At 40.1% G+C, this 72,089-nt stretch overlaps 2 protein-coding genes and 1 pseudogene across 2 annotated transcripts in view; all 3 read left to right on the top strand.

Annotated features, from left to right (window-relative positions):
* Positions 1-2,339: 2,339 nt before the first annotated feature.
* On the top strand, positions 2,340-59,360 carry NUP107 (nucleoporin 107). The gene is made up of 28 exons (XM_008003965.3): positions 2,340-2,448; positions 4,362-4,453; positions 4,934-5,020; positions 5,948-6,063; positions 7,602-7,746; positions 13,171-13,274; positions 17,092-17,219; positions 19,431-19,479; positions 25,289-25,360; positions 26,053-26,141; positions 29,437-29,515; positions 31,349-31,462; positions 35,400-35,490; positions 35,637-35,713; positions 37,161-37,220; positions 37,858-38,003; positions 38,121-38,169; positions 41,708-41,777; positions 42,475-42,593; positions 43,320-43,358; positions 47,415-47,565; positions 47,907-48,019; positions 49,261-49,363; positions 50,125-50,285; positions 51,381-51,506; positions 51,903-52,016; positions 58,523-58,690; positions 59,042-59,360. The coding sequence occupies exons 1-28, from the start codon at positions 2,441-2,443 to the stop codon at positions 59,147-59,149; spliced, it is 2,778 nt and encodes a 925-aa protein (XP_008002156.1). The 5' UTR covers positions 2,340-2,440; the 3' UTR covers positions 59,150-59,360.
* On the top strand, positions 22,252-23,202 carry LOC119623867 (keratin, type II cytoskeletal 8 pseudogene; annotated as a pseudogene).
* A 3,780-nt stretch (positions 59,361-63,140) lies between the features above and the next one.
* SLC35E3 (solute carrier family 35 member E3) overlaps positions 63,141-72,089 on the top strand; it is a 19,293-nt gene continuing 10,344 nt past the window's right edge. Inside the window, exons 1-3 of the mRNA XM_008003966.3 lie at positions 63,141-63,776; positions 64,964-65,074; positions 68,976-69,134. Of these exons, the coding sequence (XP_008002157.1) occupies positions 63,375-63,776; positions 64,964-65,074; positions 68,976-69,134 (672 nt within the window). The 5' untranslated portion in view covers positions 63,141-63,374. The remainder of the gene's footprint in view (positions 63,777-64,963; positions 65,075-68,975; positions 69,135-72,089) is intronic.

Consider the following 72,089-nt stretch of genomic DNA (forward strand, 5'->3'; position numbering starts at 1 on the left):
AGGCTGGGCGCAGTGGTTCACGCCTGTAATCCCAGCACTTTGGGAGGCTAAAGAGGGCAGATCGCAAGGTCAGGAGTTTGAGACCAGCCTGGCCAGCATGGCGAAACCCCGTCTCTACCAAAAATACAAACATTAGCTGGGCATGGTGGTGCGCGCCTGTCATCCCACCTACTTGGGAGGCTGATGTAGGAGAATCGGTTGAACCGGGGAGGGAGAGGTTGCAGTGAGCCAAGACTGCACCACTGCACTCCAGCCTGGGTGACAGGGCAAGACTCTGTCTCAAAAAAATAAAAACAAATAAATAAAACACGTGAAGGAATTTCACAGAGCTGAAGGTCAAGTGCCTGAGAAAGACGTTTGCCCACAAAATGCTTGGAAAAGAAAGGAGAAGGCCAGGCGCAGTGGCTCACACCTGTAATCCCAGCACTTTGGGAGGCTGAGGCAGGTGAATCACCTGAGCTCAGGAGTTTGAGACCAGCCTGGACAACATGGTGAAACCCCATCTCTACTAAAAAGACGAAAATTAGCCGGGCTGGTGGCAGGCACCTGTAATCCCAGCTACTCAGGAGGCTGAGGCAGGAGAATCGCTTGAACCAAGGAGACAGAGGTTGCAGTAAGCCGAGATGGCACCACTGCACTCCAGCCTGAGCAATGGAATGAGACTCCATTTTAAAAAAGAAAAAGAAAAAAGAAAAGCAAGGAGAGAGCTACATCTATGAAAAAGCTAAGCACTGTTGCATGTGGTGGCTAACCCCTGTAATCCCAGCACTTTGGGAGGCCCAGGCAAGAGGATGGCTTGAGCCTAAGAGTTTGAGACCAGCCTGGGCAACAACATAAGATCTCGTTTCTCCAAAATATTTTTAAAAAACGGGGTGGGGGGGCAGGCATGGTGGTGCGTGCCTGTGGTCCCAGCAACCTCAGGTACTAGGGAGGCTGAGGTAGGATTGCTAGAGCCCAGGAGGTCAAGGCTGCAGTGAGCCATGACTGTGCCACTGCACTTGAGCCGGGACAATAGAGCAAGACCCTATCTCAAAAAACAAAAAAAAAAAGGAGGAAGGAAAGAAGGAAACATAATTTAAAAAATCAAGTCCAAAAAAAAGCAAGCAAGAAGAAGAAGAAAAAAAAAAAAGCTCAGCACTGTCACAAGGACTATATGACAAGAAAAGCTGGCAATTTCTATATACCTGTGAAATCCAAATTGTCACTTGCCTTAAGGTATCAATGGTGTGAGCCCAAAAGTCTGTCGAAACCTCTTCACTTTCCCCAGATCTTCCATGGCACCTCTGCTAAACTCAACAAGGCTTCAGTTAACATGCTGACGATTGTGGAACCATACTTCGCATAGAGTACCTGAACCTGAAATCAATAAATGAACTGATCTACAAATTGGTTATGGCAAAACCAATAAACAAATTACCTTAACAGATAACTCTTTGACTGATAGATTTCTTGATAAATATGGCATCATCTGACTGGAGAATCTGATTCATGAGATCTATGCTGTTGAAAAACTCTTCAAGTTCCTGTGATCCTTCAAATTATCTTCTCCACGAGGGAGAATGAAGGACTACCTATTCTGTATTACTAAAAGGTACAAATGCCAGCAACAGAAAAGACCATATCAACAGGCTTATTAAACGGATAAACTGAAGCATCTAACGTTATTTTTGTAATCTGGTCAGTTAATAGCCAGTCACTACTTTCAAACTGGAAAAAACAAAAACCGAAACAAAAATGTGACTGACTCCTTCAAGACCAAAATATACCACTTTTTGCCTAGACGGCACTTTGAAATAGAGGGCAATGCCATCATGTTTTACGCTTGCCTTTCTAGTTTTTAATACAGGTGAACTGTTTCTCCTTAAAAGAAAAGAATACCAAGTAAAGAACAAATAGCAGTTATGGAAAATAGTTTCAAAAACTGCAGGGGGCTAGAGAACAAAGGACTGAGTGTAGGGAGAGAGATAAGAGATTCCCGAGGTGTGGGGCAGAGCCCACGCATCTGAATTCCAAGAACAGGCGCTTTCTGACAGAGAATACCAGGAAATGACTTCACGTCTTTCCAGACTATCAACATGCTTCATTTTTCCTAGTAGGAGAATCCAGGGCCTGTTCCACGCCCACAGACGTTGGTCAGGCAAAGCGGCCGCAAGGCGTCTGGGCTAAACGCAACCAGGTCCCGCCCCCGGTCCTGTCTGGTCCAGCCAGGCACACCTTGGCAAGCTTTTGCGCCTGCGCCCACCGGGCCTGCACCTGTAGGCTGAAGTCGCGCATGCGCTAGATGGGAACGTCGTTTCTTCTCCCCTACCCCTTTTCTGTGGGGCTGTTTTAGGGAGAGACTGCTTCCGGGTCGAAGGGCTTGCTTCCGGAGAGCGGGAAGGCTAAAACGCGCTAGCTAAACTGGAGCCGACGTTTATTCTGTGTGGAAAAGGCTTTAGCCATGGACAGGTCAGTTCTGATGATGGCAGCTGAACCCAAAGCCTTGCCCCTCTCGCCTGTTGGCGAAACGAAATAGGTGAAACTAGACTCCCAGAAGAAGCCAAGGAGGTCCCGGGTGCTTCCCCTAAGACTCCTTCCCCATGCCGGGAAATTTGGCTACAAATGGGGAAAGGCCGCTTGGCCTGCGTCGGGTGGGGTACGGATCATAATGGTTCCCTACATTCCCACTACGTTCTGCGATCTATTCGGCGCTTTGGGGCAGCAACACTGATCGCTCCTGGGGTGGGCGGGGTAGGTAGCCCGGCGTTCGAAATGCTAAGTGACCAGCCTGAGATCACAAAGCCAGTCAGTGAAGATACTGGGATCTCAGCTCAGACTTTCTGATTACAAGTGCCAGCATTAGATACTGAGTTCCCTCTGTGATCTGGGTACTGTGCTAGCCGCCTGCAACAAAGATCAGTTATTCAAGGTCCTTCACCTCGGGGAATTAGTTGTGTAGTGGAGACAACCAAGCGGTATAAAGTGATAAGTGTTTGGGGGCGATTAAGTCTCCCTGTCACTCTATCAGAAAGACCTCTCAAAGAAGGTAACTTGCTAGCTGGTCTTTGCATAATAATAGTACATTATTCGTACTCCAAACATTGAGTACCTACTATATGACTGCCATTGTTGGCTTTGAATATATATTATCAGTTTATTTAATCTTCAGAACAAGAACAATCCTATGAGGATAGGTACTGTTATCCCTTTTTCATATATAATACTGAGACTAAAAGAGGTTAAGGAACTTGCTGAAAGTTAGGAAGCTAATAAATACAAGAACCAAATTGCCAACCTGCCTCTGTGTGTCTCCAGCCTACCTGAGGCTCTTTGAGGAGTAATTAGTTGTTGACCAGGTGCCCAAGGGGGCAAATGTAGATCTTTGTAAAAGAAACATATTCAAAGGTGCTAGTATATGAAAAACAAAAGTACATGTAGCTCAGTGGTCACATGCAGTATATGTTTAGAGTGATGTTTGTGGCTGAATAGAAGACTGAACGCCTAAACGGGTCACATTGTAAATATCATTTTAGGAAATTTGCACTTCTATAAATCAGAGAGAGCTATCTGTAGGTTTTTTGTTTGTTTTGTTTTTTAATTTTAATTATTAAACGTTTAAAATTTTTTCTATGTGGTTGTTTCCCATACTTTCCTGCTGAAGGAATATCTGAAGGTTTTAAGTGGAGGAAAAGCATATTAGATTCTTGTCTTAAACACAGGCCTTTTAGTCCACACAATTTAGTTTCTAGACCTTTGAGTGAAACTGACAGAGTGTTGTGATGGGACAGGAGACCTCTTCGGTTGAAATAACTTGAAGGGTCATTTTGCTACAATTTACCAGAATTTTTTTTACTTACTCTTCTATCTCACAAGCTCTGTTTGTTGTTGTGGTTGTATCTCACAAGCTCTGGTTGTTGTTGTCTGGTGGTGGTGGTTGTCTGGTTGTTGCTGTTTGTTTTTTAATAGTACCCATGGTTTAAAGCATTTTGGATTCTGCAGAAAAACTTTTAAGAGAGAATTCCTGCAATTAGGTAACTCCTCAGTCCAACCAGGGAAATAAGATTCACTTTTATTAAACAATTACCTAAAACAGTGTTATAATATAGATTCCAAGTGTTGAAATAATTCTTTAGGAGAAAATAACATAGTGAGTACTAGAAAGTCAGAGAAGTCTTTGTGCAGATAAGATTTGAGTAAGACTTTGAAGAATAAGCAGGATTTGGAGCCACAAGTGCATTCTCAGCAAGAGATCCAAGACTTGGCTACTGGAATGACCTATATCTTAACTTACTCAGGGTCCTTTACTCCAGCTGTGATGATAAAATTCTTTACAAATGCTATATTCTCGTTTCACTTATATAAGCTTGATTATACTACTTTAGGAGTGGCTTTGGAGATATATCATCCCCTGTAATCCGGGAGGCAGAGGTGACACGGACTGCACGGAAACAGAGTGCTCAAAAAAGAGTTTTAAGTATCCTTTGCAATTTAAGCATCATTATAAAAATTGTAACATGTTTGGAATCAGTGTTGTAGAATTTTCTTTTTATAAGAGTATTAAATGTTAGCTATAATAAAATCCTGTAGAAATTTTTTTCACTCCACAGAGCTGTCATTAGGTAAATATAATGCAAAAATTTAATAAGATTATATTTCCTTAAAAATAAAGATATTTCTTACTGCTGAGTATCATATTGTGGTTAGCTTCTGCTGAGATTTTTATTATTTGAAAACTGACTAAAAACATTTAGTTCAGTGTGTAGTTATCTAAGACTGACGTCTGAGAATTTAAATGGCAGAAGGAATGGGTTATTTACCCTTTGCATTGAAAAATGGTAGCCGTAAAATACCTTGTTCTTGAAAAATGTATTCACATAATTTGTATAGTAAAAAGATGGTTAATTCTCATTTTAATCTTTTCTACATGGAAAACTTTTCTTAACTCATTGTACAGTTCAGGCATCTCAAGATGAAAATTTTGGTAATACTACACCAAGAAACCAGGTTATCCCTCGAACTCCTAGCTCATTTCGACAGCCTTGTAAGACTTTTTTGCTTTTAAAGCTTTTAATAATAATGATAATTATAATAGCAACTAACATTTATTGTAACATGATAGTATTTGGTTACAATTTCAATAAACACTAATAATAATGATTGCAGTTATTATTTGTTTGAACTCTTGCCATGTATAAGGTACTATACTTTCCATAAACACACAGTAACTATGACATAGGTATCGTTAGCTCTATTTTACTGAAACTGAATGCGAGACTTAGAGAAGTTAACTAATATAGGCAATAAGTATGTAAATAGGCTGGATGCAGTGGCCCATGCCTATAATCTCAACACTTTGGGAGGCCAAGGTGGGCGGATCACTTAAGGCCAGGAGTTCAAGACTAGCTTGGCCAACATGGTGAAACCCTGTCTCTACTAAAAATACAAAAATTAGCTGGCGTGGTGGCGCATGCCCGTAATCCTAGCTACTCAGGAGGCTGAGGCAGGAGAATTGCTTGAACCCAGGAGGCAGAGGTTGCAGTGAACTGAGATTGTGCCACTGTACTCCAGCTGGGGCGACAGAACAAGACTAGTATGTAAATAATGGAACTGGGATTCAAACAATGATCTGTTTACTCCAAAGTTTATGCCTACTGTACTACACTGCCTTGGTATGCCTTATAAAATTAAAATATGAAGAATCCATTGACTGATTAGTGGCTTTAACTGCTCAGTTAGGCTATAATGAAAGCATCTGCAATTGCAATAAATTTTTCCTGTTAGGCTCAGTAGTACTTACAGCTCAAATTTAGAAAAATAATTTAAATCCTTGTATCATGGAAATGTTAACATTTAAAGTATTTATTTGGTTAGAGTACAGTAAAAATTTATTCTTCATTGTTTGTTTGCTTTGTTTTGATAATGAATGCTCACGCACTTTAGGTTCTTTCTACCAACCTTTTGTTTATAGTTACCCCAACAAGCCGAAGCTTACTAAGGCAGCCAGATATTTCCTGCATTCTTGGAACAGGAGGGAGGTCGCCCCGACTTACACAGTCTTCAGGGTTCTTTGGAAATCTCTCCATGGTATGTAGAAAAATAGGACTAAGAACTTTTGGGTCGAGTGTGGTGATTCACACCTGTAATCTCAGCACCCCCTGAACTCCTGACCTCAAGTGATTCTCCCGCCTTGGCTTCCCAGAGGTCAGGAGTTTGAGACTAGCCTGGCTAGCATGATGAAACCCTGTCTCTACTAAAAATAAAAAAATTAGCTGGGAGTGGTGGCTTATGCCTGTAATCCCAGCTACTCGGGAGGCTGAGGTGTGAGAATTGCTTGAATCCAGGAGGCAGAGGTTGCAGTGACCTGTGATTGCAAAAGAAAAAAAAAAAAGAGAGAAAAAAGAACTTCTCCCTTTTTATAAAAGTATAACATTTAATGTAAAAGCCTTTTAATGAATATTGAGTCAGAATCATCATAAAAGTAACTTTAGATTATATGGATTGAAATAATTAATTAGACATTAAAAAAACTAAAAACCTTATGCATCTGATATCACAGATGGAAACTGCGACACCAGCAACCTTTAAATGCAAATAAGATGTTTTAATCTGTCAGTTTGCTGACCAGAAGAAATACATGCTGTGGTTGGTTGCTGATGGCTATAAAATCTGATCCCTGTTTTGAAGCATACAAGAGTAGGAATCAGAGGGTAATAGATGCAGAGTATCATAAGGAAGAGATAAAACGTATTAAAGAGGTTACAAGAGAAAATTGGAAAAGGTAGATGAGATACTCTTTAGGAATCACTATGGAACAGTATTGAAAATAGCAAAATAAATGTTACGTAAGCTGTGATGCAGAATGACTTCACCTAAGTATCAAAAATACACAATAGGCCGGGCGTGGTGGCTCATGTCTGTAATCCCAGCACTTTGGGAGGCCAAGGCGGGTGGATCATGAGGTCAGGAGATCCAGACCATCCTGGCGAACACAGTGAAACCCCGTCTCTACTAAAAATACAAAAAAATTAGCCGGGCGCGGTGGTGGGCGCCTGTAGTCCCAGCTTCTCGGGAGGCTGAGGCAGGAGAATAGAGTGAACCCAGGAGGCGGTGGAGCTTGCAGTGAGCGGAGATCGTGCCACTGCACTCCGGCCTAGGCGATAGACAGAGCAAGACTCTGTCTCAAAAAATAAATAAATAAATAAATACACTATAGCAGCCAGGCATGGTGGCTCACATCTGTAATCCCAGCATTTTGGGAGGCTGAGGTAGATGGATCACATGAGGCTGGGAGTTTGAGACCAGCCTGGCCAGCATGGTGAAACCCTGTCCCTACTAAAAATACAAAAATTAGCCAGGCGTGGTAGCACGTGCCTGTAGTCCCAGCTACTTGGGAGGCTGAAGTGGAAGGATGGCTTGAGCCTGAGAGGCAAAGGTTGCACTGAGCTGTGATCGTGCCACTGCACTCCAGCCTGGGCAACAGATCCAGACCTTATCTCAAGAAAAAAAGAAACCCACATACATACATATAATTTTTAGAAACCTTACTTGCTTTTAAAGTATCCACTCAGTGACAATAACTCCATCACTTTTCTCTATTTTTACTTTTTTGTTTTTTTTTTAAGGTTACCAATCTGGATGACAGTAACTGGGCAGCTGCATTTTCATCACAGCGTTCCGGACTCTTCACAAACACAGAGCCTCACAGTGTAACAGAAGATGTAACTATCAGTGCTGTTATGTTACGTGAGGATGATCCTGGAGAAGCTGGTAAAATGGCATTGAGCTTTGTAACAAGTAGCTTTTCACTAAGATCAAGGAAATCGTCTCTTCCTGTTTCTGAGCATCATTATGTTTTTCTCTTTTTTTTTTTTTCTTTTTTTTGAGACGGAGTCTTGTTCAGTCACCCAGGCTGGAGTGCGGTGGCGCGATCTCGCCTCGCTGCAAGCTCCACCTCCCGGGTTCACGCCATTCTCCTGCCTCAGCCTCCTGAGTAGCTGGGACTACAGGCATCCGCCACCACGCCCAGCTAATTTTTTTTGTATTTTTAGTAGAGACAGAGTTTCACAGTGTTAGCCAGGATGGTCTCGATCTCCTGACCTCGTGATCCGCCCGTCTCGGCCTCCCAAAGTGCTGGGATTACAGGCGTGAGCCACCGTGCCCGGCTGTGTTTTTCTCTTTCTTTTCTTTCTTTTTTTCTTGAGAGAGTAGCTTAAGCAACAAATTTTTGTGTGTGTTTTTTTTGAGACAAGAATCTCACTCTGTTGCGGGGTGTGGTGGCTCATGCCTGTGAGGTGGGCGGATCACGAGGTCAGGTGTTCAAGACCAGCCTGGCCAACATGGTGAAACCCCGTCTCCACTAAAAATACAAAAATTAGTTGGGTATCGTGGCACACGCCTGTAATCCCAGCTACTGGAGAGGCTGAGGCAGGAGAATCACTTGAACCGGGAGGCGGAGGTCGCAGTGAACTGAGATTGCACCATTGCACTCCAACCTGGGCTACAGAACGAGACTCCATCTAAAAAAAAAAAAAAAAAAAAAAAAATCACTGTGTCACCTAGGCTACATGCAGTGGCCTAAGCATGGCTCACTGCAGCCTTAACTTCCCAGGCTTAAGCAATTCTGCAGCCTCAGCCTCCTAAGTAGTTGGGACTGCAGGCATGTACCACCATGCCCAGCTAATTTTTTTTTTTTTTTTTTTTTTTTGAGACAGAGTCTCACTGTGTCGCCCAGGCTAGAGTGCAGTAATGGGATCTTGGTTCACTGCAACCTCCGCCTCCCAGGTTTAAGTGATTTAAGTGATTCTCCTGCCTCAGTCTCCTGAGTAGCTGGGATTATAGGCACGTGCTACCACACCCGGCTATTTTTTGTATTTTTAGTAGAAATGGGGTTTCGCCATGTTGGCCAGGCTGGTCTCAAACCCCTGACCATGGGTGATCCACCTCAGTCTCCTGCCTCAGTCTCCCGAGTAGCTGAGATTACAGGTGCCTACCACCACACCTGGCTAATTTTTGTATTTTTAGTAGAGAGGGGTTTCACCATGTTGGCCAGGCTGATCTCGAACTCTGACCTCGAGTGATCCGCCCTCCTCAGCCTCCCAAAGTGCTGGGATTATAGGCGTAAGCCACTGTGCCCAACCTAATTTTTTATTTCTTTGTAGAGACAGGGTCTCACTATGTTGCCCAGGCAGCTCTCAAACTCCTGGACACAAGTGATCCTACCACCTCAGCCTCTCAAAATGCTGGGATTATAGGCAACAACAGAAATTTATTTTCTCACAATTCTGGAGGCTAGATGTCTGAGGTAAAGGTCTTGGCAGGATTGGTTTTCTCTGAAGCCTCTTCTTTGGCTTACGGATGACTGTCTTCCTCCTGTGTCTTCATGTGGTCTGCTGTCTATAATATATTTTTCATTAAGCTAATTAGTTGTGGTTATGGCTACGGTGTTTGATACAGTATCACTAGAAGGTTGAGAACCTCACCTTAGTTCTCAATCAGAGCAACATCTTGCCATTTTATCTTTTAATGTAAATAGCAGCCAGTTAGACAAGTCTCATATTGTAATTTATTTCTTATTTGTGCTGTTGAAAGTGCATCTCTTAGGTCGGGCACAGTGGCTCAAGCCTGTAATCCTGGCACTTTGGGAGGCCGAGACAGGTGGATCACAAGGTCAGGAGATCGAGACCATCCTGGGTAACATGGTGAAACTCCATCTCTACTGAAAAATACAAAAAAAAAAAAAAAACCAGCCGGGCAAGGTGGCAGGCGCCTGTAGTCCCAGCTACTCGGGAGGCTGAGGCAGGAGAATAGTGTGAACCCAGGAGGCGGAGCTTGCAGTGAACTGAGATATGGCCACTGCACTCCAGCCTGGGCGACAGCGCGAGACTCCGTCTCAAAAAAAAAAAAAAAAAAGTGCATCTCTTTCTTTAGGTTTAGTTCTTAATCTAACATTGTTGATGTGTTTTGTTTTGTCCTGGACCCTAATACGGTTATTTTTTTTCAGGTAGTGTTATGACCACTGTACAAGCATTAACTCATGTAATCCTTATGGTGGTCCATTAAATAGGTACAATAATTATTCCTGTTTTAGAGAAAAGGAAACTACTGCTCAAAGTGGTTAAGTAACTTACTTCAAACCACCTGGCTAGGAAGTGGTGGTATCAGGATTTGAAACTAAGTAGTTTAGCTCCAGAGCCCTGCTCTTAACACTTTGGTAACTACTACTTTCTTGTAGTGTCTGTTAAAAATAGATACTCATATTTAGTGACTCAAAATACTTTCTACTTAGGCCAAGTGTCTGTATTTTCCCAGAGTGGAACATGCCATTTAGTATGTATTATAACTTTCTCCACTACTTTGTAATGGTTAAAATATAATTCAGGTATTTTAAAATCTGGCTCAATTTCTTAAGTAATTGTTTTTTTTTTTTTTTTTTTTTTTTTGAGACGGAGTCTGGCTCTGTTGCCCAGGCTGGAGTGCAGTGGCCGGATCTCAGCTCACTGCAAGCCCCGCCTCCCGGGTTCACACCATTCTCCTGCCTCAGCCTCCCAAGTAGCTGGGAGTACAGGCGCCCGCCACCTCGCCCGGCTAATTTTTTTTGTATTTTAATAGAGACGGGGTTTCACCGTGTTAGCCAGGATGGTCTCGATCTCCTGACCTCGTGATCCGCCCGTCTCGGCCTCCCAAAGTGCTGGGATTACAGGCTTGAGCCACCGCGCCCGGCCGAGTAATTGTTTATAAAATAAGTAGTATATCTTTGAGATCTTAAAAGACCTTTATCAAAAGAAGAAAATAGATAAATTGGGCTACATCAAAATTTTAAACTTTTGTGCATGAAAGGATACAATCAGCAAAGTGAAAAGGCAATCCACAGAATGAGAGAAAATATTTGCACATCATATCTGATTAGGGGTTAATATACAAAATGTATGGAAAACTGCTACAACTCAACAACAACAAAATCAACCCAATTTAAAAATGTGCAAAGAAATAGAATAGGCACAGGCTGGATGCAGTGGCTGATGCCTGTAATCCCAGCAATTTGGGAGGCTGAGGCGGGTGGATCACCTGAGGTTGGAAGTTAGAGACCAGCCTGACCAGCATGGAGAAACCCTGTCTCTACTAAAAATACAAAATTAGCCAGGCATGGTGGCGAATGCCTGTAATCCCAGCTACTCGAGAGGCTAAGGCAGGAGACTCGCTTGAGCCCAGGAGGCGGAGGTTGTGGTGAGCCAAGATCACGCCATTGCACTCCAGCCTGGTCAACAAGAGCAAAACTTCATCTCAAAAAATACGTAAAGAAGGAAAGAAATAGAGTAGACACTTTTCTAAATAAGATACACAAATGACCAATAAGCACATGAAAATATACTCAAATGTCACTAATCGTTAGGAAAATCCAAATCAGAACTACAGTGAGATATGAGATACTGCCTTACACCCATTAGTATGGCTACTAGAAAACAAACAACACAACAACAAAAACCCAGAAAATAACAAGTATTGACAACAATGTGGAGAAATTCAAATCCTTGTGCACTATTGGTTGGAATGTAAAATAGTGCAGCTGCTATGGAAAACAGTATGGCAGTTCCTCAAAAAATTAAAAATACGATTACCATATGATCCAACAAACCTGCCTCTTGGTATATATCCAAAAGACTTATATATATCTGCTTTGAAAGCAGAGTCTCAGAGATAATTGTATATGCATGTTCATAGCATGATTCATAGTAGCCAGAAGGTGGAAGCAAGCCAAGTACCTGTTGATAGATGAATGGGGGGAACAAAATGTGATCTATACATGCAATGGAATATTATTCAGCCAAAAACAAAGGACATTCTGACACATGCTACAGCATGTATGAACCTTGAGAACATTATGCTAAGTGAAATAAGCCAATCACAAAAGGGCAATACTCTGTGGTTCCACTTACATGAGATATTTAGAAGAGTCAAAACGTGTAGAGACAAAGTAGATGGATGGTTGTCAGGGGCTGCGGTAAGTGGGGAGTGGGGAGTTCATGTTTATTAAGTACAGAGTTTCAGTTTTACAAGATGAAAATAGTTCTGTGGATACATAGTGGTGATGGTAGCACAACAATGTGAATGTACTTACTGACGCTGAACTATACACTTAAAAATGATTAAGCCAGGGTTAGTGGTTCATGCCTTTAATCCTACCACTTTGGGATGCTGAGGCAGGAGGTAGCAAGACTCTCTCTACAGACTAATAAACAATTAGCTGGGCATGGTGGCTGGTATATACCTATAGACCCAGCTACTGGGGAGGCTGAGGTGGGAGGATCACTTGAACCTTGGAGTTTGAGGCTATAGTGAGCCATGATTGCGCCACTGTACTCCAGCCTAGGTGACAGAGCAAGAGCCCCCTCTCTTAAAAAAAAAAAGAAGAAAAATGATTAAGATAAATTTTATATGTATCTTGCCAATTAAAAAAAATTTTAAGGCCAGGTATGGTAATCCCAGCACACTTGGGAGGCCAAGGTGGGCTGATAACGAGGTCAGGAAATCGAGACCATTCTGGCTAACACAGTGAAACCTCATCTCTACTAAAAATACAAAAAATTGGCCAGGCGTGGTGGCATGTGCCTATAGTCCCAGCTACTCGGGAGGCTGAGGCAGGAGAATTGCTTGAACCTGGGAGGTGGAGGTTACAGTGAGCTGAGATCACGCCACTGCACTCCAGCCTGGGTGATAGAGTGAGACTCTCTCAAAAAAAAAAATTTTTTTTTTTAATATAGCAGTGAATTTATAAAAGACTTGTAGCTATTTCAATTTTCAAACAGGCTGGGTGCGGTGGCTCATACCTGTAATGCCAGCACTTTGGGAGGCTGAGGTGGGCAGATCACCTGAGATCAGGAGTTTGAGACCAGCCGGCCGATATGATGAAACCCCATCTCTACTAAAAATACAAAAATCAGCCGGTCATGGTGGTGCATGCCTGTAATCCCAGCTAATTGGGAGGCTGAGGCAGGAGGATCACTTGAACCTGGGAGGTAGAGGTTGCAGTGAGCTGAGACCATGCCATTGCACTCCACCCTGGACAATAAGAATGAAACTCCATCTCAAAAAATAAATAAATAAACATAAATAAATTTTAAAACAAACAGAATTACCTAGAAGTATGTCACTTAACTTTATTCCTTTTTTTTTTTTTTTTTTGATGTATTCTAGCATCCATGAGTATGTTTTCTGATTTCCTGCAGTCTTTTCTGAAGCACTCTTCGAGTACAGTTTTTGATCTTGTGGAAGAGTATGAAAACATCTGTGGTAGTCAGGTAAGCTAATTTCAGTCCATCATTAGTCAAACTTCAGTATTTTTAGTTTTTATAAACAGCATGAATCTCCTAATTTTCAAAGTGTTTAAGGGAGATATCTTAGGGGAACAGTGGCAGGAATGGAGGGAAAGTCAACTAGAGCATCTCTACATTTTACATATTGAGGGCCCATATAAGATTTCTTTGGGAGAAAAAAGGATTCTGCTGCTTTACAAAAGGAAAATCCAGCCTGATGCAATGGCTCACACCTGTAATCCCAATGCTTTGGGAGGCCAAAGCAGAAGGATCACTTGAGCCCAGCAGTTCAAGACCAAGCTGGGCAACATGGGAAGGCCTTGTCTCTACAAGAAATACATTTGCCAAGCATGGCGCTATGCACCTGTGATTCTATCTACTTGGAAGGCTCAGTTGGGAGGATTGCCTGAGCCCCAGAGTTTGAGGGTACAGTGAGCTGTGCTCACACCACTGCACTCCAGCCAGGGTGACAGAGTAGACCCTGTCTCAAGGAAAATCTAAAATATACAAGGAATATGTAGAACTCAACAATAAGAAGGGGGGTGGGGGGAGGGAGAGCATCAGGAAGAATAGCTAATGCAAGCTGGTTTTAATACTTAGTTGATGAGTTGACAGGTACAGCAAACCACCATGGCACACGTTTACCTATGTAACAAACCTGCACATCCTGCACATTTATCCTGGAACTTAAACAAAATAAAACTCAACAATAAGAAAATGAACAATCTAGTTAAAAAATGAACAAAAGATGGAAACAGGCACCTCACCAAAGAAGATATACAGATGGCAAATAAGCATATGAAAAATGCATCCACCAGGCGCAGTGACTCATGCCTGTAATCCTAGCACTTTGGGAGGCTGAGATGGGCGGATCACTGCAGGTCAGGAGTTTTGAGACCAACCTGGCCAACATGGTGAAACCCTGTCTCCACTAAAATACAAAATTAGCCAGATGTGGTGGCGGGCACCTGTAATCCCAGCCATTTGGGGGCCTGAGGCAGGAGAATCACTTGAACTTGGGAGGTGGAAGTTGCAGTGAGCCAAGATTGAGCCACTGCACTCCAGCCTGGGCGACAAAGTGAGACTCCATCTCAAAAAAAAAAAAAAAAGAAAAGATGTTTCACTTCATATGTCATTAGAGAATTGCAAATTAAAATAGAGATACTACAACATACCTGTTAGAATGATGAAGATCCAGGCCAGTGCTGTGGCTTCCGCCAGTAATCCCAACACTTTGGGAGGCCGAGGCAGGAGGATCACTTGAGGCCAGGAGTTCAAGACCAGCCTGGGCAGCATAGCAAAACCCCATCTCTGCAAAAACAAACAAAAGAAGAAATAGAATGATGAAGATCCAAAGGACACCACCAAATGCTGGAGAGGATGTGGAGCAATGGGAACTATCATTCATTGCTGGTGGAAATGCAAACAGCTATAGCTACTTTGGAAGGCAGACTGCAGTTTCATACAAAACTAAACATACTATTGTCATATGATCCAGCAAACTCCTTGATATTTACCCAGGTGAGTTGAAAACTGTGTACACAAAAACGTACACAGACGTTTATTACAGTTTTATTCATAACAACTTGAAAGCAACCAAGATATCCTTCAGTAGGTGAATGAATAAACTGGTACATCTGAGCAGTGAAACATTATTCAGTGCTGAAAAGAAACTGGCTATCAAGCCATGAAAAAACATGGAGGAACCTTAAATGCATATTGCTAAGTGAAAGAAGCCAATTTGAAAAGGCTACGTATTATATGATTACAACTATATGACATTCTGGAAAAGGCAAAACTTGGAAACAGTGATAAGATCATCGGTTGCCAGGAGTTAGTGGGGAGGGAGCAAGGAATAGGTAGAACACAAGATTTTTAAGGCATTGAAACTACTCTTTATGCTATAATGGGAGACACATGTCAGTATACATTTGTCGTAATTCATGGAATGTACACCACCAAGAATGAATCCTAATGTAAACTATGGACTTCGGGGGATAATGATGTATCAATATAGGTTCCTCATTTGCAACAGATGTACCATTCTATTGTTAGATATTGATGGTGAGGGAGGCTGTGATTGTGTGGAGGAAGAGATATTTGGGTACTCTGCTTTCTGCCCCATTTTGCTGTGCATCTAAAACGAGGCCAGGTGCAGTGGCTCACACCTATAATCTCAGCACTCTGGGAGGCCGAGTTAGGTGGATTACCTGAGGTCAGGAGTTCATCACCAGTCTGGCCAACATGGTGAAACCCCATCTGTACTAAAAATACAAAAAAATTAAAGTGTGGTGGTGGGCACCTGTAATCCCAGTTACTCGGGAGGCTGAGGTGGGAGAATCACTTGAACCTGGGAGGTGGAGGTTGCAGTGAGCTGAGATTCTGCCACTGCACTCCAGCCTAAGCAACAGAGTGAGACTCCTCCGTCTCAAAATAAAATAAAATAAAATAAAACTACACTAAAGAAGTCTGTTTTTAGAAAGAGGAAAGACTTCAAGAAAATACTGCATTCAGTAATAATTGAAATAATAGTAATAGACAACTTTTTATCATTTCATGTTTTCATAATTGACCTCTGAATTGTTCTGTTATAAATGCAGTAGCTTCATTAAATAACAAAAGCAATAATGATCACTTAGTGAATCACTGGAGTCAGGATTCCAGCTGAGAATGTAATGAATGAAGTGCAGATAACACTTTTATGAAGTACTAGTCTTAAAGACAGTAGTAACATTACTTTGTGAATACTTATTAAGGGGTGGGAAAACCCATTGTGGTGTTCTGAATGAGAGTAATCTTGTTCCTTAATTCCCTTGATAAGATAATGAGGTACTGTTAATAACCTTTGAGAACAGTTTTCTTTACCCCGTTCGGTTTTCTTTACCCTGGGTCGTTAAACCTCCTGGTGAACAATTGTGTGTGTGTTTCTAGGGGGACCATTCATGCCTTTTCACATGTGCCTCAGTCCTGAAAAGGTGTTTTTGTTTTTGTTTTTCTCCCCAGACAGAGTCTTGCTCTGTTGCCCTGGCTGGAGTATAGTGGCAGGATCTCTGCTCACTGCAACCTTTGCCTCCTGGGTTCAAGTGATTCTCCTGCCTTAGCCTCCTGAGTAACTGGGATTACAGGCACGCACCACTACGCCTGGCTAATTTTTTATATTTTTAGTAGAGACGGGGTTTCACCATGTTGGCTAGGCTGGTCTTGAACTCCTGACCTCAAGCAATCCACCTGCCTCGGCCTCCCAAAGTGCTAGGATTACAAGTGTGAGTCACAGTGCCCAGCCTCTGAAAAGGTTTAAGACCACTATTTTGGAATGAGGAAGGACTTTGGTGAAGTTTTGTTTAGAAATGATAATGTTTTTGGTGCCTATCTTAGGAAAATATCTTTCTTGATTAGTTACCTGATACAAATTTTTCAAACATAGTTTAAAAATAACTTAAAATTTCAATTGCTAAAATGTTGGCTTATGTTATGATTTTTTCAGGTATAGGTTTGATTTAAGTTATCCTCTGGGTAGATATACAGGGAGAAAAAAATATCCCATCACTGCCACTGTTGGATCTGAAATCAAGAGTATGTTAGACATATATATATACTCAGATAAACACACCTTGTTCCAAATTAGATCCATTTCTAATGGGAACATCACATTACATTTAATTTAAAAAGACAAAATAGAGAAGGCAATTTTATAATATACACTTATTAAATACAATTATTTAGCACTTTGTTCAAATACAAACTTATCTGTGACTCAAAATTGTAGAAAATTAACCTCTTTACGTCTGTGTATTTTATTCAGGTGAATATACTGAGTAAAATAGTGAGTCGAGCAACACCTGGACTTCAGAAATTTTCAAAAACAGCCAGTATGCTCTGGCTTCTTCAGCAGGAGATGGTCACATGGAGGCTGCTGGCTTCTTTGTATAGGTAATGGCGTCTAGAATTCTTAAGTGAAATAAACATAAGGTAATAAACCAAAAGGCAGATTAATTTAAAAGTTAGGGTAGGTCGTGCTTGGAAATAGGTTTTACTGTTTTTGATGCTTACCATTTCTAATACCTTAGTTGTCAAGAGTGAGTTATGAGGGAAGAGGAAGATATCAGATCATAAAGCTGGTAGTTACCAAAATTGGATGTGTGTAAAGACTGAAGTAAAGTACTAAAAATAGTGCAATACTTAGACTAAATTAAGAAAAGAGCTGAAAGTTAGACTTCATGTAATATGGAAGTTTGAAAGAAGTTAACCAAATTTTCCAGAAGACAAAGATTATACCATGTACATATCCTTGAATCTAGGAATTTTATGCCTAGAAATTTAACCTAAGGAAATAATGAGAAATATATACAACCACATATGAATAAAACTTTTAAATCTCAAAAAATTAAAAACTACTACTAAGGAATTGGTTAAATGAATTACAGCAGCTCTGTTTTTTTGTTTGTTTGTTTGTTTGTTTGTTTTTGAGACAGAGTCTTGCTCTGTGGCCCAGGCTGGAGTGCAGTGGCCGGATCTCAGCTCACTGCAAGCTCTGCCTCCTGGGTTCACGCCATTCTCCTGCCTCAGCCTCCTGAGTAGCTGGGACTACAGGCGCCCGCCACCTCACCCGGCTAGTTTTTTGTATTTTTTAGTAGAGACGGGGTTTCACCGTGTTAGCCAGGATGGTCTCGATCTCCTGACCTCGTGATCCACCCGTCTCGGCCTCCCAAAGTGCTGGGATTACAGGCTTGAGCCACCGCGCCCGGCCAACAGCAGCTCTGTTACAACCAGAATAACTTGCAGCCATTTTAAATTACCACTTGTGGGCTGGGCCCGGTGGCTCAGGCCTGTAATCCCAGCACTTTGGGAGGCCAAGGCGGGTGGATCACTTGAGGTCAGGAGTTCAAAACCAGCCTGGCCAACATAGTAGAACCCTGTCTCTACTAAAAATACAAAAATTAGCCAGGCATGGTGGTGGGCACCTATAATCCCAGCTACTTGGGAGGCTGAGGCAGGAGAATCACTTGAACCTCGGAGGCAGAGGTTGCGAGCCGAGATTGTGCTACTGCACTCCAGCCTGGGTGACACAGTGAGATTCCATCTCAAAAAAAATAATAATAATTTAAATAAATAAATTACCATTTGTGTATATTCATTGACATGGAAAGATATTCATGACATATTGTTATATGAAAACGGAATTTCATATTAATATATAAATGATGTCCTCTCTGCCATTTTTTGTTTTTGTTTTTGAAAAAGAGTCTCGCTCTGTCGCTCAGATTGGAGTGCAGTGGCACAATGTTGGCTCACTGCAGCCTCCGCCTCTGAGGTTCAAGTTATTCTCCTGCCTCAGCCTCCTGAGTAGCTGGCATTACAGATGCTGGCCACCATGCCTAGCTAATTTTTGTATTTTTATTTTATTTTTATTTTTGAGATGGAGTCTCGCTCAGTTGCCCAGGCTGGAGTGCGGTGGTGTGATCTCGGCTCACTGCAACCTCTGCCTCCCAGGTTTAAGTGATTCTTCTGTCTTGGCCTCCCAAGTAGCTGGGATTAGATGCGCATGCCAACACGCCCAGCTAATTTTTGTATTTTTAGTAGAGACAGGGTTTTGTCATGTTGACCAGGCTAGTCTCAAACTCCTGACCTCAAGTGATCCACCCACCTCGGCCTCCCAAAGTGCTAGAATTACAGGTGTGAGCCACCGTACCTGGCCTAATTTTTATATTTTTAGTAGAGACAGTATTTCACTATGTTGGCCAGGCTGGTCTCGAACACCTGACCTCAGGTGATCCGTCTGCCTCGGCCTCCCAAAATGCTGAGATTACAAGCATGACCCACTGTGCCCTGCCTAATTTTTGTATTTTTGGTAGAGACGGGGTTTCACTCTGTTGTTGGCCAGGATGGTCTCAAACTCCTGACCTCAAATAATCTGCCTGTCTCAGCCTCCCAAAGTGCTGGGATTACAGATATGAGCCACTGTGCCTGGCATGTTGTCGCATTTTTGTTTACAAAAATACAGGTATACATATTTGAAAAAATAAATAATAAAAAAATTTTAAAAAGAAGTTAGCCAGAGTTTCCTTCTGTCAGATGCTCAGTGGTGAGTTCTTTATATTCATGTGAAATAAGGCTTTTTTATTTTGTGTTATTTTTCCCCAGAGACAGAATACAGTCTGCATTAGAAGAGGAAAGTGTACTTGCAGTTACTGTAAGTTTTATATTAATTTTTTCCTTTATAAATACATAAAAATTAAAATGCTACTAATAGGATTTTTTTTTTTTTTTTTTTTTTGAGATGGAGTTTCACTCTTGTTGCCCAAGCCGGAGTGCAATGGCACGATCTTGGCTCACTGCAACCTCCACCTCCCGGGTTCGAGTGATTCTCCTGCCTCAGCTTCCTGAGTAGCTGGGATTACAGGCGTGCCCCGTCACACCCAGCTAATTTTTTGTATTTTTAATAGAAAACGGGGTTTCATCATGTTGGCCAAGCTGGTCTCAAACTCCTGACCTCAAGTGATCCACCCACCTCGGCCTCCCAAAGTGGTGGGATTACAGGCATGAGCCACTGTGCCCAGCCAGGATTTATTTTCAACCTTCCATGCTGAGTTTCTTCATTTTAAAGATTTTACAAGTAAATAAAAGGTTCAGTCTCATAAAATAATCAAATACTGATTTATATTAGAGAGTTAAAGGTAAAAGTCCCTTTTTATCCCACTGACTAGTGTAACAGTTTTGGTATATATCCTACCAGACATTTTTCTATGCATCTTTATGGATACATACATATATACAAACATACACGCACATATTTGTATACACACACGTATTTGTTTTTTAACATAATATGATTGATTTCATTTATACATTATACTGAGAATTTTTTTTTTTTTTTTTTTTTTGAAATGGAGTTTCACTCTCACCCGGACTGGAGTGCAGTGGTGCGATCATGCCTCACTGTAACCTCTGCCTTCCGGGTTCAAGCAATTCTTGTGCCTCAGCTTTCTAAGTAGCTGGGACTACAGGCTTGTGCTACCACACCTTGCTAATTTTTGTATTTTTAGTAGAGATGGGGTTTCACCATATTGACCAGGCTAGTCTCTATCTCCTGACCTTGTGATCTGCCCCCTCAGCCTCCCACAGTGCTGGGATTACAGGTGTGAGCCACTGTACCCGGCTTATACTGAGAGTTTTAAAATTAATATTTGTTAGATTTTTAAAAAATTCATGTAGGTTTTACCATATTTTTTCATACTATGTCAGAGTATAAATGTACTGAAATTTTTTGAGATATTCAGCTGCATATTTAGGTTGTTACTAGTATTCTTACTGTAGCCATTAATAATGCAGTAAATAGTTTGGTGTAGAGGCACATGCCTGTGGTCCCAGCAACTTGTCAGGCTAAGCTCAGAGGATCACTTGAGCCCAGGAGTTCAAGGCTACAGTGAGCTATGATCACACCATTGCACTCTAGCCTGGGCAACAGAGTGAGATCCCATCTCTAAAAAAAAAAAAAAATGCAGTGAATGTTTTTCTTCATACGTATGTATGTGTGTGAAAGTCTGGACAAGTAAACACCATCCTTTTGCCCTTAGGATTCAATGCTGTCTTCTACAGCCTCCAGGCCTGGGATCCTGAAAGGACCTTGGGTGGTAAAACTGGACTTGGCTGGATTGAGGGTTTGGGGAAGAAACATGCAAATAGCCTCAGATGATTTTTAAATGCAGCAAATAACGTTTCTGGATGAGACTTGTTTCCAAAATAACCAGCTATATCTGTTTTGAAAAAATATGTACACATATATGCCTGTTAAACCGCCAAGACCAGATGCCTTTTTGGGGTTTAACTTCTTTATATTTTCTGATTTTTAAAAGTAATTCTTTTTTTTTTTTTTTTTTTTTAAGAGATAGGATCTTGCTCTGTTGCCCAGGCTGGAGTGCAGTGGTGTGATCTCAGCTCACTCCAACCTCTGCCTCCTGGGTTCAAGCGATTCTCGTGCCTCAGCTTCCCTAGTAACTGGGATTACAGGCATGCATCACCACACCCAGCTAATTTTTGTACTTTTAGTAGAGACAGGGTTTTAACTATGTTGTCCAGGCGGTCTTGAACTCCTAGCTTCAAGTGATCCACCTGTCTTGGCCTACCAAAGTGCTGGGATTACAGACGTGAGCCACCATGCCTTGCCCAGAAGTAATTCATATTTGAAGCAAGTATATATAATTTAAAAAGATAATATATATTTATAATAAATATTTTATGTGTATCTGTTAGACTGCTTTTTTTTTCTTTTGTTTCTTTTTCTTTTTTGGGGGGTGGCCAGCACGGCGGGGACATGGTCTCACTTTGTCTCCCAAGCCAGAGTGCAGTGGCATGATCATAGTTCACTGCAGCCTCGAACTCTCGTGCTCAAGTGGGCCTCCTGCCTCAGCCTCCCAAGTAGCTAGGACTACAGGTGTGTACCACCATGCCTGGCTAATTTCCTTTTTATATTTTATAGAGATGGGGGGTCTTACTCTGTTGACCAGGCTGGTCTCAAACTCCAAGGCTACTTTTTCGCTTAAAATATTTTTTAATATCTTTCCAATCTTTTAATTTATTTGTCCCACGAATACTTCATTCCAATAAAGTAACATGCACATCTAGGAAGACTGTCATATTTGGCTATTTATTGAGCTCACTTACTAGTTTTAATAGGTTTCCTCTGATTTTCCAGGCAATTCTGTTATCTACAGGTAGTGATGACTTTGACTATTTTTCCATACTTATTGCTAACTTAATTCTTTTCCTGGTTTTATTATGTTAGCTAGAATTTTCAAAGTAAAGTTGAATAATAATGAACTCTTACTCTTCATCTTCTGGATTTTAAAGGGAGTATCTCAATTTACAGTTAAGTATAGTCAGCCTTCCTTATATGTGGGTTCCACATCCATGAATTTAACCAACCACAGATTAAAAGTATTCTTTAAAAAAAAAAAAATAAAGAATCACCAAGAAGCGGCTTCTCTGCTCCTTCTTGAATCTCCGCCTGGCTCAGCCTGCCTGCCTTCACTCCTGCCCCCACCATGTCCATCAGGGTGACCCAGAAGCCCTACAAGCTGTCCACCTCTGGCCCCTGGGACATCAGTAGCCGTTCCTACATGAGTGGGCCCGGTGCCCACATCAGCTCCTCAAGCTTCTCCCAAGTGGGCAGCAGCAGCTTCCGGGGTGGCATGGGTAGAGGCTTTGGCAGGGCCAGCGGTATGGGAGGCATTACTGCCGTCACAGTCAACCAGAGCCTGTTGAGCCCCCTTAACCTGGAGGTGGACCCCAACATCCAAGCAGTGTGCACCCAGGTAAAGGAGCAGATCAAGACCCTCAACAACAAATTTGCCTCCTTCATCAACAAGGTACAGTTCCTGGAGCAGCAGAACAAGATGCTGGAGACCAAGTGGGGGCCCCTGCAGCAGCAGCAGATGGCTCGGAGCAACATGGACAACATGTTCGAGAGCTACATCAACAACCTTCTGCTGGCAGCTGGACACTCTGGGCCAAGAGAAGCTGAAGCTGGAGGTGGAGCTTGATAACATGCAGGGGCTGGTGGAGGACTTCAAGAACAAGTACGAGGATGAGATCAAAAAGTGTACAGAGATGGAGAATGAATTTTTCCTCATCAAGAAGGATGTGGATGAAGCTTACAAGAACAAGGTAGAGCTGTAGTCTCGCCTGGAAGGGCTAACTGAAGAGATCAACTTCGTCAGGCAACTGTATAAAGAGGAGATCAGGGAGCTGCAGTCCCAGATCTCGGACACATCTGTGGTGCTATCCATTGAGTGGTGTCCGAGTCCTCTGACGTCCTGACCAAGTGAACAGCCGTGACAGCCTCTTCTAGCCTAACCCTTCTGCAGCTGCCCCAGAGAGGCTGCTGTGCAGAGGAGCACAGGGAACAGGAGACCCACCTGAGGCTCAGCCCTAGCCCTCTGCCCACCCGTGGGGGGAGTTTACTGCCTGGGGTTACCCCCCTTGCCCATGCCTACAGCTATAAAACAATTCAATTTTTTTTTTCCAAAATAAAACCTCAGCTAGCTCTCCAACTGTCAAAAAAAAAAAAAAAAAAGTCCAGGTATGGAGGCTCATGCCAGTAATCCCAACACTTTGGGAGGCCAATGTAGAAGGCTCACTGTAGCCTAGAGTTCAAGAGGAGCCTGGGCAAGATAGCAAGACCCTGTCTCTGCAAAAAGTGACGAACTTAGCTGGGCATGGTGGTGCACACCTAGTCCCAGCTACATATGAGGCTGATATGGGAGGATCGCTTGTGCCTAGGAGGTCAAAAATGTAGTGAGCTGTAATTGTGCTACTGCACTCCAGCCTGGGTGACAGAGCGTGACCCTGTCTCAAAAAAAAGATCATTGGGTTTGTACTGAATATGTGCAGATGTTTTTAATCTTTATTCCATAAGTGATACAACAACTATTTACATATGTAGCATTTACATTATATTAGATATTAGATATACATAATCTAGAGATGATTTTGTTGTTGTTTTTGTTCATTATTTCTTTATCACAGCCAGGTCCAATAGAGATGATTTAAAATATACTACAGCATTTTGGCTGGATGAGGTGGCTCATGCCTGCAATCCCAGCACTTTTGGAGGCCGAGGCAGGTAGATTGCTTGAGGCCAGTAGTTTGAGATCAGCCTGGCTAACATGGTAAAACCCATCTCTACTAAAAATACAAAAATTACCCAGATGTGGTGGCAGGCACCTGTAATCCCATCTTCTTGGGAGGCTGAGATATGAGAATCACGTGAGCCCAGGAGGCAGAGGTTGCAATGAGTTGAGATCAGGCCCATTGCACTCCAGCCTGGGTGACAGAGTAAGACTCTGTCTCAAAAAATAAATAATTAAATAAAATATACTACAACATTTTATATAAGGGACTTGAACATCCACAGATTTTGGTATCCACGAGGGGTCCTGGAACCAATCTCCCATGGATACCAAGGGATGACTATATGTTTACTAGAGGTTTCAGTTAGTCTACTTCTAACTTATGAAGATATATATATTTTTTCACATCAAAATGACAAGGTAAAATTTACGAGGATATTTTTATGAAATATTCTGGTACCTGTTAAGAAGTCCATGTAGCTTTTCTCCTTTAACCCATGGATAAAATGGATTAATTAATTTAACCCATTCTTGAACTGCTCACAATATATTATCCTTTTAATATACTGCTTCGTACTACTTGCTAATATTTGCATTAAATTGTCTTCTAAAGTTGGTTGTAAGAGCCTTGAATTGCTCTTAGCTTTTATTACTTATCAACTTCTGTATAGACTATAAAGAATGTTAAAGTTTTTAAATGTTTAGTTTCTAGCATGTGACATGGCTGTATTCAGCCCTTTATTACAGTTTTTTTTTTGTTTTTTGTTTTTTTTTTTGAGATGGAGTCTTGCTCTGTCACCCAGGCTGGAGTGCAATGGCGTGATCTCAGCTCACTGCAACCTCCGCCTCCTAGGTTCAGGTGATTCTCATGCCTTAGCCTCCGAGTAGCTGGGATTACAGGCTTGCATCACCATGCCCAGCTAATTTTTGTATTTAAGAGATGGGGATTCACCATTTTGGCCAAACTGGTCTCGAACTCCTGACCTCAAGTGATCCGCCCACCTCAGCCTCCCAAAGTGCTGGGATTACAGGTGTGAACCACCACGCCTGGCCTATTAAAGTTTTTTGTTTGTTTTATTTTGTGTTTATTTTTCCCCAAAACACCATCTCTGGGAAAATGGAATTTTAAATTTCAAGTGTAAAGAATCAAAATACCAGGTAAGAGCAGCTACAATTGATGTAGCAGTTTGGAATTTATACAATAGATACTTTTCAGTGATGAATATACAGATTTACTATGTGGTAAAATGTTTATGTATAGATGATTAACTGTACTTGTTTCTTACTGGCTTTTTATCTTTCTGTTAAAATAATATTTCTTACAGCATCTTCTTTTTGTTCTGTTTATCCTTTAAATATTTTTCATAATAGCCTCTTAATGCCAGTGAAAAAACAGTTGTGGAAGCGTTATTTCAGAGGGATTCACTTGTTCGACAAAGTCAGGTATGACTAGAATTTTAAAATTTTTTTTATGAAACTTGGAGAAAAGGTTAATGACATACAAAGTACTGAAGTTTTTTTTTAACTTAAAACTTTTCTGAATTTTTTTTCTACTTGATCTTTTTATTTGCAATTAAAAGGAATTAGAAACCTTATTCTTTGATTTTTAAGTAATAACCCTTGTATTTTCAGGAATAGCCTGTTAAAAACGATTATTCCTGTAGAAAATTTTATTCTTTTGCTATAATATTTATTTATCTTAAAAAAGTAAAAATAGTGTTTGGAAAAATTGTTACTTGGTATTTTTAAAATCAGAAACTTCACGCCTGTAATCCCAGCACTTTGGGAGGCCGAGGTGGGCGGATCACGAGGTCAGGAGATGGAGACCATCCTGGCTAACATAGTGAAACCCCGTCTCTACTAAAAATACAAAAAAATTAGTCGGGTGGGGTGGCGGGTGCCTGTAGTCCCAGCTACTCAGGAGGCTGAGGCAGGAGAATGGCGTGAACCCAGAAGGCGGAGCTTGCAGTGAGCCTATATCATGCCACTGCACTCCAGCCTGGGCAACAGAGCAAGACTCTGTCTCAAAAAATAAAATAAAATCTGAAACTGTTTGAATTAAGGGTAGTAGTGCCACTACAAATAAAACACAAATAGATTTGGTAGTTAACACTATTTTTTTCTTTCTTTCTTAGCTGGTGGTAGATTGGTTAGAGAGTATTGCTAAAGATGAAATTGGAGAATTTTCTGATAATATTGAGTTTTATGCAAAATCAGTATATTGGTAAGTTACCAATCTTTTATTCTTGAGGTCACTCAATGTTGATATTGTTCATTCATCTTTCAATAAGTATTATTCAGTTTTTACTTTGTTCAGTGTGAGCAAAACAAATAAAGTCTTCACCTTTATGGAATTTATAATTGTTTAAGGGAGTTAGATAGCTAATTTGCAAATCTACAGTTGGCTCTCTGTATTTGTGGGTTTCACATCCATGGATTGAACAAACCGCAGATCAGAAATAATTGGAATAAAACAAGCTCACGCCTATAATCCCAGCACTTTGAGAGCCGAGGTGGGTGGATTACGAGGTCAGGAGTTCGAGACCAGCCTGACCAACATGGTAAAACCCTGTCTCTGCTAAAAATACAAAAATGAGCCGGGTCTGGTGACACACACCTGTAATCCCAGCCACTTGGGAGGCCGAGGGAGGAGAGTCACTTGAATCCAGGAGGCAGAGGTTGCAGTGAGCTGAGATTGCACCACTGCACTCCAGCCTGGGCAACAGAGTGAGACTCCGTCTTAAAAAAAAAAAAAAAAAAAAAAAGAAAAGAAAAGAAGCAATTGGAATAAAACAATAAAAATAAGATAAAAAAGTAATACAAATTTTGAAATATAGTATAACATTTATTTGCATAACATTTACATTGTATTAGGTATTCTAAGTAATCGAGATGATATAAAGTATATGGGAGGACATTGCGTAGGTTATATACAAATAATACAACATTTTATATAAAGGATCTGAGCATCCTTGGATTTTGGTATCCAAGTAGGGTCTCAGAACCAATCCCCTATGGATACCAAAAGACGAATGTATATTCTGTTGGGTATTCTGAGCTTTGGGGAAGAAAATGAATTAGAGGCCGGGTGCTGTGGCTCACGCCTGTAATCCCAGCACTTTGGGAGGCTGAGGCAGGTGGATCACGAGGTCAGGAGATCAGGACCATCCTGGCTAATGCGGTGAAACCCCGCATTACTAAAAATACAAAAAATTAGCCGGGGCGTGGTGGCAGGCGCCTGTAGTCCCAGCTACTTGGGAGGCTGAGGCAGGAGAATGGCATGAACCTGGGAGGCGGAGCTTGCAGTTAGCCGAGATCGCACCACTGCACTCCAGCCAAAAAAAAAAAAAAAGAATTAGAGTTAAGGGATAGATAGGACAGGGAGTCCTACTTTAAATTGAAGAGGTGGCCAGAGAAGGCTTTTCTAAGTTAGTAAGAAACTTTTAAGAAATGAAGGTGGCAAGCCATGCAAAAATCTGGGGGATAACTATTCTGAGCAGGAAAACAAATTGTAATGACCCAGAGAACATAAAGTGTTGGCAAAAAGAAGCCGGTGGGAACACAGCAAGGAAAAGAATGGTAGAAAACAAAATTGGAGGAAGCCAGATATAGGGCTTTTACAGGCAGGCCAATGTGACTATTCTGGACTTTATTCTAAATGTGATGGGAAACCTCGAGAATAGAAGAATGACATGGTCCAATTTATGTTTTCAAACAATCACCTGCCTGCTTTTTTCTTAGTAAGATTATTGAACATATCAGATGATCTTCTGTCAAGAAGATCACTTCTGTCCTGTTTTTAGCTACTTGTGTGGGTTTGTTTTGTTTTGTCTTGCTTTTGCTTACACTCTTCAGTACTTCTAAATTATTATAGACCCTTGAAGCCAGAAATCTCCCCTAAGTTAAAGGTACAGTTTATTGTAAGACTTGCAAAAGATTTTTAAAAGGTCAGATTGCGGCTGGGCACGATGGCTCATCCCTGTAATCCTAGCACTTTGGGAGGCCGAGGCAGGTGGATCACCTGAGATCAGGAGTTCAAGAGCAGTCTGGCCAACATGTTAAACCACATCTCTACTAAAAATACAAAAATCAGCTAGGCATGGTGGCAGGCACCTGTAAGCCCAGCTACTCAGGAGGCTGAGGTAGGAGAATCGTTTGAACCCGGTGGGTGGAGGTTGCAGTGAGCCAAGATCACGCCATTGCACTCCAGCCTGGGTAAAAAGAGCAAAACTCCATCTCAAAAAAAAAAAGAGGTCAGATTGCCTTTGAATTCAGTAATGTGTGTGCAAAGTCTGTAAGTCAATTATATATTTTCTCTGCTTAACTAGGAAATTACTGCTGCTAAGCATTTGTTAAAAATTAAATCTTAAGTGGATGTGATTTATTTCTGAAAGGAAGTTTTCATTTTCAGAAAATAAGTTTTTTGGGTTTTTTTTGTTGGTTTTTGTTTTTTTATTTAAAATGCCCTGTTGGGTTTTTATAATTTTTAATGAGTTAATCTCCTTTTTTTTTTGCTGATCAGTGGAACAGAACAGAGAACCCCAAAACAGATTCACACTGATAGGGTCATTTGGTTTTCAACAAAGACATCAAAGCAATCCAGCAGGAAATGGAATGCCTTTTTTACAAACTGCAGAAAAATATTATCTATGAGAAAGAGGATTAACCTTGATGGCTCCCTTACTCCATACCCAACAATTAATTCAAGATGTGTCGTAGTCCTAAATGTAGAAGCTAAAAACCATAAGGCTTTTAAAGAAAAACATAGGAAGATATCCTAGTAACTTGAGAATAGATGTTTCTTAGCTCATAGAAAGCAATAATCAGGGAAAAAAAATTGGTTTGACTTTATCAAAATTAAAAATGTATCATTAAAAAAACACCATTGGCCAGGCATGGTAGCTCACACCTGTAATCCTAGCACTTTGGGAGGCCGAGGCAGAAGGATTACTTGAGGCCAGGAGTTCAAGACCAGCCAGGGGAACATAGTGAGACCCCATCTCTACAAAAAGATTAAAATGTTAGCTGGGCATAGTGGGTGCCTGTCTGTAGTCCCAGCTACTCAGGAGACTGAAATGGGAGGATCACTCGATCCTGAGAGGTTGAGGCTGCAGTGAGCCGTGATTGTGCCACTGCACTTTAGCCTCGGCGACAGAGCAAGACCCTATCTCAAAAAAAAAAAAAAAACACCATTAAGAAAATAAATAGGAGCAAGCCATAGACTGGGATGTGTAGTTCATAAAGAACTATAACTCAATAGTAAAAAGATAATCCTAGTAAAAAGGGCAAAAATTTGAACCGATACCTCACAAAACCAGATAGATGAATGGCCAATAAGGACATGAAAAAGCCCTCAACGTCATTAGTCATCTGAGCTGAAATGTACTTCTGTATTAAGGATTTTTGCATGTTTTTTCTGGGATTGTAGTCTTTCTTCCTTTGACTTAATTTGGTTTTTTAAAAATAGACCTATTAAAATTACCCCTTTAAAAAAAATTGGTACTTATTATTTCTTTCAGGGAAAATACTCTGCATACCTTAAAACAACGGCAGCTGACTTCTTACGTTGGAAGTGTTCGTCCGCTTGTCACTGAATTGGTAAATATTCTTTGAAATGAAAGTTGCCTTCAAAGTTAACTGATTTTTTTTTCAGACCGAGAATTTTTTCTCGTGGATCTTTGTTTTGGTTTTCTAAAGGTTTGCACACACTAACATTTTACTGTAAAACAACTAAGTTGCATTGGAATCTGATGGAATATATTGAAACATATCCGTGACCTTTGAATTGTAAATAATAAGTTGTGGAAAGTGTACTTAACTTGCCAGCATTAAAAACAAATTAATTTTGGTCTTAAGATCTGAGTCTGCCTATGTAAGGTAGTGACTGACCTATGAAAACTCTTTTATGTTGAAAGCAAGTGAAAAAAAAAACTAAAGCCTTATTAGTTTGAGGTTAGAATGGTTATTCTAGGATATGAGTAGTAGGAATAACAGTGGATTTGAAAAGAACTGAAGCTGAATTATTCTAGAAACAAAGGAATGAAGCTTTATGACAGGTAGGGCATGTGAAATGTTTATAGTGAAAAGTGAGAGAAATAAGTAACAATTGAAAAAAACTTCTAGAATTCTGTTTAGTAACAAAATGGTTTTGATGAAAATTGGGAAAAAGAAAAAGAAAATTGTTTGGAAACTACTCTTAACAGCTTAAAATTGATTGTAGCTAAATTACATTGTAGCAGGCAACAACTGAAAATCAGTTAGTCTTACCAGCTGGAAAGTGGTGATTTCCTTTTGTCAGAAAGAGACCATGTTCCAAAATTGAATTATATGTTTGCAGAATATTTTTGAAAGTAGCCAACTGATCTATTATGTATTCCATTTTCTGAATTGATATTCATATTACCATACACTAAGTAACATGTGGAGTAAGAATTACTTCCTTTCTTGAGTCACATTGAAATTGTTTTCAATTGAAAATCCATCATGTAGATCACATGTGCTCTTTGCTGCTAAAGTGAGAACAACATATTATCCTAAATGCTTAGAGGCACATGAAAAAAAGGTAGGTAGAAATAACTGTTTTGGGGGATTTGCACTTATTAGAAATCTGTTTAAATTTTTTTTATTAGGCATTGGTGTGTTTTATATGGCATTAATACCAAAATAGGTCTTAATGGGCCCTCTTCCCACACGTTCTCAAAAAGTACCAGGTAAACACTTCGTAGTCACAGAACAGAAGGTTTTTGCTTTGTGTTCATGTTCCATCTAGGTCTAATTCTGTTTAGACTTGACCATGTAGCTGCTATGACAGAGTGAAACTCAAGTCATCTTCTAGTGTAACCTGGGCTGGGATAGGCTAGTAGTATTTCTGCCTTGCCTGACTGAGGCATGCCCTTTGTGGGCCAACTGAGTATGCTTTAAGTGGGGAAGCAGACAACTGTGTGGCTATTTGGAACACTTGTAATCTTGTGACAATTTCATTCCCTTTGTTACTTAACTAAATTGAAACTGAATTTGTTTCAGCCAGACGCAGTGGTTCAGACCTATAATCCCAGCACTTTGGGTGGTCGAGGTGGGCAGATCATGAGGTCAGGAGTTTGAGACCAACCTGGCCAACATGGTGAAACCCCGTCTATATAAAAAATACAAAAATTAGCTAGGCATGGTGGCGTGCACCTATAATCCCAGCTACTCAGGAGGCTGAGGCAGGAGAATTGCTTGAACCTAAGTGGTGGAAGTTGTGGTGTGCTGAGATCATGCCACTGCACTCCAGCCTGGGTGACAGAACAAGACTCCGTCTCAGAAAAGAAAAAAGGAAAAATGAATTTATTTGTATATAAACTCAGGATAGGTTTATCATCTCTTGATGATGTGTAAAATGTATGTAAGTATAAAGGATTTATGGTTGATGATGACTTTTTTTTCTTACAGGATCCTGATGCTCCCATAAGACAGAAAATGCCACTTGATGATCTGGATAGAGAAGATGAAGTTAGATTACTCAAATATCTCTTCACTCTAATCCGTGCTGGAATGACAGAAGAGGTCAGTCATGTATACCCTTCTTGTCTAATTTCAAAAAGTCATAGACTCTGAGTTGGAAGAGATTTTTGTGGCTGCCTAGTATACCTTCTTAATGTAGTAATTCCATTTGTGGTATTTCTAGATCTAACTTCCTGTTCGAACATTTCCGGTGATAAGGCACACGTAACTTGTGAAAACAATGTAATCTAGTTTGTACAACTCTAATTAATAGAAAATTATTTATAACAAGTCATACTTTTCTTCCCCATATTGCACTGCATACTCTTAAGTATATCCCCATTATGTATTTTTTTGTTCCGTTTGGGATTTTTGTTTTTGTTTTTGTTTTGTTTGAGACCGTGTATTGCCATGTTGCCCAGCCTCATCTCGAACTTCAGGCCTTAAGTGATCCTCCTGCCTTGACTTTAAAAAGTGTTGGGATTATAGGCATGAGACACTGCACCTGGCCCAATCTCCATTAATTTTTTTTCTTTTTTTTTCTTTCTTTCTTTTTTTTTTTTTTTGAGATGGGATCTCACTGTCACCTAGACTGGAATGCAGTGACATAATCACGGCCCACTGCAGTCCTTACCTCCCAGGCTTAAGCCCTGCCTCAACCTCCTCAGTAACTGGGACTACAGGTACATGTCACTATGCCCAACTAACTTTTTTATTTTTTGTAGAGATGGAGTCTCACTATGTTGGTCCAGGCTGATCATGAACACCTGGGCTCAAGTGATCTTCCTGCGTTGGCCTCCCAGAGTGCTGGGATTGCAGGCATGAGCCACTGCACCTGACACAATCTTCATTATTTCTAATGCTGATTTTTCAGAGTTTAGAATAAACCTAACCCTAATTCTTGGTGATACTATTTAGGCACTTGAAGGCTACAGTGGCTCTCAAACTTCTTCCTTTTAACCTTACCTTTTAAAAATGTGTATGATAGTTAATATCTTATATGTAGAATGATAAATATCTAATTGGACAGTTTACCAGATGGCTCTTTAGGTGAGATAGTGTGATGTGTAGGAGTTTCAGGCTTCAGTATTATGTTGTACTTGGTTTACAGTACTTTTTGCAATGGTCTTTAGATAGATTCTATGTTAGTTCAGTGTTGTTTGTTCTCTTCTATGTTATCAACCATAAGCGTATATTAATTTCTTATGTAATTTCTTATAGTAATAATTTCTTACAGTAATAAATCTTGGTTTATTAAGCATCATTCTTACTGTTTTTATTAAGAAAAGAAGTTGGCCAGGCTCGGTGACTCATGCCTGTAATTTCAGCATTTTTGGGAGACCAAGGCAGGAGGATCACTTGATGCCAGGAGTTTGAGACCAGCCTGGGCACCATAGCAAGACCCTGTCTCTATTATTAAAATATTTTAAATTTAAAAAGTTGATACCATGTATTTGTTTATTCAGAAAATATATAAATCCCAGCCACTCTGCTAGACAGTGTGCAAGATACTAGAAATTGCTATAGTAAACGAGGGATTTATTTTATTTATTTATTTTTTATTTTTTTTTTTTTGTAGAGACGGAGTCTTGCTCTGCTGCCCAGGCTGGAGTGCAGTGGCGCGATCTCGGCTCACTGCAACCTCTGCCTCCCGGGTTCAAGCAATTCTCCTGCCTCAGCCTCCCAAGTAACTTGAACTACAGGCACACGCCTCCACACCCGGCTAATTTTTTGCATTTTAGTAAAGACGGGTTTTCACCGTGTTGCCCCGGCTGGTCTCGAACTCCTGAGCTCAGGCAATCCGCCTACCTCAGCCTCCCAAAGTGCTAGGATTACAGGCGTGAGACACCGCACCCGGCCATGGGATTTATTTTAAAAAACAAAAATACAGTCATATTATTGAAGGCTCAAAAAACAGAAATTCTCAAGGTCTCACTAGCTTTATAAAAACCACAGATCGTGAGCTTTTTGTTTTTAATGATAGAGCTTTTTCTTTTGTCTTCCTTTTTAAGATAGTTGCAGTCATAGTATACATTCAAGTTTTTTCCCTCTTTTTTAATAGTAATTTGAGATAAAATTTACATACCATATAATTCACCCATTTCAAGTGACACCATTCATTTTGTGAATTGTATAATATATATTGAATTATATAACAAAATTTGCCATTTTAATCATTTAAGTGTATCATTGTATAATGAATTATATAACAAAATTTGCCATTTTAATCATTTAAGTGTGCAGTTCAGTGGCATTCATTACATTAACAGTATTGGGAAACCATCACCACTGTCTGTTTCTAAAACTTTTTCGTCAACCCAAATACAAACTGTAACCATTATATGCAGTAACACCTGATTCTCTTCTTCCCTCAGCCCCTGTAACCTCTAATCTACTTACTATCTCTATGATGTATAGGTGGAATCATACAATGTGCTTTTGTGACTATCTTATTTCACTTAGCATAATGTTTTCAATATTATATATTGAGTTTTTATCCTGCCTTTTTAAGATACCCTATCAAAACATTTTTCCATGTTAATTCCTACATAGCTCTCTTAGATTTTAAAGGCTGCAAGTTTAGAATGATGTTAGGGGTATGATATTCTTTAACTGGTTGTGTTAATCAGGCTTTCTGGGTTCAAGTGATAGAAAGCCAACCTAAGTTTCTTTATGCTTATAAGAGGAGAATTCATTGGCTCATGGAAGTGGTAAGTATAGAAGGTATAGCTGGCTTTCAGCAGGATCCAGGGACTCCAAAGATATCACTAGGATACTGTCTGTTTCCAAGACCCATAGCTCTACCCTACTCTGTGCCTTCATTCCCAGGAAGCTACTCCCCACGTTGTATCAGAGATGGATACGAGAAGCTCCAAGCTTACATCTTCCTGCCAGCTAGCAATCTCAGTAAAAGGAGTATATTTTCTTTCCCAGTATCTCCAGCAAGAGTCCTGATGGTGAATCTTGCTATAGCTAACATCCCTAACCTTAGAGTTCTGGAATGGGATCAGGCCTATCCAAAACATAGGAGCTAAGAATGGGGAAAAGGTGATTCCCTAAAGGGATGATGGAACAACAAACATGTATTTACCTTACTGGTATATAAACACATTTACTTACTGACTTTTTGGTCAAGTTGAACATGCAATATCATCAGTGGAGTAAATGAGCAGTAACATCCTTGTCATTAGAGACTGTTTTTGTAGTAGTTTTTCATAAATCAGAGGTCATCAACCTCTTTAACCCCATTTGTTTCTAGCAGAATTAAATGCCAGTGGGTGCCGTGGGAACCTATTGTTAAGCCTAAAGTCAAATAGAAAAGGGATTTTTTAGAAATAAAAACAGGGCCAGGTATGGTGGCTCACACCTGTAATCCCAACACGTTGGGAGGTTGAGGTGGGGGGGATCCCTTCAGTCCAGAAGTTCGAGACCAGCCTGGGCAATATAATGAGACTCTGTCTCTGCAAAAAATTTTTAAAAGAAAGAAAAACAAAGGCAGAAGCCACAGAAAGACATACATATGTTTTAAAAATAGAATACCATTATTTATTATTTATTTATTTAATTTTTTTTTTTTTTTGAGACAGGGTCTCACTCTGTCACCCAGGCTGGAGTGCAGTGGCGCAATCTTGGCTCACTGCAACCTCTGCCTCCTGGGTTCAAGTGATGCTCCTGCCTCAGCCTCCCAAGTAGCTGGGATTACAGGTGCCCGCCACTACGCCGGGCTAGTTTTTCTATTTTCAGTAGAGACGGGGTTTCACCATGTTGGCCAGGCTGACCTGGAACTCCTAACCTCAGGTGATGCACTTGCCTTGGCCTCCCAAAGTGTTGGGATTACAGGCGTGAGCCACCGCACCCGGCCAGAATACCATTATTAACTGCCTACATCCATCCCTTGTAACATTTGTTCCATAAGTTATCTAAGCTTGTCATATATTGGTTATACTTTACTATAAAGCACCCTGGTTATTGTACTGACTGCTTTTTCTTGTTTCTTAAGGCACAACGACTCTGTAAACGCTGTGGTCAAGCATGGAGAGCTGCAACACTTGAAGGCTGGAAACTGTACCATGACCCTAATGTTAATGGAGGTATTTTAGTAGATTTTATTTTGACAGTTGAGGACAAAGGCATTTCGCTCTAAATGCCAATCTTTGTGAACTATAGCTTCTCTTTTTAGAAAGGATTGTAATAAGGTTTCATTTTAAACCAGAAATTTTCTTTTACTGTTTTATAGGAACAGAATTAGAACCTGTTGAAGGGAATCCATATAGACGCATTTGGAAAATAAGTTGCTGGAGAATGGCAGAAGATGTAAGATAAATAAAATATTCAGTGATACTCTTTTTAACTCTAATTAATTGAAAGCCTATTCAGGGGCTATGAAACGTTGAAAGTAGTGTAAAACTGGGTTTCAAAGAACTTCCAATTAAATTGAGGAATAGGCTTAACAACTTCTCAGAATTATTAAAACACTATGTACTAAGAATTAAACATTGATGTAAGGCAGAAATGTAAAGGAGGTACCAAATGAATTTAGAGAAAAAGTACTGGACTAAAGCTTAAAGCTGGCTTCCCTAAGGAAAGAATTGAATTGAACTTTTAAAACTTAGTAGGATTTGCGTTTTTGGGAATGAAAAACGAGAGGAAGGAATTCTAGGTAGGATACATAGATTGGGAAACTCAAAGTAAGGTAGGTCTACCAGGTTGGAGTAGAATGCTCATAAAGGAAATACTGTCAGTTCTGTTGTAACATGACATAGGTATTCAAAGTCACCACAATGTGCAGCATTGTACGAAAACCCCATAGGACTTACAGGAAAATGGAGTTAAGAGAAAAATACTCAAAAACTTCATTAGTGATACGTAAAATAATAAAAAGTTAATAAAAATGGTAGCACAGTTTTACATCTGTCAAACAGTTTAAAAAATACATAAATACTACAATAAATATGGCACTTTACCTTGAAAAAGGCCCAAAGTTTGCCTGTGGAATTGGATGTCAGGGTGGTAGAAGCTTTAGCGCAGATAGCAGAAGTGTTTTTGAGAAGATCAGCATGGCAATGGAAAAATATACTTAAAATTAGATGGACAAAAGGCTGAGAAGGTAGTTAGGAGCCTGTCAGAATTATTTGGACACTAAGTCATAAGGGTCTGACCCAGGATAGTATTGATGGGAATGGAAAGGAAGGAAGAGACACTGGTTAGGAGCAGTGATTAGAAACAGAAGGCAGAGGTGGACTCAGTTATGCAGTAAGAGTCTCTGAAGTCTCTTGTTTGGATGATAAGAAAACTGGAAATACCAAAAGTAAAATGGGGAATTAGTTCTACATAGGAATTAGATGCAAACTAATGCATGCCTTGTTTTGATGTTGTACATAGGTCAGTATCAGAGAGTATCAGGTCAGTATCAGAGAGTATCAGGTATTGAGAAATATTCTAGGAGAAAATAAGTATATAGGTTGTTTCTGGAATAAAATTTGATTTTAAATATTCAAAGCATCCACTAGAATTGGATTTGCTTTCACCCGATATTTGGCATTTAAATGTTTTACTTTTTTTCTCCAGATCTCAGCATTGATTATTTCATCACATTGAAGTTCTTCCTTGTTATTACCCCACTAGATCTTTCACTAAAGTTTAAAAACCATCAAGTGAATAGGTTTAGTCTAGAAGAGACTGCAAGACTCCACATTATGAGGAAAATTGACATACTAAGAAAAACAGTATTTCAAATTTGTTTATGTTCATTGTGTTTTAGGAGCTTTTTAATAGATATGAGAGAGCAATTTATGCAGCTTTAAGTGGGAATCTTAAGCAGGTATGCAATCTGTTTTAATGTTTAAATTTTTTCTGTGGAATAAAATTAAATATATAAAATATTCTAACAATTGTATATAACAAATATATACTTAAGTGTAGCAATGATAGAGATAATCATGAATCAGATAGTGACTTGTTGTGCTTAATTTGATGTATCCCATAACATACATGGTGTTTTAATGAATGAAATCAGATTTCAGTTTTTAACTAAGAATTGTAAATTTAACTCCAACACACATTTATTGATGACTTAAAATACTCATAGCTGTATGCAGAAATGTGCCAGAAAGGCACAGTGAGTCCTTGGGTTGTCTTACATACACATGTTTTTCTCACAACCCACTACTCCCTACATATTATAGCTATCTTTAGGCATACTATACTAATCAGTTGAAATGTCATATCAGCCTGGAAAACATGTTGTTGTTAACAGTATGAAAAAATCTGAACAGTTCAAACATCTTACAAGATGTAGTTGGCAGGGGAAAGCTTATTTGGCATAATTTTTTTTTAAATCCGCCATGTTTTATATCATTATAAAGTGATTTTATAGTCTGTATCATTGGATGTAATTGATTTTCCTTTCTTTTCTGTTGAATATGTCTATATGTTTCTGTTTTGTAATGGGGAAAAAGCTGCTTCCTGTCTGTGACACCTGGGAAGACACAGTTTGGGCCTACTTCCGGGTGATGGTGGACAGTCTGGTAGAACAGGAGATCCAGACATCAGTAGCAACTCTGGATGAAACTGAAGAACTCCCTAGAGAATATCTGGAAGCAAAGTGAGTTTGTTGGATTGTTTTGAGTCATGGTGATTTGTAGCATGCTCTTTGATGTTTCATTTTACAGCCCTTTTTCATATTATTAATATTATTCTTTTCCCATTGTTTCTTTTGAAGCTGGACCTTAGAAAAGGTTTTTGAGGAACTTCAAGCTACAGATAAAAAGGTAAATGTTAATAGGAATATATTAGACATCTGGAATAGGAAACAGTGTTATTCTGTTGTGCACTGTAGCTGAAAGGAAAAAGGTGGAACTTTCTCCCTTTTTCTCACCTATTAAAATAAGAATCATTCTTTGAAAGGAAGAAACTCAATTACATAAATGATACATCATTTTTAGTTTTTTGTTTAGGATTAATTTCATCTACATATATGCACATAAGCTATATTCCTTTTTTAAAATTTAAAACACATTTTGAAAAATTATTAAGACTTTATTTTCCTAGATCTTAAAATCTAATTTTCTAAAAATTATATTCTTTTGAAAATACTTAAACAACTGTAGTAATATTGTATGTACTTGTAACAGTAAAATAATTTAAGAATGTATAAATAAAACCTTTATAATACTATCTACCCCTTTATGGTTATTCCCCTGATATGATAAAACATACTGATATGTATCCTTCTATATTTCTCTCCATGATCTTACAACTATGTGTAAATAACGTAGATATTCCAATTTAGAATTTTGATTTTTGTGTTTTTCACATTGTACTACATATATTACTCTATAGCTTGATTTTTTTTTCATTTAATGATAATCTCCAAGTTACTTTATTCATTTTCACTTAACCTTATTCTTCTTAATAAATAATGTTCTTTAGAATAATGTATGATTTATTTCAATTATTCCCCTTTGGGTAATATTTAGGTTATTTCTAGTGCTGTAATGAACTTACATGTGTGTGTACTTAGCTACTAGTCCTTCTATTTCTTTGGGATAAGTTTCCTGAAAGCAGGGTTACCAGGTTAAGGAGTATAAATAAGTATATGCTTTATACATTGTATATACGTATATGCAGTGTTTCTGAATGAATTCTCTGAAGACATCACGTTTGATACCTTAAAAATATATACAATAAAAATAAATAAAAAGGCCAGGTATGGTGGCTCATGTCTGTAATCCCAGCACTTGGGAGGCCAAGATGGGAGGATCACTTGAAGCCCGGAGTTTAGACCAGCCTGGGCAGCATAGCAAAATTTCGTCTCTAAAACAAAAATTAGCTGGGTATGGTGGTGCACCCACTTGTAGTCCCAGTTCCTCCAGAGGCTGAAGTGGGAGGATCATGGCTTCAGTGAGCTGTGATTGTACTACTGCCCAGGAGGTCATGGCTTCGGTGAGCTCTCATTGCACTACTGCACTTCAGCCTGAGCAACAGAGCAAGGTCCTGTCTCAAAGAAAAAAGAAAAATTAAATAGGTAGGTAGGTAGGTAAGTAAAGAAACATTTTGAAATGGATGCTGCATGCCTGTAATCCCAGCTACTTGGGAGCCTGAGGCAGGAGAATCGCTTGAACCTAGGAAGTGGAGGTTGCAGTAAGCCAAGATCGCAACATTGCACTCCAGCCTGGGCAGCAAGAGCGAAACTCTGTCTCAAAAAAAAAAAAAAGAAAGAAAATTGAAATGGAAAAATAATGTATTACCTAGTTGTGGCAGTTAATTCATACTTCCACAAGTAATTTATTGAATTATACATTCTCATCAGCCTTAAATGTCACACTTTTTATGTTTTGCCAGTCCATCAGAATAGGTGGGAAGTAATCTTGCTATTCTACTCACATTTTCTTGTCTGTTCATAAGGCCGAGCATGTTTCCTTATGTTTATTGACCATTTGCGAATTTTTTGTTCATATCTTTTAGCTATTATTCTTTGGGATTTTATATTTTTCTTATTATTATATGGGAGCACTTGATATAGTAAGGAAACTAATGCTTTTTCTGTCAAGTGTTTATTACTAGTCTATTATTTTGGAGATTCTAGCTAATGAAATAAAACAAGAAAATTAAGGAACAGATATAAATACTAGAAAGGGAAGAACATTTACATATGATAAAAATATTAGTCTAGAAACTTAAAGCTCAGTAAGTTACTAGAATTAATAAGAGAATTTGTTAAAGTAGCTAGATACAAGACAAAGTTTTTTTTTTTAAAGTCAGTCTTTCTTGTTATAACTATTTAGAAAAGGATTTAGTACCCCCTCCCCAAAAGTTCAATTTAAACTAAAGAGATCTAGGAATAAAAAATTAATCCAGGGTTTCAAGCCCTTCATTTAAAAAACTATAGAATCTTACTGAAGGACATAAAATAAGACATAAATAATAGATATGTTCCTGGATGAGAGCATTTAATATAAATGTTACTCATTCCAGAATTAGCATAAAAACCTAATGCTGTGGCATATTACTTCTGGACAGAAAATTGTCAAGTAAAAGAATAGTTGAGAATGGCAAGAGCATTTTGAAAAAGAACAATAGGCTGGGTTTGGTGACTCACACCTCTAATCCCAGCAGTTTTGGAGGCTGAAGCAGGAGGATCACTTGAGCTCAGGAGTTCAAGACCAGCCTGGACAACATGACAAAACCCATCTCTACAAAAGAATTTTAAAAATTAGCCAGGTGTGGTGGCATGCTTCTGTAGTCCTAGCTTCTCAGGAGGCTGAGGTGGGAGGATCACCTGAACCCAGGGAGGTAGAGGCTGCGATGAGCCTTGATTGCACCACTGCACTCCAGCCTGGGCAACAGAGTGAAACTCTGTCTCAAAAACAAACAAACAAACAAAAAACCACACTCAAAAGGAAAAAAAATAGAGGGTACTTGCCTTACTCAATAATAAAACTTAATATGAAGATACAACAAAACAGTATAGAACTGACATGAAAATAAATAGATGAGTGGAACACAAAGTCCAAACTAGATCCAAGTATATATGACAACTTAACAGATGTCAGAGGTGACCTTTCATTTCAGAGGGAAAGGGGTGGTTTATTTAAATAAATGGTGCTGGCATAATTGGATTTCCATCCAAAGAAAACAAAGCTAGATCCTACCTCATGCTATGTAACTAAAATAAATTACAGGTAGAGCAGAGGTTTGAATGTAAAAATGAATAAATGCTGAAAGAAAATTTAGACAGCCAACTAAATAAAAATTGAAATATGTTTGACAACAAAAAATGAACTATATTTTTCAAAAAAATCAAGCTGCAAATAAGTTAGAAAAGGTTTTCTCTACTCTGTACCTGATCACTATTTTGTCTTTTTTCACCCTTGGTGCCATGTACAGAAGAGAATACTCAAAGAATGCTTTCAAGTACTGCTGCTCATGTTGAAAGAAATCTTAATAGTTTATTTTGCTTAGATCACATGAGTTCTTCCTTTCTGGTCCACTATGTGTAGTGCCAAGGTAAACAGGAATAAAATATAAGAACAAAAGTTTAATACCACTGAGAGATTAAATTGTTATAACATAGGTCTCTACTTTCAAAGATGCTTTTCAGTTCTGGATTTGTAAGCTATGAGTATATTCCAAAGGCAGTATCCTTTCCATGTTTTATTTTGTTTTGATCTTTCTAAGGCCCTTCATTTCCAGCTTTCTCTTTCTATATGTTCCTTCAAAAGTTCTAACATTTTTAGTTTAACAATGAATATATACTACAGAATGACTACTAGAAGATTTATGGAAAATTAAAAACTTTTTTTTCAGAGAGTTCTGGAAGAGAATCAAGAACATTATCATATAGTTCAAAAGTTTCTTATCCTGGGAGACATTGATGGTAAGATATGGTTTTATTTTACTTTGTGTTTTTTTTGTTTTGTTTTATTTTTTTTGAGACAAAGTCTCACTGTCACCCAGACTGGAGTGCAGTAGCGCAATCTCAGCTTACTGCAACTTCTGTCTCTTGGGTTCACAAGATCCTCCAGTCTCAGCCTCCTGAGTAGCCGGGGTTACAGGTGTGCACTGCTATGCCTGGCTAATTTTTGTATTTTAGTAGAGACGGGGTTTCACCGTGTTGGCCAGGCTGGTCTCCAACTCCTGACCTCAGGTGATCTGCCATCCTTGGCCTCCCAAAGTGCTATATGTTATAGACATTGTATTACAGGCATGAGCCCACTGCACCCAGCCAGTTTTATTTTACTCTTTATGAGTTCTTCATTGTCTTATAGTAATTTTTTAAATTTATCCAAACAATGCATATGACTTACCATATCTTTTAATCTTGCTAAATATTAACCTATTTGAATGCAACTATTTACTTTATGTCAGAGGTGACCTTTCATTTGGTTTTTATAAAATAAAGTTTGGATTGAACCCAGGCTCTGTTTAAGAGGGTGTAGAGTTATATCATGGCTATTAATTATGAGACAGTGACTTTAAAGCACTATAGGAGTGAAGTAAATATTCTTGGTAATGTTTATTTTTTTCTTTTGATTTTATTCCTATCGTTGAATCTTCGCTTTGATGACTTGTAGGTTTGATGGATGAGTTTAGCAAATGGCTTTCCAAAAGCAGAAACAATCTACCTGGACACCTCCTTCGCTTTATGACTCACCTCATTTTGTTTTTCCGTACTCTGGGACTACAGACCAAGGTATATAAAAATGAACGATTTCTTCTCTGTAATGTTGATGCTATATACCTATTGTCAAGAAAACACTACTTTTTTGTTATTGCTTTCTAGAAATGGTGATGAGGAATCAAAAGTCTTATATAGTCTTGTATAGTTACTCAATGATAACTCACTGGGAGTGGCCCTTTAGGGTTCTAGTCTGTGGCCACAGAATGCTGTTGGCTAACTGGTTTTTAATAGATTCATAACTTTATCCTTGTCTGTACCCAACTTTAAATCAACCAGCTAAGCTAACTAAACAAAGTGAGTGCTATGTGAGATTTTAAAACTTTGTTGGTTGTTGTTTTGTTGCTTTTTTTCTAAAAAGGAAGATAACATTTTGGTCAGAGTACATATAGAAAGTGAATGATAAAGTAGTTGAAAGCTTGGGCTTTGGAGTAAGAGTCCTGAGTTTATACCCTTATTCAGCAGCTTCGATCTGTGTAACTGGGTAAATAAAACTTCCCTTGTCTTATTTTATCCTCTGTAAAATGTGAACAATAATAGTAACTACCCAAAAAGAGTTATGATAAGGTTAAATCAGGCAGTAGATGAATTTTGGTAAGCACTTAGCTTGGTGTATACTTACTGCTCAGTGGTAAACATTACAATTATTGAATTATTTAATAGTGGAATTTGTATTAAAAATTCTATTACTCTTTCATATAAGCAGTTGTATTTATAATTATGTCTTTTTTTCCTACGAAGGAAGAAGTTTCTATTGAAGTTTTAAAGACATACATACAGGTAAACTTTGAGAACCTACAACCTGCTTGTTTTTTACTATTTTAATGAAAACAAAACTCAGAATGATACTATTTTAATTCTCAATGGTAAGAAAGCATCAGAATCCATAAGTGATCTTTTAATTATCAGCACAGTTGACCTTTGAGCAATGCAGGGATTAGGAAAACAACCCACCCGCCCTGCACAATAAAAAATTCACTATAACTTTTGACTCCCCAAAAACTTAACTACTGATACCCTACTGCTGACCAGAAATCATATCAATAACATAAACACACAATTAACACATTTTGTATATTACATGTATTATATACAGCCATCCCCTCAGTATACTTGGGGGATTGGGTCCAGGACCCCCACATATAACAAAATATCTGTATACTCATGTCCCACAGTTGGCCCTGCAGAACCTGCATATATGAAAAATCTGCCTTCCATATTTGCAGATTTCACATCCGGATAATACTGTATTTTCTAAGTTGAGTTGAAAAAAATTTGTGCATAAGTGGACCTGCACAGTTCAATCCCGTTTCAAAAGCTGAACTGTACTGTATTCTTATAATAATGTAAGCTAGAGAAAAGAAAACATTACTAAGAAAATCATAAGGGGCTCGGCGAGGTGGCTCATACCTGTAATCCCAACACTTTGGGAGGCAGAGGCGGGAGGATTGCTTGAGTATAGAAGTTTGAGATCAGCTTGGACAACATAGGGAGACCCCTCTCTCTACTACAAAAAATGTTTTAAAATTAGTCGGGCACAGTGGTTCATATCTGTAAACCCACCTACTCGGGAGGCTGAGGCAGGAAGATTGAGTGAGCCCAGGAGTTGGAGGTTGCAGTGAGCTATGATCTCAACACTGCCCTCCAGCTGGGTGACAGAGTGAGAACATCTCAAAAAAAAAAACCAATCAGGCTGGGCATGGTCGCTTGTGCCTGTAATCCCAGCACTGTGGGAATCTGAGGTGGTTGGATCACTTGAGCCTAGGAGTTCGAGACTAGCCTGGGCAACAGTGAAAACTTGTCTTTTTTTTTTTTTTTGAGATGGAGTGTCGCACTGTCAACTGGGTTGGAGTGCAATGGCACGATCTTGGCTCACTGCAGCCTCCACCTCCCAGGTTCAAGTGGTTCTCCTGCCTCAGCCTCCTGAGTATCTGGGATTAAAGGTGTCCGCCACCATGCCTGGCTAATTGTATTTTTAGTAGAGATGTGGTTTCATTATGTTGGCCAGGCTGATCTTGAACGCCTGACCTCATGATCCACCTTCCTCGGTCTCCCAAAGTGCTGGGATTACAGGCATGAACCACCACACCTGTCCTGGACCTGTCTTTTTTTTTTTTTTTTTCCTAAGTTAAAAAAAGAATAAATAATAAAAATCATAAGAGAAACTACATTTATAGTACTATACTGTACCTGTTAATACTGTAAGTTTATGTTGTCTGTTTACAAGATGAATTATCTGTTTGAAATGGACAACCACAGTTACAGACCTCAATCTACAGTATATCAAGCAATTCACCTTTTTCTTGTAATCTCATGACTTTTCTCTGCTTCTTGGGAGAACTTCCAGTATCAGTACTGGCACTTTGTATGGCTCCCATGGTGTTATTAAGGGTTTTTAGTATTGCACTAAAAAAACAGGAGACCTGGGAAAGATTACTTTTTATTGCAGTGTGCAACTGAAGAGACCAACTGCTCTTCAGAGATGATTAGCATCACACGGCATTTTAAATGGATACTCACAGCACTTGAACTCACCCCAGTAGTGGCAGGAAGTAGCTATAAAATTATTACAGTAGTATAGTACCTACTACAGTTAGTTTTGTGCAGTTATGATTTAATACGGCATCTATATGCTTGTTTACATTTCTCTAGACCACAATGTATGGTCTGCAAATGTGTATGTATGTTTTGATAAATTTTAACTTTTTATAATAGATTCATATATATTTTATACTAGTAAGTGATAAAGTAAACCAGAATCTACATATAATGGATTTATGACATACCTAGTTTTTTTTGTTGTTTTTGTTTTGTTTTGTTTTGTTTTTTGTGGTTTTTTTTTTTTTTTTTTTTTTTTTGAGACGGAGTCTCACTTTGATGCCCAAGCTGGAGTGCAGTGGCATGATCTTGGCTCACTGTCACTGCAACCTCTGCCTCCCAGGGGTCAAGCGATTCTCTGGCCTAGCCTCCCAAGTAGCTGGTATTACAGGCGTGCACCACCGTGCCTGGCTAATTTTGTATTTTTAGTAGGGACAGGGTTTCACCACGTTGGCCAGACTGGTCTCAAACTCCTGACCTCAGGTGATCCTCCAGCCTCAGCCTTCCAAAGTGCTGGGATTACAGGTGTGAGCCACTTCGCCCGGCCTACCTAGCTTTTTCTTAATTTACTCAGTATTTCTAGGCTATTAATTTGTTTGTGAGTCTTTTGTTTTTTGTTTTTTTTTGAAATGGAGTCTCACTCTCTTGCCCACGCTGGAGTGCAATGGTGCAATCTTAGCTCACTGTACCCTCCGCCTCTCAGGTTCAAGCGTGAATTTTTTTCAAATTATCACAAATCTCCAAAAAATGTTCTAATATATATATATTTAAATTAATATATTTATTTATTTAGAGATAGGGTATTGTTCTGTCACCCAGTCTAGAGTTGACTGGCTAGATCATAGCCGATTGTAACCTCAAACTCGTGGGCTCAAACAGTCTTCTCCCCTCAACCTCCCAAGTAGCTGGTATTATAGACACATGCCGCCACCATGGCCAGCAAACTTTTTTTTTTTTTTTTTTGAGACGAAGTCTCGCGCTGTCGCCCAGGCTGGAGTGCAGTGGCCGGATCTCAGCTCACTGCAAGCTCCGCCTCCCGGGTCTACGCCATTCTCCTGCCTCAGCCTCCTGAGTAGCTGGGACTACAGGTGCCTGCCACCTCGCCCGGCTATTTTTTTGTATTTTTTAGTAGAGACGGGGTTTCATCGTGTTCGCCAGGATTGTCTCGATCTCCTGACCTCGTGATCCGCCCATCTTGGCCTCCCAAAGTGCTGGGATTACAGGCTTGAGCCACCGCGCCCAGCACAAACTTATTTTTTATTTTTCTTTTTAGAGACTGGGTCTCACTATGTTGGCCAGGCTAATCTCAAACTCCTGGCCTCAGGTGATACTACCTTTTTTTGAGAGAGAGAGTCTCACTGTCACCGAGGCTAGAGTGTGGAGTGCAGTGGCATGATCTCAGCTCACTGCAACCCACCTTCCAGGTTCAAGTGATTCTCCTGCCTCAGCCTCCTGAGTAGCTGAGATTACAGGCCTGTGCCACCACGCCTGGCTAATTTTTGTATTTTTAGTAGAGACGGGGTTTCGTCTTGTTGACCAGGCTGGTCTCAAACTCCTGGCCTTAGATGATCCGCCTGCTTCAGCCTCCCAAAGTGCTGGGATTACAGGCAGGAGCTACCAGGCCTGGTCTCAAGTGATACTTCTGCCTCAGCCTCCCAAAGTACTGGAATTACAGGCGCGAGCCACCATACCCAGCCAATTTTCCAATATATTTATTGGAAAAAATCCACTTATAAGTGGACCCACACAGTTCAAACTTGTGCTGTTTAAGAGCCAACTGTACTCACTTTTTGGAATTTAAAATTATTCTAGGCTGGACACAGGGGCCCATGCCTGTAATCCCAGTACTTTAGGAGGCCAAGGTGGGCAGATCACTTGAGCCCAGGAGTTTGAGACCAGCCTGGGCAGCATAGCGAAAAGCCGTCTCTACTAAAAAAATACAAAAAATTAGCAGGGCGTGGTGGCATGCACCTGTAGTCCCACCGACTCGGGAGGCTGAGGTGGGAGGATCACCTGAGCCCGGGAGACAGGTTGCAGTGAGCCATGATCGTGCCACTATACCCCAGCCTGGGTGACAGAGTGAGACCCTGTCTCAAACAAATAAATAAATATAAAATAAAATTATTCTGTTAGCAACACAAATCCACATCTGTATGAACCTTTCCTGAATACATTTGAAATTTTAAAGTAAACTTTTTATTTTATTATGACATACTTTGATCTTTTTCTGTTTTTTAGCTTTTAATAAGAGAAAAACATACAAATCTCATAGCATTTTATACCTGTCATTTGCCTCAAGACCTAGCTGTTGCCCAGTATGCATTGTTTTTGGAAAGTGTTACAGAATTTGAACAGCGCCACCATTGCCTGGAGTTGGCTAAAGAAGCAGGTAAAAATGGTTGAAAAGTTTGTCTTTTGGCCTTTGTAGGCAAATATTCATTTTGGCTCTAGTAACATTTATCCTTCTAGTTTTAAATCTTATTTCTGTTGAGGGGAAAAAAGGAATAAAATTTTCAGGGAATTTTTGTTTTAGGACTAAAGTTATGCTGTAACTCATATGTAAAATATCTTTTAATTTTGGCATTTTCTTTTGTATAAATATCTTTCATATTTTACATATTTTGTTTTAAGGAATTATTGTTCCAAATTTACTGAATCATTATGACTGTTTAGAAAATATTACTATCAATTATTAATCTCTGTTTTTTGTTGCTTCAAAAAATTATTTAGATTTGGATGTTGCAACAATAACAAAAACTGTAGTTGAGAATATTCGAAAGAAAGATAATGGTGAATTTAGTCATCATGACCTGGCCCCAGCCCTAGATACTGGCACTACTGAGGTAATTTGGGATGGGGGGCAGAGGTGTTGTGTAACTTCTAATAATCTTTTATGTTATTCCTTGCTGAACTTCTCCCTTCATAAAAGTAGTACATTAGTTTTTCTTTTTTAAGAATGTCTCTTTGTCAGCCTAGACCTTTTAAATTTGAAGTCTTACATAAAGGATTACTTATAGTAGTATGTTAAAGGAGCTTCTTTAATAGAAAAAAATCTCAGCTTTGGCTTGTTGCTCATCAGGTTATTTTAAATACTTGATTGAATCACTAACTTATGTGGCTTGCTTAATTTTCAGAAAGAAACAGAAAGTTGTATCTAAGAAAACTATCTTAGAGTAGCATTTAAAGGAATCACATGGTTAAATTGGTGAGCATACAATATATAATTCCAGATTAATAATCCAGTAAGTTTTTTCTATAATTTATTTTTATTTTTATTTATTTATTTATTTATTTTTTGAGACGGAGTCTGGCTCTGTCGCCCGGGCTGGAGTGCAGTGGCCGGATCTCAGCTCACTGCAAGCTCCGCCTCCCGGGTTTATGCCATTCTCCTGCCTCAGCCTCCGGAGTAGCTGGGGCTACAGGCGCCCGCCACCTCGCCCGGCTATTTTTTTGTATTTTTTAGTAGAGATGGGGTTTCATCGTGTTCGCCAGGATTGTCTCGATCTCTTGACCTCGTGATCCGCCCATCTTGGCCTCCCAAAGTGCTGGGATTACAGGCTTGAGCCATCGCACCCGGCCTTATTGTTATTTTTTTGAGAGAACAAGGTCTAGCTCTATTGCCAAGGCTGGAGTGCAGTGGCGCTATCTCTGCTCACTGCAACCTTCACCTTCTAGGCTCAAGCCACCATCCCTCGGTCTCCTGAGTAGCTGGGATTACAGGCATGTGCCACCATGCCCAGCTAATTTTTTGTATTCCTTGTAGCGAAGGGGTTTTGCCATGTTACCCAGGCTGGTCTCAAACTCGTGAGCTCAAGGGATCCGCTCTCCTTGGCCTTCCAATGTGCTAGGATTATGGATGTGAGCCAGCATGCCCAGCAGTATTTTCTATAATTTAATAGAGAGCTGTTAAATATGAAAATACACTAAGGAAAGTTAGATGCTTTCATAATTTTGTATAACTTGAGGGAAAATGATGTTTACTGGAAGTACAGGTGTAAGTTAATTCTACTAATTTGTAGAATATCTTTAAAAAAAAAAAAAAACCCTGATGTTCCTTTTTCTTTTTTCCCCCTTTCATAAATAGGAGGATCGTTTAAAAATTGATGTAATTGACTGGTTGGTATTTGACCCAGCGCAGAGGGCAGAAGCACTGAAACAAGGCAATGCAATTATGAGAAAATTCTTGGGTATGCTATATTTTTATGCAGCTTCAAACTCCTGGGCGCCATTCTTCTTTCTACCTCAGCCTCCCAAGTAGCTGGGACTACAGGCACCTGCCACCACACCCATCTAATTTTTAAAAATTTTTTTCTAGAGATGGGTTCTCACTATGTTGCCTAGGCAGGTCTCGAACTCCTGACCTTGAAGCAGGCCTCCTGAAGTGCTGGGATTATAGGCGTGAGCCACCACACCCAGACTTTTTATTCTTTTTTAAAATGTTTTTATTCAAATTCATGTGTTTTTGAATTGGGGGGAGTTGTTTTTGACCCTTCCATGGGAAGGGAAAAACCAGCCACTCTTTATCAAACGTGGTATTATGAAACAAAACATTTTAACATTTAATTTTAACATTTAATTTTTTTAACATTTAATTTAAAACATTTTAACATTTAATTTCATTTAATAATGAAATTAGTGAATTTTCATTATCTTAATCAATTTTGCAAATAATCTCAAGGCTATCAGACTTTGAAAAATGAATTGCTTCAAGACATAGAAGTTATGTAAAAGTAACTGCATTTGGTGTATCCTTTTGTGATGGTATCACATTGAGATAGGAAAAAGCCAGTCTATCAGGTAGAAAGATCACCAAGACTTTTAACAGAGTGCTTTGGGCCCTGAAATAGATACAGGTCACTGTAAAATTTGTAAACCAGTGATTTGACTCCTTTAGAAACCATTACAGGGAAGTCCACAGGTATTCAAAATTGTGTGTCTTTTTTCACAGCATCAAAAAAGCACGAAGCTGCAAAAGAAGTATTTGTGAAAATTCCTCAGGATTCTATAGCAGAAATCTATAATCAGTGGGAGGAACAAGGAATGGAAAGTCCACTTCCTGCTGAAGATGATAATGCTATCAGAGAACATTTGTGCATCAGAGCTTATTTGGTGAGACTGTAAAGAAAGCCGCAGATGTGCCTATCTTCATGATTTTTCGGATTCACTCTCAGAGTTTGAACTTTTTTCTAGAAGTAGTGTTGGTTCATCTTACCTCTCTTGTGACTATAGTGCTGACTCATCCACAAGGGGACTGACATCATGACCTTGTCTTCATTAGCATGATTCTCTAATCGATGCTAACTAACCAAGATCATCTCACATGGTAGATAGTGTCTATGATGTCTGGAAGTTATGTTTTCTTAAGATTTTGTGAATGCATGTCTCAGCTTTAAATTTCTGCTTTTATCAGTAACTGAGAAAAAGCAAGATGCTGTAGGTTTGTTATGACTAAAATAGCAACATACTCATTCAAAATTCATTCAAGGCCAGATGCGGTGTCTCACGCCTATAATCCCAACACTTTGGATGCCAAGGCAAGAGGATCGCTTGAGCCTGGGAGTTCAAGACTGGCCTGAGCAACACAGTGAGATCCCCCCATCTCTACAAAAAAATAAAAAACGAAAATCGCCAGGCATGGTAGCATGTACTTGTAGTCCCAGCTACTTGAGAGGCCGAGGTGGGAGGATTACATGAGCCCAGGGAGTTGAAGCTGCAGTGAGCGGAAATCATGCCTTATCTTCATTAGATCATGCACTCCAGCCTGGGTGACAGAGCAAGGTCCTGTCTCAAAAACAAAAAAAAATTTTATTCAATAAATAATTATGTAATTATAGTGGGTTAGGTAGTAGGGCCAAATCTGTGGATAGCACCCTATCCTTGCCCTCTAAAAACTAATAGGCTAGTTAAGAAGACAAGTACACATGCCTATGTTACAGAGCGATAAATGTCAAGATACATATACAGTCAGGGTGCTGATATTGGAAAATATGCCAGAAAACACAATATATATACCTTGTTTGTCACTTGACAAAACATTTATTCATGATATGAATTTTTGGAGGCAAAAAATATATATATTGAACAGTTTTTATTTCTTGATGCTGCAAAATTATTTCTGAGAATCAAATGTTAAAAATTTTGGTGAAACGATAAAAGTGAAAACTTTTGTTATTTTATATTTTGGTTCTTTATTTTACATTTTAGGAAGCCCATGAAACCTTTAATGAGTGGTTTAAGCATATGAATTCAGTTCCACAAAAACCTACTTTGATACCTCAACCAACTTTTACTGAGAAAGTGGCTCATGAACACAAAGAAAGGAAATATGAAGTAAGTTAAATATGGATCTGGGATGTGCCTATTGCATCTTATAAATGTATGTTGTATATGTCAATAGATCATTTCTTCAGCACTATCTTTCTATCATAACAGGTAATCTTCCTGTTAATGTCCTGCTTTGGAAGACACAATCTGTTTAGTTACTTTTCTGTAGGTAATTAACCAAACATGAAAAATGCCTTCAGGTGACATAAACATTCATTTACAAAGTTAACATTTTAGCATTTTATTTAACTGCAGTCTGTTGATACTTATTTTTGTATTTGGCAGACTGAAACATCAACTCTTTAGAATGATGTTCTATATGTATGTTCCTGTCTGTACTTTACAAATACATTATTTACTGGGTTTTATCCATTATATGTCTGCCTTGTGTTTGTTTTGCAGATGGATTTTGGTATTTGGAAAGGGCATTTGGATGCCCTAACTGCTGATGTGAAGGAGAAAATGTATAACGTCTTGTTGTTTGTTGATGGAGGGTGGATGGTGGATGTTAGAGAGGTAAGCTGTGTGCATTGTTTATAGCCAAAAACTGAAACAGTCACCATGTTTTTTTAAAAATGTTCTGTCTCTAAACGGGAGCATCTACAGATTTTACATAATTGTAGATATAGCTAAATCCCATATTTTAAGGGAAACTGAAAATACTAGCTAGGGAATGGGAATATTTGATTCTTGGATAAACTGTTAGTTCACATTTACTATGTTCACACAGGATACAAAAATCTAATTTTTAAAAATTCTGGAGCTAAAAATGTAATTATACATGTATGTGACTCCACTTACAGATATAAAGATAACTCGAGTAGTATCAGTAAGGCATAGTTAAGGTAGGGGCTCTCACCTCTGGGCTGTCCATTTTAATGACCTGGCAAACTTTTTAAAAATACTACAGGGGGCCGGGCGCGGTGGCTCAAGCCTGTAATCCCAGCACTTTGGGAGGCCGAGACGGGCGGATCACGAGGTCAGGAGATCGAGACCATCCTGGCTAACATGGTGAAACCCCGTCTCTACTAAAAATACAAAAAAATAAGCCGGGCGAGGTGGCGGGCGCCTGTAGTCCCAGCTGCTCGGGAGGCTGAGGCAGGAGAATTGCGTGAACCCGGGAGGCGGAGCTTGCAGTGAGCAGAGAGCGGGCCACTGCACTCCAGCCTGGGTGACAGAGCGAGACTCCGTCTCAAACAAAAAAAAAAAAAAAAAAAAAAAAAATACTACAGGGTTCTACTCCCAGAGATTCTGGTGTAATTGGTCTGAGGTAGGGCAGGGGTTTGTTTTTGTTTTTTTTAATCACCTGGAGTGCTTTAATATAATATATAGCCTGTGTTGAGAACCAGTTACAGAAGTATTAAGTGCCATAAGAAAGGCACAAGTTAAGTATTTTCTGAGTACCAGAAAAGATTGTTTCCACCTGAAAGGGAACTGGAAAGTATGCTTGAAATGTATAACATTTAACTGAATCTTGAACATACTGGTAGAATTTGGATGAGCTGAGATGGGGAAAGGAAGGATACTGAGATAATAGTCATATAAGGGAAAGACATTGCAGCCTGACCCTGGTGCATGACAGAAACAGTGAGTAGCTTAGTTTATCCTCTGTAGACCTGATGAGCTGTCTGAGAACTGGAAATGCTGGCTTCTTGGATATTCAATGTATTATTTTGAACAAAGAAAATGATAGGGGTGTTCTTGGTATCTTTCCTTTTGCTATTCTTCATACTCTCATCTATTTAATACTGTTTCTTTAATTTTAGCTGCTGCATTTTTTTTTTTTAGCCTCTGTGACCAGAAGGAAAAAGAGTAGAGGTGGGACAGTGAACTAAATTTGAACCCCTATTTGCCACTATTACTGAGGGAGTAATTATCTCAAATGTCTCCACTTTATTTTTTTGTTGTTGTTTTAGAGACAACATCTTGCTCTGCCACCCAGGCTGGAGGACAGTGGCTTGATCATAGCTCACTGCAGCCTCAAACCTCTGGGCTCAAGCAGTCTTTCTGCGTCAGCCTCCCTAGTAGCTAGGACAACAGGCACACGCCACTATCCCTGACTTTTTTTTTTTTTTTTTTTTTTTTGAGACGGTATCTTGCTGTGTTGCCCAAGCTGGTCTTGAATTCCTAGCCTCAAGCTGTCCTCCCCCCTTGGCCTCCCAAAGTGCTGGGATTACAGGCATGAGTCACTGTGTCTTCACCTTTTTTTTTTTTTTTTTTTTGAGAAAGAGTTTTGCTCTTGTCGCCCAGGCTGGAGTGCAATGGCACAACCTTGGCTCGCTGCAACCTCTGCCTCCCAGATTCTCTTGCCTCAGCCTCCCAAGTACCTGGGATTACAGGCATCTGCCACCATGCCCAGCTAATTTTTGTATTTTTAGTAGAGATGGGATCTCACCATGTTGGCCAGGCTGGTCTTGAACTCCTGACCTCAGGTGACCCACCTTCCTTGGCCTCCTAAAGTGCCTGGGATTACAGGCGTGAGCCACTGTGCCCAGCCGAGTCTCCACTTTTTATCCTAACGTTCATAATAGAACTCCCTTGACTTGTTTTAAACCTTCCACAGGTTCCTCTGGCAAAACCTTTCTCATCTGATTCATGCTGATTCTTTTGAAGATAAAATTTTAATGTTGTAAAATGCTAATTGTCACTTAAATTTTGAAAATACTTCAAATACTTCAAAGATTTACTTATACATAAATCTTTGCTATTCTAATTATTAATTAAGTAGATTAGGTAGTGAAAGCCACAAAATAGACTGGGGTCTCGTAAAATTGGAGTTGAGGTCAAGCGTGGTGGCTCACACCTGTATTCCAAGCACTTTGAGAGGCTGAGGCGGGTGGATCACCTGAGGTCAGGAGCTTCAGACTAGCCTGGACAACATGGTAAAACCCCATTTCTACTAAAAATACAAAAAAAATAGCCCAGTATGTTGGTGCATGCCTGTAGTCCCAGCCACTGGGGAGGCTGAAGCAGAAGAATGGCCTGAACCCAGGAGGCAGAGGTTGCAGTGAGCCGAGATCGTGCCACTGCACTTCAGCCTAGGTGACAGAGTGAGACCCTGTCTCAGAAAAAAAAAAAGGAGTTGAGATGGAAGGCAGTGAATGATATGCCATTTTGTTTCATCAGGGATTTAAAAATCAATATTGTCTCAATTATTTCTTTAAAACTAATCCAGAAAAGAGGTTTGTTGAACAGTTAAATGATTAATAACATTTTAATCACCTTTGTTGAGCCTAATACTCCTATATGGTCGATGACGTAGGGCACTGTTCAAGGCTCCTGCTAACACATGTCACTTGTATGTGAATTAGAAAATTGTAATTCTAGCCGGGAGCGGTGGCTCATGCCTGTAATCCCAGCACTTTGGGAGGCCGAGGAGGGCGGGTCACATGAGGCCAGGAATTCGAGGCCAGCCTGACCAATATGGTGAAACCCCGTCTCTACTAAAAATACAAAAAATTGACCGGGCACAGTGGCTCATGCCTATAATCCCAGCACTTTGGAAGGCCAAGGTGGGCGGACCACAAGGGCAGGAGATTGAGATCATCCTGGCCAACATGGTGAAACCCTGTCTCTACTAAAAATACAGAAAACTAGCCAGGCATGGTGGCACGTGCCTGTAGTCCCAGCTACTTGGGAGGCTGAGGCAGAAGAATCGCTTCAACCTGGGAGGCGGAGGTTGCAGTGAGCTGAGATCGTGCCACTGCACTCCAGCCTGGCAACGGAGCGAGCCTCTGTCTCAAAAAAATAAAATAAAAATACAAAAAATTAGCCGGGTATGGTGGCTCGCACCTGTAATCCCAGCTACTAGGGAGGCTGAGGCAGGAGAATCGATTGAACCCAGGGAGGCGGAGGTTTCAGTGAGCCAAGATTGCACCACTGCACTCCAGCCTGGGCAACAGAGGGAGACTCCGTCCCAAAAAAAAAATTTTAATTCCCTTCTCTTACATAGATAGATTCCATGGCAAGTGCACACAACATATAGAACAGAACACAGGCTAGATTTCAGCCCCACTGACTTGCTTGGCCAGCCACCCTTGTACAAGGCATGGCTGTATGCAATAGCCCTAGCATTATGTGCTTTTTTATATAGCTACCCCTCAAGTTTTTAAATAACTGGAATAGTCCCCTTAGTGTTGGGGCTGGTGGCACAGAGGGATGGCAGAGAAAATGGAGCAGGCAGGTCATCTTTACCTACCTTTCACTACCTCTACCTCTAGTGCATTCTAGTCCAAGCCTCTGCTGTCTTCCCTGGCTTCTCACTGTTCTTTATACAACCTGTTCCTTATGCAGATGGACTAGTGACCCTTTCAGAATGGAATATATGCTACTCTCTTACTCAGAACTTTCTGATGCCTTCTTACTGCACTTGGAATAAAATCTTTCTTTTCTTGATGTACAAGAGTATACATACTTTTGTTTTGTTTTGTTCTTTTTTTTAAACTAACGCCCTAATCTTGTGTCCTACTGCTCTCCCCTCACTATATCCTAGCCTTCTGGGCCTCTTCACTGGTTCCGCTCTGCCTAAAATGCGCCTTCGCCAAGATATGTGCATGGATGACTTTGTACTTCTTTCAGCAGTCTGCTCAAATGTCATCTCTTTCAAGAACCTCTCCCCAACCCAACCACCCTATTTAAAATAGCATGTATGCATGTGTATACACACACACACACACACACACAAATAACACACACACCTGTCCCTTTTAATCTCCATATCCTGCAGTAGTTTTCTTTATAGCACTTAGCACAATCTGATATAATGCGTATTAATTTATTTGCTTTTTTATGTCTACCCTCATTAGAATATAACCTTCATGAAGGGAGTAACCTTGTTTTCTTTGTTTCTTTGACTCTGGCACTTAAAATAATGCTGAGCACATGAGAGGCTTTCAGTGGTATTTGGTAAATGAATGATAATTGCGTTACTGAGGTTAATGTACTGTCTTCAGATTAGGAATAGCTGTAATAACAGTACCAATCAACTCTTGCTATCAACACATATTAGGTAATGAGTTTTTCTCACATACAAGACACTATATATCCCTAGTGGAAATAATCTGTCTGTTTTACATATTTACGGGCTATTTCAAAGGTTTTGTTCATTCAGATGAGAAAAATGTCTTCAGTTGTAGCAGAGCTGTTTATTTACTTTTCCTTGTAGCAAATTGCTGGGTCTGTCAGCCATTACCTGGATGGTTGCTGGCAGCCTGCCAGCTAGTATCAGAATTCATTATAATTAGCAGAAGAGATTACCTGCAGCACACTCTGATATTATGGCAGCAACAGGATTTAGGAAAAGCAAGTCTGGGTCCATCCTATGAGATGAGAAAGTAACCTGCTGCTTTTCAGGCAACAAGGAGTCAGAAGCCAGGGGCACCCGGCCTCTTTAACATAGACAGAAAGACTATATTGGAGCACAAATGGAAAGGTCCAGAAAGAAGCAGTCCTCTTATTCTTACTGGGTTCTAGGTTGGGATCACTAATATGAATTACAGATAAAACCTTGAAGTATTTAAAATCCACCTCTGAAGGTAGCAAGTATCTATTTGAGGAAAGAAATACAGGTGCTTCCCTTGTAAAGAAGCACTTTAATATTTGCTTTTATGTATTTTTGCTTCAAACAGGACCAAAATATTAATAGTAATTTTTCCTATGTGTGGAAACCTGACTTAAATTTAGCCCAAATTAGTACAATTACTCCTTGGTATTAATTACCAGATTATATTTTGTTGTTGATTAACCCCTCCACTTACATCTTCATTTGAAAAATGTATTAGCAATTTAATATAGCCTCTCACATGAAGATATTTTTAGATATTCCATTAGGCTTTTCAAAGGAGCAGTTATTATTTTAGCTTATCCTGTTTTTATGTTTTTTGTTTTTTTCTGCACTATTAGTGCTATTGATTTCCTTTCTGTTTTTAAGATTATTTCAGAAATTGTAGTGTGTCATTCCTGTAATCCCAGCACTTTGGGAGGCTCAGGCAGGAGAATCACTTGAGCCCAAGAGTTTGATACCAGCTTGGGCAACATAGGGAGACCCCATCTCTGCATATAATAAAATTATTATTTTTTTAAAATAAAAAAATTAGCCAGGCATGGTGGCACATGCCTGTGGTTCTTAGCTACTTGGGAGGCTGAAGTAGGAGGATCACCTGAGCCCGGAGATCAAGGCTTCAGAGAGCCATGATTGTACCACTACATTCCAGACTGGGCAACAGCGAGAGACGCTGTCTCAAAAAAGAAGAAAAAAGTAAAAAAAGAAAAGAAAAAAGAAATTATGTGAAATTATGTAAAAGAAATTACTTTTTAATTATTTTAATTTTCAAATTTGTTGTAAGTAAATGTAGTGGGCATAAGAGGTTTACTCTTTTTTCTGTACTTTTACTGTTCACATCAATTTTAAGAAAGATCCATGTATGTATAAAGGAATGACAATTGTTTTTCCTACTTGTTTTCCTCATATATCTGTTCTGACTCATTAATTGTATTATTCAAATCTATAGGTTCTGTTTTTCTGTTTTTAAAAATTACATGAGGAAATCATAAATTCCATTTTCCTTGTTTATAAGAAAAGTAGTCTGCAGTGAAGTTGACCCTCCCTGTGTGCCCCTCCCCATATCCTCTTTTTCTCAGCAACAGTCATTGCTGTCAGTCTGGTGTGTCCTCTCAGGCCTCCTTAGAGCTATCTTGATTTATATGTGTAAACATCCAAGGGAGTGGTAATTGTTTTCTGTTCTGATTTTTGCTCTAATGATATTCAGTTTCTAACTCATTCTTTTTATGCATGTTTTTATTCAGGACACAGTAAGTTTATTAGAAATACAAATGCAGAAGCATTTTATTTTCATTGTCATACCTCTGACCTCTCTGTAGTCTACTTTATTCATCTTCATACTTTTTTGCTGTTAAATCTTATCTACCAATTACATTCTGGATTTGATTCAGTACTTAGCTTTTCTTTTTGTAAGGATCTTTAGCTTAAATTGTTAAAATGATTTATTGATGTCTGTTTGTAGGATGCTGAAGAAGACCATGAAAGAACACATCAAATGGTTTTACTGAGAAAGCTTTGTCTGCCAATGTTGTGTTTTCTGCTTCATACAATATTGCACAGTACTGGTCAGTATCAGGAATGCCTACAGTTAGCAGATATGGTATCCTCTGAGCGCCACAAACTGTACCTGGTAAGTTCTAGAGCATTGTAGTTTTAAATTTTAATGATTTGATATGCTCTGTAGTAATATTTTGTGAAGATGTGTTTACATTTGTAATTGTTCTTGGATTTTCTTAAAGTAATAGTCCTGTTTTAATGTTTGTGCTTTTTTCCCAAAATGTGTATATATTTGTAAGCAGTTAGAAATATATAGACTGACACTGAGAATTCGCCTTGAAATTCCTGAACCACTCTAATTTACTAGCCTTTGGCTACATAAATCTTAAAGAGGAATTTCTTATATGAAGCTAATCAGATTGATTAGCTAACCAAGTTCATACTTGTCTTTGTTCTCATTCTTATTTCTCTTTTTAAAAATCAGGTATTTTCTAAGGAAGAGCTAAGGAAGTTGCTGCAGAAGCTAAGAGAGTCCTCTCTAATGCTCCTAGACCAGGGACTTGACCCATTAGGGTATGAAATTCAGTTATAGTTTAATCTTTGTAATCTCACTAATTTTCATGATAAATGAAGTTTTTAATAAAATATACTTGTTATTAATTTTTTCTTTTGCATTGCCATGTAAAATTTAGACATTTGAATTTTGTACTTTTCAGAATATTATCATGACACTTTGAACATGTAATGTATGTATATCAACGTTTCTCTGTATGCTTATTAATAAAACTATATAAAAACTAAAATTTTTCTGTTTTTACAAATTCGAGGATTGTCTCTTTATCATGTAATAAGAAAATTAAATTTTCTATTCTAGTTTTTTCTGTAATCATAAGCATTCTGATATTTTAAAATCATAAAGATGGGCCAGGCGTGGTGGCTCAAGCCTGTAATCCCAGCACTTTGGGAGGCCGAGACGGGCGGATCACGAGGTCAGGAGATCGAGACCATCCTGGCTAACACGGTGAAACCCCGTCTCCACTAAAAAATACAAAAAACTAGCCAGGCGAGGTGGTGGGCGCCTGTAGTCCCAGCTACTCGGGAGGCTGAGGAAGGAGAATGGGGTAAACCCAGGAGGCGGAGCTTACAGTGAGCTGAGATCCGGCCACTGCACTCCAGCCTAGGCAACAGAGCCAGACTCCATCTCAAAAAAAAAAAAAATAAAATAAAATCATAAAGATGATGGAAAGTAGATTTATTTTTAAGCCAGGTAAGTAATTTTTTATAAAATTTAGTATTTTTTGAATATTAAAATTAAGACTATAACAAGAATGTTTTCTAACATAACATGCTATTATTATTTTAGTTATTTTGAAGACATTTCTAGTTTAGCTTTCATTTAGCAAACTTCCTGTCAAAACAAGAGCATATAAAGACTTAGCATAGTACCTGGCACATAGTAAGCACTGAATACATTGGAGATTACAAATCCAGCTCTTCTAATAGGGGAAATACCATAAGTACATTTAAAAGGTGTCATTAAAAAATACAAGTATTGGCTGGGTGCAGTGGCTCACGTCTGTAACCCCAGCACTTCGGGAGGCCAAGGCAGGCGGATCACCTGTTGTCAGGAGTTTGAGACCAGCCTGGCCAACATGGTGAAACCCTGTCTCTACTAAAAATTATAGAAATTAGCCGGGCATGGTGGCAGGCACCTGTAAACCCAGCTATTCAGGGAAGGCTGAGGCATGAGAATCTCTTGAACCTGGAAGCAGAGGTTGCAGTGAGCCGAGATCGCACCACTGTACTCCAGCCTTAGGGACAGAGCGAGACCTCCAAAAAAAAGAAAGAATTACAAGTAGTCTGAGCAGGAAGAAGCTATCTCCAGCTGAAAAGACTCTCAGGAAGTAATACTGGGTTGGGTTTTGAGTAATGCACTGAATTTGCAAAGGCAAAGAGAGACACAAGAAGGATGAGGCTCTACAGATTAAGAAATCAGTATGAGCAAGAAATGATATATGCTGGGCATTTTTATGAACCAACAAATACACCAAATAGGCTAGAGAGTAGGGCTTATAAACAGGAGACAACTAAAAGAATGTGATTCTAATAGAAAACAGTAATTCCCCAAACTTGCTAATCTTCTAAGGAATTTCTTGAATATGTATTTATAGATGCCACCCCTAAAGACAGCTGGCTCAGGAAGCCTGAGATGGGATCATAGAATTTGATCAGCTCTATATTATGTGCTTTTTTTGTTGTTGTTTCTCTAAAGAATTAATCTTGTCTTCCTGTTTTCTTTATTCTTACTAATATGCAAATGATTTTTACAGCTCATGCAGTCCTGTAATCATGATTATTGCTATGCTGCTTTGCAAAAAATAAAAAATTCATACCAAAACAAATACAGACTAGATTTGGGGGGGAGGGGAAAAGTGAGTCTTAAAAGTAGTTTTGTTACTTGCAACAAACTATATATATAGAAACTTTGTACAACCTAGGGTGACTATTTCCAAAGACTTACCTATTTGTTGAACAACAGTAGAAAACTACTTAGCCTAAATGAGGAGGAGGAATATTATATGCTTCCATCCTAACTGTATGTGGGTAAATGGACAAGATCTGTCATCTATTTAGGAACTTGTTTTGCATGCCCCCTCACCTCTGTATTCATCTTTTGTTTCGCCTTGTTTTTTGAATATACTTTAAAAAACAACAACAGAAACCCACTAAGGTTGTAGAATTACAAAATTCTTTCAACCTTAGACTCTTAATTAGGATGCCCTCAAATGGACTTGTTTTTCATTTTTATTTATTTATTTTTGAGATAGGGTCTTGCTGTGTCTCCCAGGCCAGAGTGCAGTGGCATGATATCTCACTGCAAACCTCTGTCTCCTGGGTTCAAGTGATTCTCTGCCTCAGCCTCCCTAGTAGCTGGGATTACAGGCGCCTGCCACCACGCCTGGCTAATTTTTGTATTTTTAGTAGAGACAGGGTTTCACCATGTTGGCCAGGCTGGTCTCAAACTCTTGACCTCAAGTGATCCACTCACCTCAATCTCTCAAAGTGCTGGGATTACAGGTATGAGCCACAGTACCTGGCCAATTGGACTCATTTGAGTCCTTAGGTAGTCAATATGTGTGTTGCTGCTTATTTAAATACAGTTCAAGTTGGAACCCCAAGAGCGCCAATGTGCTCCTCACAATTCCCAGATGCCTCTGTCTTCCTGAACACCAGAAGTGGTGGGCACCTGAGTGGGAAATTTCAGGCAACTTAATTTAGTTCCTCAGTGCCTACTCTTAAAGAACTGGGTTTTCATTCTAGAGAAGAAACTCTTAACAAGGGCATGTTTCCTATCGCAGGTTCACATACTAATTTTTAAAAACTCTTCTTGGTATGACTTATGCCAAGGAATTATGAAGACATTTTCCCTGAGTATTGCATGAAGGCTAAAAATTGCAACAGGCATATCCTGGGTGTGAAGGTTTTAATTTCCCTACCTCATTCATTTAATTTAGAGATGGGGGTCTCACTGTGTTGCTCAGCCTGGCTTCAAAGTCCTGGGCTGAAGCAATCCCCACGTCAGTCTCTCAAATAGCTGGGACTACAGGCCCATGTCACCATGCCCTACTTGCTCATTTATTTTAATTTTTTTTACCATATTCTTTCTCTTTTTAATTTTGTGACTGCTGAATTAATCCTAGACTCTATCTTAAAACTAAGAATTGATGTATTGGTAGGAACAGCTGGACATTCAAGATATTTTTGTGATTCCTTTTTTAAAAATCCTCTTTTGTACCTGTAATATCTACAATATATAATCTTGCTCTGTCGACTTGAGGAAGAAGGAGAAAGGAAGAACCTGACTTCTGTGTGAAGGACCTTACTGCAATGTCGATCAAGACTGTTACTCAAAGTTGTAACTCTTAGTCATTGCACCTGACTTTAGGATCCAAAACATACATACATACACACACACACACACACACACACACACACACACACACCCCTAGAGACAGTTGTATACAGTTTTGACAAGTTGTGCGTTTTTTTCTCGAGTTGTAATTGAACACAATAGCACTTGTTTACATTGTCAAGGGGACATCTTTAGAGAACACATTTTCTCACTGTTGAGCTAATAATGCTTTGTGAATGTATGATCTAAGGAGAAACCCTTGTAGTTATACCCGATGATGCTGTCTGTTGGAAAGTAAATTTTGAATGTCTTTCTCGAAAAACAAAAAATAAAAATACGCTTTCGATAAGTTATTTCCCCCTCTGGCGAGGGCTAAACTTGCTCAGCATTTAATAGGTAAAATTGGCTAACAGTGTCTGCACAGCCAGAGAGAAGTTGTCTAGCAAATCGGGTCAGTGACACACGGGAAACAAACATCAAGAAAGGGGTCCTAGATTGGTCTAGTCCAAGTAGGCGTTAGGTGACCAAGAGGGTTGGGGACCAAAAGAATAGGACATAAAGACGCGAGCGTCGCGCGCCCAGGGCTCAGCGCGCCTGCGCAGGGTAGCGGCCCTTCAGCCCGCGGCTCGGGGGCGGAGGCACCGGAGCCTCGGGTCACGTGGCCGCAGGCGGAGATGGGCGGGGCGTGGGACGTGCTGCCGCGTCCTCGCTGGCTTACAGGGCGGCGGCGGGGCGTGTGTCGTCTGTTAAGAGTGCTGCTCGTCCAGGGTTGATCTGTGCATGCCACTCCTGGGTCAGACGGTGAGGTCGGCGTCTGCGAGGACGCGGCGGTGGAGGAGAAGGGCAACCGGAGACAGGCCGGGCGCCCCTTCGGAGGCTAAACGGCCCCGGCTTCGCGGGGATCATGGCATCGCTGGTGGACCGAATGCGGGGCCATGGGCGAATCGCCGCCGGGCTCCTGTTCAACCTGCTGGTGTCCATCTGCATTGTGTTCCTCAACAAATGGATTTATGTGCACCATGGCTTCCCCAACATGAGTCTGACCCTGGTGCACTTCGTAGTCACCTGGCTGGGCTTGTATATCTGCCAGAAGCTGGACATCTTTGCCCCCAAAAGTCTGCCGCCCTCCAAGCTCCTCCTCCTGGCCCTCAGCTTCTGTGGCTTTGTGGTCTTCACTAACCTTTCTCTGCAGAACAACACTATAGGCACCTATCAGCTGGCCAAGGCCATGACCACGCCGGTGATCATAGCCATCCAGACCTTCTGCTACCAGAAAACCTTCTCCACCAGAATCCAGCTCACGTTGGTGAGTAGCTTCAGCTTCCCGAGGCGAGGCTCTCCCGACCCACCTCCTGCACTGGCCCCGGGAAATTCGAACGCACACTGGTCTTTCCCTTCATCTTGAAATCCACAAATGAGTCATCTGTGAGCCAGTGAAGTTTCAGGCTTATTTTGGGGAGGGGGAAAAGGCCATCTTGTCAACCCAGAAGAGTGGGCTTGTGTGAGTTTTAGTAGCTGCCATTTGATGGAAATCGTTAAATGCTGTGATCGGTAAGAAAAACTATTGTGTGGTACAGTCCAGTGTTATCAGAGTATCTGCAAAAACTCAAACTGAAAAACAGCCTTTCTCCCCTAGGGGAATCAAATCGTATATGATAAAATGTGAAGAGATTTAGCATAAAGTAGGTCTCAAAATGTCTGCAGCACCACACTGCAGAGCTGTCTGCAACTTTAAATAAAAGGAGGTGGACTCAATTTTAGCACTTAGTAACTTAGTATATTTAAGGTCTTCTTCCTTTTTCTTTCTTTTTTTTTTTTTTTTTTTTTTTTTTTTTTCTTTTTTTGTTTTTGTTTTTGAGACGGAATTTCACTCTTGTGGCCCAGGCTGGAGTGCAATGGCGTGATCTCGGCTCACCGCAACCTCCGCCTCCCGCGTTCAAGCGATTCTCCTGCCTTAGCCTCCCAAGTCGCTGGGATTACAGGCATGCGCCACCACGCCCGGCTAACTTTGTAGTAGAGACGGGTTTTCTCCATGTTAGTCAGGCTAGTCTCAAACTCCAACCTCAGGTGATCTGCACGCCTTGGCCTCGGAAAGCTCTGGGGTTACAGGCGTGAGCCACCGTGCCCGGCCTTATATTTAAAGTCTTTATGCTTTTATTGTTTTATATTTATGCTTATGCTGTTTAGACACTATTTCGGGGATCCATTTACTCACCTTTGTATTCATGTGGTATTTTCTTGAAAAGTGCAATATATTTACCACAAATTTAAAATAGAATTAAATGTGAATATCAATATAGATTTATCATATTTCATGTTTGGGAAATAGGATTAACAACCAGTTTTCCCAAGTGAAAAAAGAAAACATTTATACAGGTTCATTGTTTCCCAGTTATGTGTTTATCATTAGCCTTGTAAGACATTGTGAAAGGAATACTAAATTTTTGTCTCTTGAATTTAATCTGAACAACATTTACCTCTTTTTCGTTACAGATTCCTATAACTTTAGGTGTAATCCTAAATTCTTATTACGATGTGAAGTTTAATTTCCTTGGAATGGTGTTTGCTGCTCTTGGTGTTTTAGTTACATCCCTTTATCAAGTGGTTGGTAATTTTTTTTTTCTTTATGTGCCTTTTTAGCAGATTTCATAAATTTTGAAGCTGTATTCCAAGGTTTAGAAAATACAGTATAGAGACAATAGACTGTTGGGAAGAAAGCGTAATTGCTTAAGTTGACTCAAGGTGAAGAGAAGAAAGGAGACAGAGAAACTTGGGTGTGTGATGCTGACCAAATACCTACCTGTTTGTAAGTGTATAATATCCATGCTTAACAGTCTCAGCTTGGGGTGAAGTTATTTTCTGGGAAATCTTTACAAAATACGTAGTAAGACTTTATACTTCCTAAGTTTATTTATGTTTTTTGTGTACTCTTTACTTTTAACATTGTTGTGAAGGAGTGAGTATACTTCCAGAAATCTGAACAGTAAAGAAAAATTTCAGATTTTTAGATTTTTTTGCCTCAAAAATTATACTGCTGTTGTACTTGTTTATTGGCTTTTAATAATTTGTCTAATATAGATTATTATTATATTAATAGAGTAATTTATATCAATGAGTATTTTACCATTTGTGCAAGCACAGTGCCTTGCCTATAGCAGATATTCATTAAAAATGTGTTCATGGATTCAGTTACTTCATTACCATAAAACCTAACAAGTATGGTTTTTGTTTCTTACGTAGTGGAGAAAAAATAACCTGCTGTAGGGGACAGTGAAACGGTATTCTCTCTATACTGAAAACCTTAGTCTGGAAATTCTGTGTGTGCCTGTATGGGAAATCAAAGCCAAAATGTGTAACCAATTTTACTTTTTTCACAAACATCCGCTGGTTATTAAACTAAGGCATTCCTGTTAGAAATGTTAGGAGTTCAGTAATAGAGCCCTGGCATCTTAAACGTTCTAGTAGTGATCATGTCAGAGACGGTGTTTGAAAATATTCTGCACTGAAATACATTTTCTAGTGACAGAGAAGCAGTTTAAATAAAAGAAGAGGCTAGTGAACATTCCTATTCATCTTTCTTGTTAAATGCACTTGTTTTTGCCTAGTATAGGCTATTAAACAGAGCAAGAAATTGTACTCCTTATATGTAATGGATTCAGAGTACTCACCATCTCTGTCACTATGACCATTTTTGTTCACACAAGTCTCAAAATTGCTATAGATTAGAATCAAAGGTTCTATATCCCTAAGGTAGATATTTGAAATGAAATTGACCAAGGAATGATTGTAGATTAATGGACAGTTTCTTATCAGTAAATGGTAAAGGTATTATTACAAAATAGGTATATTCCCAAAACATTCCTCTTAAAGTTGTATCTGCCCACTGTATCTTGGCATAATTTCTATGTTGTTTCTCTTATACTGCTGGAGACATTAAAAGGAGTTAAAAGACAAGTGACCAGCTATTAGCTTGAGTTGTAGAAAGATGGTTGGCTCACTCATTCATTCAGCAGACATCTTTTCTGCATTATGTTCACCCTTGAGGATACAAAGATGAAAAGCAGCTACAGTCCAGCAGTGTAGAAACACATGGAGACAGCTGGTCACAATAGCATATGGAGCCCAAGGTAGGAGGAAAGTTCTGAGGAACACCAAGGAGGAAGTGGCAGCTCTAAAAGAGGGCCGGTGAGGTAAGACTTTACGGAAAAGTTAACAATTTAAATGGAAGGGCACACAGAAATGAGCTCAGCAGTAAAGGACAGCTGGTCTTTTCCTTGCAGTGTGCGTGAAAACCTGGAGCATTTTCGGAGAACTTGATTTGTTTGGTGAGGCTAGGCAGTCAGATGCCAGGGTCGTGAAGGCATGCTAAAGAAGTGTGTCTTTACTGAGCACGCACCAGGAGAGGGGTTCAGACAGGGACTGACTTGATCATTCCCCTTTAGAAAAGTAACTGATGGCAAGGAAGGGTGGGTAAAAGGGAAGGAAGGGTGAAAGGCAGAGCAGTCAGGAACCTACCTGTGCTTCACGGGACAAGCAGGAAGGGCCTGGGCTAGGGCAGTGGGAATGGACAGGGAAAGGTTAAAAGGCACTCCAGGGGCCTTTTGGGGAATACATAGGAGAACCTGATTGAATGTGAGAGTGAAGAAAGTAAGGCTCTGATCCCTGAGGGGGATTATATCATCAATTATTGGAACCACGCAAGAGGAGCCCATTTGTGGAAGAAAGGCACCAGTTGATTTTAAACAAGTTCCTGCAGATTATATAAGTAGAGATGGCCAGGAGACTGGCTAATACAAGGTTAAGGATGCTTAAGGGATGAGGGAAGAGCAGTAGATCTCAGCAAATAGTAAAAGACATCAGTCAGGGCAATGAAAGAGGAAGGCAGACATCTGCCTTAAAAACTAAGTGCAGGAGGCAGTGAGGGAGGAGTGTAAACCAGAGGGTAGTTCTTCCAAGCAAAATTTGCAGGTTCTGCAAAGAGGGCTTGCAGGAAGGGCCACAGGGAGTCTGGACATGGCCATGGAGGTCATGGTGCCCTTAGGAGAGCATTAGAGGGGTGGTGGCAGGAGCCAGGCTGTGCTGCACTGAGGAACAGTGGAGGCCTGAGAGCCCCTGCTGTTCCAGGCAGTCCTGTGGCCAAGACACACAGCTGCCTGGAGAGGCTGCAAAAGGAAAGTGGGGTGAGCACACACCCTCTGTATCCATTTTTGCTCGTTGCTGTGCCCCGAGGAGCAGGCAGCTTAGAAGAATCAGTTCTTTGTCCTTCACATTCACAGAGAACTCTTAGTTAAAGCTGGCAGGAGTATGGTTCAAATTCCCTGCTCTTCTATTTTTGTCTTGATGAATTTCTATAGACTTAGAGTTTATGTAACAAGATACCCAGACCTACAGGAACAAGACGTATGTAGAAGTCATTCAAAAGCCTAGCTGTTCTTGCCAGATGTGATCCAAACAGTCCTGTTAGAGCTTCTTCAGAGCCTCTTTTTCAGTTATATTTGTGAAGCATTTTGTGGACAAATGGGATTTGAGGTCTTAAGATGTTGTTTCTACTGAATGGTATGGTATTTTAGGGTTAGTGATTATCCAATGTATCTAGGTGTATTGGTGGGGGATGAGGAATAGTATCCACAGAAAAGTCATCCAGAGAGAGGACAATGTCTTCTATCATTGATTGGGTTTTCCAAAGCAACTGACAAGACCACATACCTTTTCAAGCCACACACATTGGCAGCCATCTCTAACCTGCCCCATGCCCCATTGTCATCCTGTCCCCCAACCTCTGTCTTCCTTTGTTTTTTTTTAGACAGAGTCTTGCTCTATCACCCAGGCTGGAGTGCGGTGGTGCAATCTTGGCTCACTGCAACCTCTGCCTCCTTGGTTCTCCTGCTCAGCCTCCCGAGTAGCTGGGACCACAGGCGTGCACCACCATACCCGGCTAATTGTATTTTTAGTAGAGATAGGGTTTCACCATATTGGCCAGGCTGGTCTCGAACTCCTGACCTCAGGTTATCTGCCTGCCTCGGCCTCCCAAAATGCTGGGATTACAGGTGTCAGCCACTGCTCCTGGCCCCGTCTTCCATTTTTAAATTTTTGCCATTTTTAGAAAGAAATGAAGTCCAACACTGCATCTGTATTCCTAATCACCTGAATTTCCATTTTTTGCTTATTTTCTCAAGATCTTTTATCCTTGTAGGCCCTCATTTGCCTTTATTTTTCCCTGTTTACTAGGATCAGGTAGAAGGAAATAGAGGACTTTTCTCCCCCTTCTAAGAACTGAGAAGAAGCTAGATTATCAGAAATTAAATTTATAGAGCTATTTTCATCCATGGTGCTTAAAGAGCATTCATATAGCTTACTGGTCTTTGAAATCCTGTAGAATAATAGACATTTTATCTTCCCCTAGTCTATACCCCACATTCCCATCTTTGTGACTCTATTTGTTGCATCTTTGATTAAGTGATACTATTTCTTTTGTGCCAGACATGTTTTATCTCCTAATTTTCAGTGGGTAGGAGCCAAACAGCATGAATTACAAGTGAACTCAATGCAGCTGCTGTACTACCAGGCTCCAATGTCATCTGCCATGTTGCTGGTCGCTGTGCCCTTCTTCGAGCCGGTGTTTGGAGAAGGAGGAATATTTGGTCCCTGGTCAGTTTCTGCTTTGGTAAGTTCTAATTGTTTTGATATCTAAGAAACAGTATAATAATAACTCCTCCATTATTAATATAATTTTTAGTTTTCAGAGCACTATGTCCGATCCATTCTCACATTTATCTTCGTAATCACCATATAAGGAGGTAAGGTAAGGATTATTTTTCAGATGAAGAAATTGAGGCACACAAGGGTGAAGGTACTTGCCTAGAATGAGGCAGCTACTTAGTGGCAAAAGCAGAACTACAATTAATGTCTTCCGATACCTGGTTACTGTACTGACCATGTCAAGCTAGAGCCCACAAATAATTTGGACATTTAGATTAAGTTAAACTTTTTTTTACAATGAAAACATAGCTTTATAATCACTATGTCGATTTTGAACACATGTAAAAATACAAAGAAAGTGAAGGGGCCAGGCACAGTGGCTCACTCCTGTAATCCCAGCACTTTGGGAGGATGAGGTGGGCAGATCATTTGCGCTCAGGAGTTTTAAACCAACCTGGGCAACATAGGAGGACCTCATCTCTACAAAAAAATTTTAAAATTGACTGGGTGTGATGGCTCATGCCTGTAATCCCGGGACTTTGGAAAGCTGAGGCAGATGGATCACTTGAGCTCAGGAGTTCAAGACCAGCCTGGCCAACATGGCGAAATCTGGTCTCTACTAAAAATACAAAAAGATTAGCTGAGGCTGGGTGCGGTGGCTCATGCCTATAATCCCAGCACTTTGGGAGACCAAGGCAGGCTACTCAAAAGGCTGAGGCACGAGAATTGCTTGAACCTGGGAGGTGGAGGTTGCAATGAGCCAAGATCGTGCCACTGTACTCCAGCCTGGGCCACAGAGCAAGATTCTGTCTCAAAAAAAATCAAAAAATTAGCCAGGCATGGTAGCACATGCCTATGGTCCCAGCTACTTGGGAGGCTGGGGTGGGAGGATCACTTGAGCCCAGGAGGTCGAGGCTGCAGTGAGCCAAGATAGCACCACTGCATTTCAGCCTGGGCAACAGAGGGAGACCCTGTCTCAAAAGAAAACCAAACCAAAACAACAACAAAAGAAAGTGAAGGGCCCCTGGAACGCTATAACACTAAGGTAATTACCGTTACCATTTTGGTGAGCATCATTTCATGGATCTCTTTTGTATAAATACGTAGGTACACATGCATGTGTGTATAATTTTAGATATGGAATGATATCATAGATGCTGTTTTTATTGTGGATTCCTCTTCCCCAGCCTTCCTAGCCATACACTCTTCCACATTCCATTACCCCCAATCCATGTCCCTTGAAGTCATGTTAATATTCTAAGTGCTTGTTCTTCCATATTTTTCTCCATGCCGTATATATCCATATAAACACACACACACAGACACACACACACACACACACACACCAATTAAACATCTATTTCTTCTTTTTTTTTTTTTCTTTTGAGATGGCGTCTCACTCTGTCACCCAGACTGGAGTGCAGTGGTGCAATTCTTGGCTCACTGCAACCTCCACCTCCCGGGTTCAAGCAATTCTCCTGCCTCAGACCCCCGAGTAGCTGGGACTGCAGGCGCACACCACCACGCCCAGCTAATTTTTGTATTTTTAATAGAGACGGGGTTTCACCATGTTGGCCAGGATGGTTTCGATCTCTTCATCTCAGGTCCGCCTGCCTCAGCCTCCCAAAGTGCTAGGATTACAGGCATGAGCCACCGCACCCAGCCACATCTGTTTCTTTGACAAAAGTAGAATCCTATCACATATGCTTTTCTGTATCTTGCTTTTCTGACTTAATAATATCTCCTAAAAATCTCTCTAAAGCATTCTTTTCAGTGTCTGTATGTTTTGTTGTTGTTGTTTTGTTTTGAGACAGAGTCTCACTCTGTAGTGCAGTGGCATGATCTCTGTTCACTGCAACCTCCACCTTCCGGGTTCAAGTGATTCTTGTGCCTCAGCCTCCCGAGTAGCTGGAATTACAGGTGTGAGCCACCACACCTGGCTAATTTTTTTGTATTTTTGGTAGAGACGGGGTTTCACCATATTGGCCAGGCTGGTCTTAACCTCCTGACCTCAAGTGATCCACCCACCTGGGCCTCCCAAAGTGCTGGGATTACAGACATGAGCCACCGCACCCAGCCAGTGTCAGTATAATAGCCCCTTTGCATATTCACATTTTTCCAGTTCTTTACCACTATGAACAATACTGTGATAAACATCCTTGTACATCATGTGTCCTCATGTACTGATACCTTTTTTCCTATGGAAATGAGTCCCAGGAGTGGAATTGGCAAATCAAGGACATATGTATTTTGAGGACTTTTATTTTTTAGAGACAGGGTCTGGCTATATTGCCCAGCCTGGCCTCAAGCTCCTGAGCTCAAGTGATCCCCCAACCTCAGCTTCCCACACAGCTGGGACTAATGCTTTGGGGACATTTTAAGTTAGAATGTATAATCCTCCTATGTCTTAGTTCAGGCTGCTATAACAAAACTACAATGGACTGGGTGGCTTAAACAACAGATACTCGGTTCTCACAGTTCTGAAGTCTGGAAGTCTGAGATCAGGCTGCCGGTATGGTTGGGTTCTTGGTAAAGGCCCTTTTCCTGCTTTATAGATGGCATTCTTCTTGCTGTATGCTCATCTGACAACAAGGAAGAGGAGAAGCAAGCTCTCTTGTATCTCTTCTTATCATAGGGACTAATCCCATTCATGAAGGCTCTACCCTTATGCCGTAGTCACCTCCCAAAGGCCCTACCTCCCAATACCATCACACTGCGGGTGAGGATTTCAACATAGGAATTTTGGGGGGACACAGACATTCAGTCCATAACACCTTACTTATCAGGAATTCCTGCTTCCGACAAGAGTTCCCACAACTCTTGGAACACAATTAGTGGGAATGTCTTTTTTGTTGGTCATATCAATTTATCAAGCACCTGTATAGCCCCTATTCTCTTCCCGGCACTGTTCAAAGCACTG

The sequence above is a fragment of the Chlorocebus sabaeus genome, chromosome 11, assembly GCF_047675955.1.
Source record: "Chlorocebus sabaeus isolate Y175 chromosome 11, mChlSab1.0.hap1, whole genome shotgun sequence".
Lineage (NCBI taxonomy): Eukaryota > Metazoa > Chordata > Mammalia > Primates > Cercopithecidae > Chlorocebus > Chlorocebus sabaeus.

Excerpts from the sequence above, each read along its gene's own strand:
- NUP107 (XM_008003965.3), top strand. Across the intron at positions 4,454-4,933 it reads TGCTCAAAAAAGAGTTTTAA|TTCAGGCATCTCAAGATGAA; the intron begins GTATCCTTTGCA and ends CTCATTGTACAG. Across the intron at positions 58,691-59,041 it reads AGCGCCACAAACTGTACCTG|GTATTTTCTAAGGAAGAGCT; the intron begins GTAAGTTCTAGA and ends TTTAAAAATCAG.